This window comes from Triticum urartu, chromosome 7 (assembly GCF_003073215.2).
Source record: "Triticum urartu cultivar G1812 chromosome 7, Tu2.1, whole genome shotgun sequence".
Lineage (NCBI taxonomy): Eukaryota > Viridiplantae > Streptophyta > Magnoliopsida > Poales > Poaceae > Triticum > Triticum urartu.
Genome location: NC_053028.1, coordinates 597,306,107 through 597,378,195, shown reverse-complemented (window position 1 = coordinate 597,378,195; position 72,089 = coordinate 597,306,107). Strand labels below are relative to the sequence as shown.

Here is a 72,089-nt window from a genome sequence, read left to right as displayed (position 1 = left end):
GGTTTCCGAAGACCGAAAACGTCCGATGTTTTGACCGACTATAATGTCGCTATAGTTATCCATTGGGGCGTCAAACGAACTCCGAATGCGATGAAACTTGGCAGGCGGTCTACTAACAACATAATAACATCGCACGCCAACTTTCAACCCATTCCGAGAACATTTTCCGGCCACTTATAAAATAATATTTCGGATGTGTCATGGGCGTGTGCAAGTGTGTCTGGGCTCAGAACGGATAACGGACGGAACTAGGGGAACCCAGACGGATGCAAGTTTTGAAAACATGCAGATGCAATGCGGATGATGACATGGCAAGATGGAACATGCAAGAGAATGACATGGCAACGACAGCGAATAACTGGAAGACACCTGGCGCATCGGTCTCGGGGCATCACATTTAATTAGTGTTTGTGCCAAGTAAAGCCTTTAGGATCTTCTTGGGTGATTGTTATGTGATCTAGCTGTAAAAAACAGAAAGTATGCGCTCACGAGAATAATTTTCATTTTTTACCAGAGAGCGATAAAATACCAATTCCACATGCAGTAGATTAATAAACAAATTGTCTAGGACTTCCTAATTTCTCAGGATTTTTGGGGTTCTAGAAGTATACGTTTGATACAGATTACTACAGACTGTTCTGTTTTTGACAGATTCTGTTTTCTATGTGTTGTTTGCTTATTTTGATGAATCTATGAGTAGTATAGGAGGGTATGAACCATAGAGAAGTTGGAATACAGTAGATATTACACTAATATGAATTTAGAATGAGTACACAACAGTACCTAAGTGGTGATTTATTTTCTTATACTAACGGAGTTTACGAGTTTTCTGTTAAGTTTTGTGTTCTGAAGTTTTCAAGTTTTGGGTAAAGATTTGATGGACTATGGAATAAGGAGTGGCAAGAGGCTAAGCTTGGGATGCCCAAGGAACCCCAAGGTAATATTCAAGGACAACCAAGAGCCTAAGCTTGGGGATGCCCCTGATGGCATCCCCTCTTTCGTCTTCATTCATCGGTAACTTTACATGGAGCTATATTTTTATTCACCACATGATATGTGTTTTGCTTGGAGCGTCATTTTATTTTTGTTTTGTTTTGCTTGCTGTTTTAATAAAATACCAAGATCTGAAACTCTTAAATGTTAGAGAGTCTTCACATAGTTACATAATTATTCGACTACTTATTGATCTTCACTTATATCTTTTGGAGTAGTTTGTCATTTGCTCTAGTGCTTCACTTATATCCTTTTAGAGAATGGTGGTGGTTTTATTTTATAGAAATTAATGAACTCTCATGCTTCACTTATATCATTTTGAGAGTCTTTAGAACAGCATGGTAGTTTGCTTTGGTTATGAATGTAGTCCTAATATGATAGGCATCCAAGAGGGATATAATAAAAACTTTCATATAAAGTGCATTGAATACTATGAGAAGTTTGATACTTGATGATTGTTTTGAGATATGAAGATGGTGATATTAGAGTCATGCTAGTTGAGTAGTTGTGAATTTGAGAAATACTTGTGTTGAAGTTTGTGATTTCCGTAGCATGCACGTATGGTGAACCGTTATGTGGTGAAGTCGGAGCATGATTTATTTATTGATTGTCTTCCTTATGAGTGGCGGTCGAGGACGAGCGATGGTCTTTTCCTACCAATCTATCCCCCTAGGAGCATGCGCGTAGTACTTTATTTCGATAATAATTGGTTTTTGCAATAAGTATGTGAGTTCTTTATGACTAATGTTGAGTCCATGGATTATACGCACTCTCACACTCCCACCATTGCTAGCCTCTCTTGTGCCGCGCAACTTTCGCCGGTACCATATCACCCACCATTACCTTCCTCAAAACAGCCACAATACCTACCTATTATGGCATTTCCATAGCCATTCCGAGATATATTGCCATGCTACTTTCCACCATTCCGTTTATTATGACACGCTCCATCATTGTCATATTGCTTTGCATGATCATGTAGTTGACATCGTATTTGTGGCAACATGTCACTCATGAGTCATCGCACATCCCGGTACACCGCCGGAGGCATTCATATAGAGTCATATTTTGTTCTAAGTATCGAGTTGTAATTCTTGAGTTGTAAGTAAATAAAAGTGTGATGATCATCATTATTAGAGCATTGTCCCATGTGAGGAAAGGATGATGGAGACTATGATTCCCCCACAAGTCGGGATGAGACTCTGGACGAAAAATAAATAAAAAAGAAAAAAGAGGCCATAAAAAAGAGAAGTCCCAAGAAAAAAATGAGAGAAAAAGAGAGAAGGGGCAATGCTACTATCCTTTTACCACACTTGTGCTTCAAAGTAGCACAATGATCTTCATGATAGAGAGTCTCCTATGTTGTCACTTTCATATACTAGTGGGAATCTTTCATTATAGAACTTGGCTTGTATATTCCAATGATGGGCTTCCTCAAAATGCCCTAGGTCTTCTTGAGCAAGCGAGTTGGATGCACACCCACTTAGTTTCTTTTTGAGCTTTCATACACTTATAGCTCTAGTGCATCCGTTGCATGGCAATCCCTACTCACTCACATTGATATCTATTGATGGGCATCTCCATAGCCCGTTGATACGCCTAGTTGATGTGAGACTATCTTCTCCTTTTTGTCTTCTCCACAACCATCATTCTATTCCACCTATATATAGTGCTATGTCCATGGCTCACGCTCATGTATTGCGTGAAGATTGAAAAACTTTGAGAACATCAAAAGTATTAAATAATTGCTTGGCTTGTCATCGGGGTTGTGCATGATTTAAATATTTTGTGTGATGAAGATAGAGCATAGCCAGACTATATGATTTTGTAGGGATAGCTTTCTTTGGCCATGTTATTTTGAGAAGACATGATTGCTTTGTTAGTATGCTTGAAGTATTATTATTTTTATGTCAATATTAAACTTTTGTCATGAATCTTATGGATCTAAATATTCTTGCCACAATAAAGAAGATTACATGGATAAATATGTTAGGTAGAATTCCACATCAAAAATTCTGTTTTTATCATTTACCTACTCGAGGATGAGCAGGAATTAAGCTTGGGCATGCTGATACATCTCCAATGTATCTATAATTTTTGATTGTTCCATGCTATTATATTATTTGTTTTGGATGTTTATGGGCTTTATTCAACACTTTTGTATTATTTTTGGGACTAAACTATTAACCCAGAGCCTAGTGCCAGTTTCTGTTTTTCCCCTTGTTTCAGTGTTTCACAGAAAAGGAATATCAAATGGAGTCCAAACGGAATGAAACCTTCGGGAGCACGATTTTTTGGAACGAACGTGATCCAGGAGACTTGGAGTTGAAGTCAAGGAAGCTTCGAGGTAGCCACGAGGCAGGGAGGCACGCCTGCCCCCCTGGGCGCACCCCCCGCCCTCGTGGGCCCCTCGTGGCTCCCCTGACCGACTTCTTTTGCCTATATATGTCCATATACCCTAAAAACATCAGAGAGCGGAATAGATTGGGAGTTCTGCCACCAGAAGCCTCCATAGCCACCGAAAACCAATCTAGACCCGTTCCAGCACCCTGCCGGAGGGGGGAATCCCTCTCCGGTGGCCACCTTCATCATCCCGACGCTCTCCATGACGAGGAGGGATTAGTTCACCCTCGGGGCTGAGGGTATGTACCAGTGGCTATGTGTTTGATCTCTCTCTCTCTCTCTCTCTCTCTCTCGTGTTCTTGAGGTGGTACGATCTTGATGTATCGCGAGCTTTGCTATTATAGTTGGATCTTATGATGTTTCTCCCCCTCTACTCTCTTGTAATGGATTGAGTTTTCCCTTTGAAGTTATCTTATCAGATTGATTCTTTAAGGATTTGAGAACACTTGATGTATGTATTGCATGTGCTTATCTGTGGTGAAAATGGGATATCACGTGATCCACTTGATGTATGTTTTGGTGATCAACTTGCGAATTCCGTGACCTCGTGAACTTATGCATAGGGGTTGGCACACGTTTTCGTCTTGACTCTCCGATAGAAACTTTGGGGCACTCTTTGAAGTTCTTTGTGTTGGTTGAATAGATGAATCTGAGATTGTGTGATGCATATCGTATAATCATACCCGTGGATACTTGAGGTGACATTGGAGTATCTAGGTGACATTAGGGTTTTGGTTGATTTGTGTCTTAAGGTGTTATTCTAGTACGAACTCTATGATAGATTGACAGAAAGAATAGCTTTGTGTTATTTTACTACGGACTCTTGAATAGATCGATCAGAAAGGATAACTTTGAGGTGGTTTCGTACCCTACAATAATCTCTTTGTTTGTTCTCTGCTATTAGCGACTTTGGAGTGACTCTTTGTTGCATGTTGAGGGATAGTTATATGATCCAATTATGTTATTATTGTTGAGAGAACTTGCACTAGTGAAAGTATGAACCCTAGGCCTTGTTTCGTAGCATTGCAATACCATTTGTGCTCACTTTTATCATTAGTTACCTTGCTGTTTTTATATTTTCAGATTACAAAAACCTATATCTACCATCCATATTGCACTTGTATCACCATCTCTTCGCCGAACTAGTGCACCTATACAATTTACCATTATACTGGGTGTGTTGGGGACACAAGAGACTCTTTGTTATTTGGTTGCAGGGTTGTTTGAGAGAGAGCATCTTCATCCTACGCCTCCCACCGATTGATAAACCTTAGGTCATCCACTTGAGGGAAATTTGCTACTGTCCTACAAACCTCTGCACTTGGAGGCCCAACAACGTCTACAAGAAGGTTGTGTAGTAGACATCAGTCGTTCTGATTAACCTTCATGTACAAAGTATTTTCATCCGAGCTACGGATCATTTCATATTAATTTCTAAAGATTTAAATCATTGTTAGGATTTATTTAATTATTTTAAATCAACATTATCCAGAATAGTGTATGCTGATGTCAGCATGACGTCAGCAGTCAACAGGGCGTTGCCTGGGTCAAACTGACTTGTGAGTCCAGCATGTCATTGACTGTTTAGTTAACTAACAATAGTTAATTAGGTTAATTAGCTAATTAGGTTAATTAAACATAATTAATTAAATTAATTAATTGGTATCTTATTTTTAATTTTTTTAATTTTTGTTCTGTGGGTGGGGCCCATATGTCATAGGCCCAGAGGCCTTAACAGGCGCTGGGCAGACGGGCGACGGGCACCTGGGCGGGCGCTTGCCCGCAGGGAGTGCGGCGGGGCCAGGCCAATGGCCAGGGCGGCCGCGGTGGCCGGCCGGCGTGGGGGTGATGGAGTGCGGGGCCGGCAACGAGCGGGCGCGCGGGTGGCAGAGGAGCAGCAGCAGGGGAGACGGAGCACGGCGGCGACGGCAGCGCAGCGGTGGGGTGTGGGCGCGCGGCCAGCGCAGCTACGACGCGGCACGGGCACAGCAGGGGGCTTAGTGAGTGCGTGGGTGGCCGCGGGTGGCGCAACCGCGGTGAGCGCGAGGTGGAGCGATGGTCGGCGGCGGGAGCAGTGGGGCGCGGTCGCAGCGGGGAGAAGGCACAGGCGAGCGGGGCAGGGGAAAGCGGAGCGAGTGGCGAGGGGACGAGGCCGTGGTGGGGCGGCATGGCAAGTGCGGTGCGGCGGCTGCCACAGGGTGCAGCAGCAGGGGAGGTCCGGGGCCGTCGTGGCCGGCGTGCATGACGGCGAAGGCGACTAGGTGAGGTGGGGTGGGAAACGACGACGCGGCCGGCACGGCTGTGAGCACGCGGGCGCGGGCGACGTGGCAGGTGAGCGGGGCAGCCAGAAGGCGAGCGGGGGAAGATGTCGTGCGCCGTGGTGGCCACTGAGGGGTGGCCGCAGCGTTGTCCCAAGCGGCAGCCAGGCGCGGGAGCGCGCGCGAAGGTGCGTCCGTGGGCGCTATGGGGCCATGGTGAGCGCGGGGCGAGGGAGAGAGGAGGACCAGGGTCCTCACCGGGGGCTGTAGGGGTTCGGGCAGCGGTGTGTGAGGAGGAGGATGGAGATGGCGTGTCGCAAGGGAGGCAGGCCGTCGTGGTGGCTCCGGGTGGCGACGGGGTCCGGTGAGTCGGGGAGGCCTTCGAGCGGCAGCGGACGGGGCGCGGTCATCGGGGTCGTTGCCCCGATCCAGATCCAGCGGGAGGGAGAGGAGAGGAGTGGGGAACATGGGGGTTAGGGTTTGGGGGAACGAGGCCATATAGGCCAGGGGGTTGGGGTGGGCCGGCCTGGCTGTTGTCTGGGCCAAGGCCCAGGGAAAAGGGGGGTTTTCTCTTGTTTTATTTTCAGTTTTGCCTTTTTCTTTTCTTTATTTTCCTTTTTCTGTTTTATTTATTTAGAGCATTTTAGCATTTTCTAAAAATGAGTTTCCTCCGCTATTATTACCTGTGCAGTATTTGGCATCAACCGAGCATTTTTGTTTCAATGTTTGAAAACTTTTATTGTTTGTCGTGACTTTGAATTTGAATTTTGACTGGTTTCGAATCAACGTGAGTTTAGCAGCATTAACCGTGGTGACCTGGCAACATTAATAGGGAATTACTGTAGCTTAAATATTCGGCCGTCACAGAGGACGACCAGCACATCTAACAGCTATTGGACTTAGTATAGTTTTACTTCTTGGTGGCCCATTAGAAGGTGCATCTTCCTGCAATTGATCTTCTTGTGTACCGGCCTTATCCTTGTTATTTTCAGAACTTGAGTTGCTACTGTACTTAATTTGGAAGGTGCGGAGATCTTCAGTCAAGGAATTGAAAAAATCATCTGACATGGCGCCTATATCTGCAGTTGGGTAGATAGAACTACACAAACTATCAAAACTTTTTGCAACAGGAGTGTCTTCCATGCCGCCATATGTGCATCTGATAAAGTTATGTTTTCTTTTCACATTTTTTTCCACCGCTCAAGGATGTATTTTGGAGGAACCTCCTTGATTTTCTTCTGTGTGAGCACACATAACACATGCCTACAGAGAATACCTCTAAACTCGAAGTGGGCACATGAACACTTAACTTCAAACTCTTCCTCATTGAAATAAACATGGTACACAATATCTTTTCTCCATCCTTTTTCTTCGTCAATTAGCACATCCTCGGTTATCTCGTGCGTTTCTATTGGCCCTTCTTTTTGTATCAACTTCTGCTCACAGTACATAATATCTGTTAGCTCTTCTTGAAATTCTTTGAACTTCGAATTTGTATAGATTGATTGAAATTGCTTCTCGATGTCAAATCTTGTGATAGAAGGTATGGTTGAATTGAAAGAATTGAAATCGGCAATATTCCCCTTCTCAACTTTATCACGAAGAACATTCTTGTATTGGCTAACAAAATGCTTCAATGTAGTTTTTTCATTAACATACCAATCAAAGAAGGCATTCATACTCTCACTACGTTGTGCAGTAGACATACCTGCCCAAAAGGCGTCTTTCACAAATGCTGGAACCCAACGGTGCCGATATTCATAAATCCCTTTAAGCCATTCATTATCTCCAATATCATACTTCTCAAGCATATGTAGCCAAGAAACTTCAAACTCTGTAATTGTTAATGAATCATAAACTGCCTTGCCAACATCAACTTTGATGTGATCATATTCTTCATATCCACCTAACTTCTTTGGTATTTTTTTCATAATATGCCACATGCACCATCTGTATCGAAATTCTGAAAAACTATTGCCACGGCATTTTGAATTGATTTTGCTTGATCGGTAACAACATCTTTTGGTGGACGATTTGACATACATGTGAGCCATGCTTGAAATAACCAAACAAATGTTGCAGTATCTTCATTTGATAATAAAGCACATCCTAGCAGTACTGATTGACCATGATGATTCACTCCAACAAAACAAGCAAAAAGGCATATCATATTTGTTCATCAAATATGTTGTGTCAAAAGTGATGACGTCATGAAAAGAGTCATACACTGCTCTACTTCTAGCATCGGCCCAAAATACATTCCTAAGTCGTGATTCATCATCAACATCCATGACACTAAAAAAGTTTGGGTTGTCGGATTGCATTTTGACGAAATAGTCACGAACCGCTTCAGCATCACCAGTGCCAAGTTTCAACCTTCTTGTTTTCTCTAGATAATGCAAGAATCTTTCTCACCAACAGTTAGGTTGTCCTGACCATCTGCTGCCACAACAAGAGAATTGAAGTTCTTGTTTACTCGAATTCCAGCCCGGTCATTCAACTCAAGCTTTCGCTTGACATGAAGATCTAACCTTTTGTTGCATCTGAATAACCAAGATTTTTGTGTACTTAATGGATGATTATGATCCAAAATGACAGTTGAAAGATAAAGCTTTCCATGGGGACCACGAGCAATATTAATTTTATCTTTGCATCCTAACCCGGCTGATGGATTTGGCCTCAACATATTTCTTGATTTGGACTGAGTCTTACCATTGCGAGTGCAGGAAAGTGTAAGGTACTTCAGTTGTCCATTAGCATCAGTATTGGAACTTATTTTCATCACACCAAAGCCTTTCGCTTTAGCATATTTTGTGTAGTACTCTCGCACGTCATTCTCATTATCAAAGGTCATTTCCAATTCTGGTTCTCCAAGTAACGCATGCGGCTAAGCTTCACCATGGTGATGTTCAACTTCCACATTGTTTCCATTTTGTTCCTTAATGTCGTCATCATCGCTTGATATAGACATGTCACTTGATTCTTGAACACCACAAGTTCCATCATCCATTCCTGTAGACCATGAATATTTTAATCATTCTTGTTTGAAGGGAATATAACTAAACTGAATGGTAGTAACAAATTGACCTGAAGATTGGCATGTTAAACTGAACTATGAAACTGTATGTTGAACTTTACAAAATGTATACACTCAGAAACAATCATAAGAATTTTGCTGTTTTGATGTGGCATGATATAGTATTGTACAAACCATTTGTAACCTTCATCTCTCATAAGTCCGATTAGCCTTATCTAGTACTTCAAGGTTTACTAAAAATAACTCGCATATGACTTTGATCAAGATGGACAACTCACGTACATGGCTTTGATCTACAGATACTCTGCTTCGGCCGGGTAAGCCTTCCTCTGGATGCTCCGGCCGGGCATGGTCCAGATAACCAGCTCCACATGTTAGAAGATATTGTATATAGGGATGGCAATTTTATCCATGGATCTGGATACCCATGGATACCCGACCCAGTTGGGCAAGGGTATGGAGCACATTTCTGCCCATGGGTCCGTGGATATGGATACCCATGAACAGACAGGTTTGGCATGGTTATAGTTTGTGCTCCATGGATATCCAATGGATACTCGTATGACATGTGGGGCCAAATTCCAGTGACAGTAGAAAGAGCGAATCAATGGGAGATGGCAGGAAATATGCAACTTGTGCCATGAGCTATATGCTACATAATCAACCTCTGGTATGTCACACTTAAGGACTCATCGTATTACTTGTTACCTACTTATGCATGTAGCTTATGTTATCATTTGTGAGTGAATGATGATGAGTTGATTTGATCTTTGGGAAGGCTTCATGCTGACTTTTCTATGCCCATGGAGCTCCATGGGTATGTGGGTATCCAGCGGGTTTGGGCATGGGAACAAGTTGTGCCCATGGATAATTTGGTGGATGTGCGGAGGGTAGGAAGATGGGTCATGGGTTGGATTTGGACCAGCTCCACCCGCCCCAAACCCGACCCATTGCCATCCCTAATTGTATAGGGATAGGAAAGGTGTTTAACTTGTATCTCTTTTTATCTCTTCTTCTATTCTATCTCCTCAAACCTCCTGTAACAATCACGATCGATCTCCTCTCGATCTGATTCTTGTAAGCCACGGCACACAACATATATATACAACCGCGGCCCGAGCAAAGGGTTCGACGCTTCCATCTAGTTTTATATGGTAACAGCGCCTCTTCCTCGATAGATTGGATAGAGATCACATCTAGCTACCCAGGCGAGCGCAGCTATGACCACCACCTCCGCCGCCATGACGTCGAGCACCATGGGTGCCCTCACCACCGACTCCTCCTCCTCCACTTTTGCATCATCATCCACTTCCACTTCCACCAACTCCTTCCTTGGATTGCCGCCGCAAGAGAAGCTGATGAGAGGCAACTTCCTCCTCTGGAAGGCTATTATCCTACCCCAGATTAAGGGCGCGCAGATGGAGCACTATCTTGATGCAAAGAGTCCAGCGCCGCCACCCACCCTCACCATTACCAAGGACGGCAAAGAAGAACAGGTGGTGAACTTTGCCAGATCCCTCTGGTACGCATAGCAGGAATAACTCTAAGGTTACTTGATGGGCTCCCTCTCCCGCGACATCCTTGCACAGGTGGCCACGCTCCAGACTCCGGCGGAAGTCTGGCACGCCATCCACGACATGTTCACCGCCCAGAGCCAAGCACAAGCAATCAATACTCGCATCGATCTTACGAACATTTAAAAAGGTAACATGACTATGGCAGAATATCTTGGCAAGATTAAGAGCCTCGCCGATGAAGTTGCATGCACTGCCACCGCGCTCTCCGATCCGGAGATCGTGTCCAAGATCTTGGCCGAACTGGACATGGATTATAATCTAGTCGTCTTGGCCCTTGCCGCTCGGGTGGAACCGATCACCGTCCAGGAGCTGTATAGTCAGCTCCTGAGCTTCGACGCCCGCCTCAGTCTTCTTCATGGTGCCGCTTTTCACCAATCCTCCGCCAACGCCGTCTCGCGTGGACGCGGCCGTGGGCGCAGTCACCATGCGCAACGCAGCGGTGGGCGCGGGCGCAGCAACTCCCAGGGCAACAGCAGCTACACCAACAACTACGGCAACACAGGAGGCGGCAGCTACAACAACTCCGGCAACAGAACAGGGGGTGGTGGCTTCAACATCAACACTAGCCGCTGCCCCTCCTCATCTTCTTGTGGTCATCCTTGCTGTCAACTCTGCAAGAAGGCTGGCCATGAGGTTATGGATTGCTGGCACCGCTATGATGAAGACTTTGTTCCAGATTCTCGCCAGGTTGCTGCAGCCATGCGTGAGCAAGGAGGAGATGGAGTGTGGTATGTTGATTCTGGTGCCACCGATCATGTTACAAGTGAGCTAGAGCAGCTTTCTCTTCGTGAAAAATATCATGGCAATGATCAGATTCACACCACAAGCGGTGGAGGTATGGATATTTGACACATTGGTCAAGCTTTTATTAATTCCCCTGTGCTTAAACGTGATCTAGTCTTAAAAGATATTCTTCATCTTCCTCAAGCCGACAAAAACCTTGCCTCTATGTCTCGTTTAGCCACTGATAATAATGTCTTCTTTGAAACTCACCCTCCTTACTTTTTTATAAAGGATCGGGCAACGAGGGAACTTCTACACCACAGTAGATGCATTGGCGGCCTCTACCCCATCACATCCGAAGCACTTAGTCGCAAGCATCGTCAGGTCTACTCCGTCATCAAGCCCTCTTTGGCAAGGTGGCATCAACGTCTAGGACATCCTTCTTCGGTCATAGTTAAGCAAGTAGTCAATAAAGGCAAACTTTCTTTGTCACATAGTCCTATTAGTGATTCGGTTTGTGAAGCTTGTCAATGTGCCAAGAGTCACCAACTTCCCTATCCTAAGTCCAGTAGTGTTTCTCATGCTCCTTTAAAGCTTATTTTCAGTGATGTATGGGGACATGCCAGAGATTCTTTTGGCAGAAAAAAAAAATTATGTCTGTTTTATCAATGATTATAGCAAGCTTACTTGGATTTATTTACTTAAACATAAATCTGAAGTCTTCTCTATATTCCAAGAGTTTCAAAAACTTGTTGAAAGACACTTTGACAGAAAAATCTTGACAGTCCAAAGTGACTGGGGAGGGGAGTATGGGAAGCTCAACTCCTTTCGTAGCATGGGCATTGCTCACCATGTGTCTTGTCCCCATGCTCATAAACAGAATGGCTCTGCCGAGCGTAAACATCGCCACATTGTTGAAGTTGGCCTCCCTTTACTTGCTCATGCCTCCATGCCTCTTAAATATTGGGATGAAGCTTCAATCACTGCCACATACCTTATTAATCGTTTGCCTAGCAAAGTTATTGGCAATTCTACTCCTTTGGAACGTCTTTATCATCAAAAACCAGATTATAACTCTCCCAAAACTTTTGGGTGTGCATGCTATCCCAATCTTCGTCCATACAATCATCATAAGCTTGAGTTTTGTTCTACTCAATGTGTTTTTCTTGGCTATAGCAATCTTCACAAAAGGCTACAAGTGCCTAGAAGTTGCTACTGGACGTATTTATATTTCTAGAGATGTTGTTTTTGATGAAAATCTTTTTTATGTTTGCCAAGCTTCATCCAAATGCAGGCGCCCTTCTCCGTGCTGAAATAGCCCTTCTTCCTGATCACGGGGGTGAATTAACTATAGCTGATCATGTGAAAAATTCCATAGAAACTTGTATTTCTGCAGATTCTGGCCGTCATTTTATGTGTGCAGGTCCGGACGAAATAAGCACAGGATCCAACACTGATTCGGCTGGCAGTAGCGCCGGATCCCATCATGGTTCCCGCGTCAGAGCTGCAGTCCCTGACGGTGTGTGATCCCAGGAGGATTGCTCTCCCCTGCATGCATCTCCTCGCGCGCGAGCGGCCGACCGGGTGGACCCCGCCTATCCCGATGCACGGTTGGCTGAGGTCGCCAGCCCAGGCGCGGGCACAGGCGCGCGCGTGGCCGACAGCCCCCACATGGTGGAGCCCACCAGCTCAGGCGCGGGCGGGACCTTATCACCGCGTGCCACTTGTCCGCGGGATGACGAGGCGCGGGACGACACGACAACTGATTCGCGTGCGCCATCAGGTGCAGGTACAGAATCGTCCTTGGATCTGGTGCCTGGATCTTCTATGGATAACTCTGCCTCTCCGAATGCTTCCGGATCATTTGTGCCCACATCAGCAGCTCCTTCTCAGGCTCCTCGTCGACACACCCGATCACAGTCAGGTATCGTCAAAAATAAAGAGTACAAAGATGGTACGGTCCGATATGATCGAGTCAAATGTGCTTTTCTAAGGAGTGTCGGAGAACCAGTTAATTTGCATGATGCTCTAGGTCATAAAGAATGGAAAGAGGCTATGGATAATGAATATGATGCGCTTATGAAAAATAGAACTTGGCACTTGGTACCTTCAAGGAAGAGCAACAATGTCATAGATTGCAAATGGGTATATAAGATAAAAAGGAAATATGATGGAAGTATAGACAGATATAAGGCTAGATTAGTTGCCAAAGGGTTTAAACATAGATTTGGTATTGATTATGAAGATACATTTAGTCCTGTTGTTAAGGCAGCTACCATTCGACTTGTATTCACTAGTGTAGAACCGGGATGTATCACCGGTTCGTAAGGGCCTTTAGTGCCGGTTTTGCAACCGGAACTAAAGGGTGGGGACAAAAGGTCCCCCCCTTTAGTACCGGTTCTGCACGAACTGCCGCTAAAGGGCCACCACGTGGCATGAGCCAGCGTCGAGGGCAGGGAGACCTTTAGTACCGGTTGGTAACACGAACCGGTGCTAAAATGTTTGGGGGGTTTTGGTTTCATGATTTCTTTTTCCTTTAATTTTGTGTTTTCCATTTAATTATTTTTTGTTTGCTGCTATTTTATGATACTACATATTGTACATGTTATGCATATATAAATATATATATATATATATCATCGAATGTCTCACAACCACCATTATTCACACACACACACATGTGTGTATATATACATACAATTAGGTATATATACAATTTCTCCAACATGTTGCATTTGTGCCTTTGGAGCACGACGAAAATTGGGAGTGGTTCATGGGGGCGATAGCGGGTAATAGTATTCTCCTTTGGGATCTATGACCTGGTTGAGCAAAAATCCCGCTATTTCCTCTTGAAGTGCTCGTATGCGCTCTGTTGCTAGGAGCTGGTCCCGCACCTCTTTGAACTGTTAAGAAGAAGATCAATATGCATGTGTATTAGTTGTGTGACTAGATATCGATAATGATGTAAAAATTGTGAATAGTGTTCTGGCAAACGTACCCATTCCTGTCTTTGAGATTTGCTCCTTTCGGACGCCATCATGCGAATGTTCTCGAAAACGTAGTATGCACACACATCAGTCCCCGGCGCCTGCTTCAGGGCCTTTACGAGAATATAATTTAATCAGATAATAATTAATCAAGCATGATAATTAATTAATGGTATTGAAACAAGAATTAAAGAGATGGTAGCTAGTTAGTACTACTTAATTACTTACCCTGGGTCGATACCAAAACAACTTTTGTCGCCATTTTCCTGGAGTCACCTTGATGAACTTTGCCCAAGCCCTGCCCGCCGGCAAAGAAAATTAATAAAGGGGTTATTAAATAGTTGATATCAGGAAATGATGAACTAAATAGGCCGAGATATAGTTAATAATGATTGAAATTACCTGTCGAGTATCCCCTTCACGATGGTGAAGTCACTTTCTTTTTTAAGTAGTGGGTCCAGTACTTCAACTTTTCCTTCTTCAACTTTAATGTCTAACAAGACCCAGTGGTAACTGCATGTGCACACGTTTGCATGTCTTAATTAAGCGGGCATGTGCATAACACTAATCAACTACCCTAAACCCTATACACTTAATTATTAACATCTAGCTAGCTAGTAAGCAAAAATAGAATTTGTAGTACAAGACAGTGTGACTCACCGGAAGTTGTAAGGAAGTAGTATATCTTCATTGCTACTGAGGCGCTTCAAGAACTCTAGCATTTTATTCTCTGCATCTTGTTTATAATATTCATATGTCCATGTCTTTTCATTAATGGTATTTGGGTCAATGAACCCAATGCCATAGCGTCCATCTTTTTCATTTCATACATTTTCATCCTGCATAATACCACAAAAAAGAATATAGTGAGGATAATTACAGGTAATGATTGATCAATGAGCACTAAATATAGCTTGAGACTTAAATTACAGAAAGAAATCACTTACAGACAATAGCAACTGATGATATATTTGTCGAGTGCATCTTGATTGAATAACTGAAATAGTTCTGAATATGCAATGGACAGAGCTAGCTTATGGAAGTAATGTTCTTCCTTGACCTTCACCATGAGGGACTCTCGATTGGAACTCTTGGTAATTTTCATGTACCAATCATGCAATTCATACATTCTTGTTGGGAGGTTCTTGACCTCCTCGGGATCGACCAAAGGTTGGCAGTGGACATATTTTCGTTTTATTTCCTCCTCTCTAAGCGGAGACATGGACTCGATCTCGAGGAGTTGTCCAACAGTGATATTGAGCATTTTAGCCTGCATTATATGCTCCTCGGTTATTACCAGATTGCCCAGCTGGGGAACGGTTTGCCCACATATATATAGGGCGGCGGTACTCTCATGTGTTGTTGGCACAACAAACGGGGGGATCGACTGTGCCGCCTGTTCTCCCAGCTGGGGAACGGTTTTCCCGCATTTTTTGCCAGCTGCTTGGCTCAAGCTCAAGCTCGACTCCTTCTGTAGTCGTGCTCGATGTGCCTTCCTGATTTGGCGCTCATAGTCTGAGTCAATAGGCTTGGGAGCTGGTGGTCTAGCCATACGAATGAAGTGGTCAATCTTTTCCTCAGGCACTTTCTCCCATGGCGGCGGTGCCGGTTTCGGTCCAAAATGAGCGTCCACTTGGGCATGCACTATGGCTGCATTTTGCTCCTCGGTCATGTCATAAGGCCTCTGAGGAAGAGGAGTGAGGCTTGGACCCTATTTATATCGCTTGCCTCCGCCTGTACCTCCTGTACTACCTTGACTCATAGTGCTACGAACCATAGCTGCAGCGGCTCTCTTCTGTGATTGCTGAGGCGGTGGAGACGGCTGACATGGCTGAGTTGAAGCAGGAGGAGTGGCCTGACGCTGTGCCTGACTTGGAGGAGGAGTGGCTTGACGCGTTGGTGCACTTGGAGGAGCGAGAGTCTGCTGACGCGGTGGCGGACTTCGAGAAGGAGTCTGCTGACGTTGTGCCGGACTTGAAGCAGGAGGAGTGGCCTGACGCTTTGCCGGACTTGGAGGAGGAGGAGGAGGAGGAGGAGGAGGAGTGGCCTGACGCTTTGCCAGACTTGGAGGAGGAGGAGGAGTGGCCTGACGCGGTGGCGACTTGGAGGAGCGGGAGTCTGCTGACGTGGTGGCAGACTTCAAGGAGGAGTCGGCTGACGCGGTGTCGGTGGCCTTGGAAAGATGATGCAATCCTTTCTCCATAGGATGATACGATGTTTGGCCTCTCCCAGTGTGTGCTCCTCGTCACCTCCAGGAGTGTCAAGCGCTAGGCCTGAATATTGGTCCACCACTTCATCAACCTGGACACGAGCATAGCCGGCTAGAATCGGGTTGCAATGGAAGGTTGCATCGGGGGAATTTGTATAAGCAATGGCGTCCGCCACCTTCATGGATATGTTCTTCATTTTGAAGTGTAGCTCACAGTTAGTGCTCTCCATGATGTCATCCACAAGGTATCTATCCAGCAGTGCGTCGCCGGGGCGGAACCAATGCTGCTTCTCGGCATGGATGGGACGGTGCTAGCCAATGCTGGATCATCCGCTAGCCGATGCCGCTGCTGAGACCCCCTTTCCTGGCTAAGTGAGTCGATCTGCTGCTGTTGCCGCTGGAATTTGAGTGCCAAGTCCGTGATTCTAGGCCTTGAAGGCGTTCTGCTTCCTGCTTCCTCTGCTCCTCCTCCAGCTTCCTCTTCTTCTCCTCCTCCATCTTCCTTCTTGCACAGGTTCTGTAGTCGGCGTTCCAGTCCGAAAAGCCCTCAGACCACGGAACAATGCCCTTGCCTCATGTTCTTCCCGGGTGTTCAGGATTTCCCAGGGCGCGCGTAAGCTCGTTGTTCTCTCTATTGGGCGTGAACACCCTCGTTCGAGCATCTTCTATTGCTTGAAGTAACTTATCTTCGGCTCCTTTTAGACTTGCCTTCTTCGAAACCAGGCCTGTCTTTGGGTCCAACGCCCCCCCATGCGCATAGAACCAAGTTCTGCACCTGGGGGGCTAGCTCCTAGTAACTGGATCGACCCCTGCATCCAGCATCTCTTGCTCAGACTTATCCCACTTAGGCATTGCCACCGCGTAGCCACCTAGCCCCAGCCTATGGAACTGCGTCTTTTTTGCGGCATTGGCCTTGTTTTTTCTCGACCGTTCCTTAGATAATTCTGATTCCTTGAATTTCACGAAAGCGGGCCAGTGTTCTCTTTGCTTCTCCAGTGTTCTCTTTGCTTCTCTAGTGTTCCCTTGAATTCTGGAGTCTTCCTTCCTCCTTCGACATAGTTGGCCCATACAGTTTTCTTGTGGGTGTCGAATGCAATTGCCATCTTCCTAAGAGCAGCGTCCTTGACTTTCTGCACATCTGCATCAGTGAAATGATCTGGTAGGGTGAAATGTTCCATGAGAGATTCCCAAAGCGTTTTTTTTGCTCTGTCGTCGACCCAAGTAACATCTGGATGTTTATTTTTTGGCTCTTTCCATTCTTGAATGGAGATCGGGAGTTGGTCCTTCACAAGAACTTCGCACTGACGAATGAACTTGTTCGCAATGTTCTTAGGCGTGATTGGTTCGCCATTAGGTTTGATGGCATCGATGTTGTACTTTACACCATCCTTCAACTTTTTGCCCGGGCCTTGCTTTTACTGCTGTCTGTAGAAGTAGATTTGCTCAATCCGGAGGGATGAAAGAAGAAAGATCGATTCATTAATATATCTTCAAATCAAAAAACATGTGATGATCACCAGATGCCTGCTTCTATAAATATACCTCGCCGGTCTTTGTTATTTCAAGATCAACATTGTCTGCGTCATCATAATCATAATCATAGTTCATGACTTCATCAATTCAGTCATCGAGATCGAATATCTTATCATCACCCTCCTCGGTATTGTTCAGATATTCGGAGCCGTCATAATCTTCAGTTTGATCATCTGGCCCGCGAGGGCTGCGTATGATCTCGAACATGGTCTCTTCTTCCTCTCTGCCGGTATTGTCCGCCATAGTTTTTATTTAACTAATCCATAAGAAATATAAAACAATTTAGTATTCAAATTACAATGCATGGATGCAATCAATAAGGAAAAACTGAATCATAGTGCATAATATGCATCGTCTCGAATACATCGTCTCGAATAATATAAAATATCGAATACATCATCTCTAATAATATATATAATCTCGAATACATCGTCTTGAATATTATATATAGAATACATCACTAGCTAGCTAGCTAATAAAGATCGAATACTACAGAAGAATCTAGGCCACTCGCGGTTCCTGAGGCGCGGGCGGTGGACACCTAAAAAGAAGGAACCATCACACTATCATATCTCCGGTCATCTGCCCAAAGAACCTGCCATGTATTGGAGAACCTGACGTCCATAGCAGCCATGTAGCGATGGACGTGCTCGTCCTCCTCCCTGACATGGCGATGCACTACCTCCGGTTGAAGCCACGACCCGGTACTAAAGTGGGTGCACTGCCAGGCGAGGAGCGCAAAGTTTAGTCCCACCTCGCCTAGCGAAGGGCTGACGCACTGGTTTATAAACCCAGCCGCGGCTACTCCTTCGAGCTCCTCTCCAAAGCAGGCCTTCTAGGCCTACCTGTTTTGTGCTGCCCTGTGGGCCAACTGGGCCTTGCGGGCCTGCATCCTGGCCCAACAATAGGTTGGGTTTCTAGTCGTATGCAGGCCGCTGTGGCCCAGTAGGCGGGCTTTTTTTCTTTTTTTTCTTTTTTGCTTTATTTATTTTCTTTTATTTATTTCTGAGTTGTTTTTTGCTGTATTTAGAGTTTCTTTGTGAATATTTTTTTTTTAGGTACAAAAAATTACAAACTTTCTGTTAGTGCCGGTAGTTTTCAAATTTGAAAATTTTAAATTTTGAATTATTTGAAATTTGTGTGAATCACTAGTTTGTGAATAACTTAACTTTAAAAATAGATTTTCCAGTGATTCTTTTTTCTTATGTTTAATATTAGTGTGTTTTATCATTATATTCAATTTGTTAATGCTTACGTTATTTAAAAAATGAAATGCCTTTGTAACATATGAGTTTTCATCCGAAACCCTGATACTTCGAAAGAGATTGTCCATTTTGTACACGAAGTGCATCTAGTTTTTGTCGTAACCCTCTCTACTTTCTTGCACATGCTATGTGGGTGAAATTATGATACCATGCCAACTTTCAACCTTTTCGGAGTTCATTTGAAGTGTTTTTAATTTCAGGGTCATTTAGCTGAAAAAATCAGTAAATGCATGAAAGAATTTGTTTGCAAATAAAATTTCTTCACGTTTCAAATGCTAAAACACATAACTACCCTAACTATTACAGAGATTCCGTCCTGGGTGTGAAACACGGAAGAAAGTGATGATAGTGAAGCCGATCACATCCCAGGTCTTTGGGTGTGAAACTTTTTCTTCGCGTGTGCCCCTTTGCACCGTAACCATTGAAATCTTCATCATTTAACTCGATGCTCGGGACAATATTCACTGTGAATGGAGCAATTTCATCAAACTTTTCATAATCTTCTGACATGTATGTCTTGTCATCCACTCCGACGATGTTTCTCTTTCCAAAAAGAACTATGTGGCGCTTTGGCTCATCGTATGATGCATTCGCTTCCTTATCTTTTCTTTTTCTTGGCTTGGTAGACATGTCCTTCACATAGAAAACATGTGCCACATCATTGGTTAGGACGAATGGTTCGTCTGCATACGCAAGATTGTTGAGATCCACTATTGTCATTCCGTACTGCGGGTCTTCCATTAATCCACCTCATGTCATATTGACCAATTTGCACCGAAACAAAGGGACCTTCAAACCAAGTCCATAGTCAAGTTCCCATATGTCCTCTATGTAACCATAATATGTTTCCTTACCCGTCTTGGCTGCTGCATCAAAGCAGACACCACTGTTTTGCTTGGTGCTCTTCTTATCTTGAGCGATCATGTAAAATGTATTCCCATTTATCTCGTACCCTTTGAAAGTCATTATATTCGAAGATGGTAACTGGGACAGTAAGTACAGGTCATCTTCAATAGAGGCATCATGCATGGCACGTGTCTGCAACCAGCCGGCGAAAGTCCCCGTTTGTTCACGTGTAATCCAGTCATCAGACCACTCCGGGTGTTTGGAGCGTAGAAAATTCTTGTGTTCGTCCATATACGGAGCCACCAAGGCGGAATTCTGTAGAACTGTGTAGCGTGCTTCAGTGAGAGAATGCCCGTCCATACATATTATTTGATCCCCTCCTAGCATGCCTTTTCCATCCAGTCTGCCCTTATGTCGTGATTCAGGAACACCAATCGGCTTAAGGTCAGGAATAAAGTCAATATAAAACTCAATGACCTCCTAATTTTCATGGCCCTTGGAGATGCTTCCTTCTGGCCTAGCACGGTTATGAACATATTTCTTTAAGACTCCCATGAACCTCTCAAAGGGGAACATATTGTGTAGAAATACAGGACCCAAAACACTAATCTCTTTGCATAGGTGAACTAGGACGTGCTTCATGATGTTGAAGAAGGATGGTGGGAACACCAACTCGAAACTGACAAGACATTGCACCAAATCATTCTCTAACCTTGGTATGATCTCTGGATCGATTACCTTCTGAGAGATTGCATTGAGGAGTGCACATAGCTTGACAATGGCTAATTGAACATTTTCCGGTAGAAGCCCCCTCAATGCAACCAGAAGCAGTTGCGTCATAATCACGTGGCAGTCATGAGACTTTAGGTTCTGGAACTTTTTTCTCTACCATATTTATTATTTCCTTTATATACGACGAGAAGCCAGACGGTACCTTAATACTGAGCAGGCATTCAAAGAAGATTTCCTTCTCTTCTTTAGTAAGAGTGTATCTGGCATGACCCTAATGTATGTCGTCTTTTCCGTGCATATGTTGCTGGTCCTCCCGTGCCTCAGGTGTATCTTTTGTCTTCCCATACACGCCCAAGAAGCCAAGCAGGGTCACACAAAGATTCTTTGTCACGTGCATCACGTCGATTGCGGAGCGGACCTCTAGGTCTTTCCAATAGGGCAAGTCCCAAAATATAGATTTCTTCTTCCACATGGGTGCACGTCCGTCGGCATCATTCGGAATAGGTTGTCCGCCAGGACCCTTTCCAAAGACTACCTTCAAATCCTTGACCATATCATGTACATCAGCACCAGTACGATGGCGAGGCTTCGTCCGGTGATCTGCCTCACCTTTGAAATGCTTGCCTTTCTTTCTTACGGGATGCCTGCTCGGAAGAAATCGATGATGTCCCAGGTACACATTCTTCCTACAATTACCCAAATATATATTGTCGGTATCATCCAAGCAGTGCGTGCATGTGCGGTATCCCTTGTTTGTCTGTCCTGAAATATTACTGAGAGCAGGCCAATCATTGATGGTCATGAACAGCAACGCCTTTAGGTCAAATTCTTCCCCCATGTGCTCATCCCATGCATGTACACCTGTTCCATTCCATAGTTGTAAGATTTCTTCAACTAATGGCCTTAGGTACACATCAATATCGTTGCTGGGTTGCTTAGGGCCTTGGATGAGCACTGGCATCATAATGAACTTCCGCTTCATGCACAACCAAGGAGGAAGGTTATACAAACATAGAGTCACAGGCCAAGTGCTATGGTTGCTGCTCTGCTCCCCAAAAGGATTAATGCCATCTGCGCTTAGACCAAACCATACGTTCCTTGCGTCACCTGCAAACTCCTTCCTGTACTTTCTCTCAATTTTTCTCCACTACGACCCGTCAGCGGGTACTCTCAACTTTCCGTCTTTCTTACGGTCTTCTCGGTGCCATCGCATCGCCTTGGCATGCTCTTTGTTTTGGAACAAACGTTTCAACCGTGGTATTATAGGAGCATACCACATCACCTTGGTAGGAATCTTCTTCCTAGGGCGCTCGCCCTCGACATCACCAGGGTCATCGCGGCTGATCTTATAGCGCAATGCACCGCATACCGGGCAAGCATTCAAATCCTCGTACTCACCGCGGTAGAGGATGCAGTCATTAGGGCATGCATGTATCTTCTGCACCTCTAACCCTAGAGGGCAGACAGCCTCCTTTGCTTTGTACGTACTCTCAGGCAATTCATTGTCCTTTGGAAGCATATTCTTTATCATTACAAGCATCTTTCCAAATCCCTTGTCAGATACACCATTCTCTGCCTTCCATTGCTACAATTCCAGTGGGGTGCCCAACTTTTTCTTGTCAGCTTCGCAATTTGGGTACAACAATTTCTTGTGATCCTCTAACATGCGCTGCAACTTCTTCTTCTCCAAATCACTTGCGCAGTTTCTCTTTGCATCGGCAATAGCCCGACCTAGATCATCAGTGGGCTCATCTGATGCCTCTTCTTCAACTTCTTCCCACATTGCCGGCTCAGCTTCTTCCCCCATTGTTGTATCATCGTATTCAGGGAACCCATGGCCAGGATAGCTGTCGTCGTCCTCCTCTTCTTCATTGTCTTCCATCATAACCCCTCTTTCTCCGTGCTTGGTCCAAACATTATAGTGGGGCATGAAACCGGACTCAAACAGGTGGACGTGAATGGTTCTTGACTTAGAGTAATTGTGATCATTCTTACAGCCAGCACATGGACAAGGCATAAAACCATCCGCCCGCTTGTTTGCCTCAGCCGCAAGCAGAAAAGTTTGCACGCCATTAATGAACTCGGGAGAGCATCGGTCATCGTACATCCATTGTCGGCTCATGTTCATTACACAACACCGAAAAGACCAAATTAAAACAAGTTCATGCATAGAGTTCATACAACACTTAAATGCAACAAACAAATAACTCTCTAGCTAAAGCATTTAAATGCAACAACAAATGCAATCAAGATCGCAACTAAGGTAACAATTGATCCAACAGCATAATGATACCAAGCCTCACTATGAATGGCATATTTTCTAATCTTTCTAATCTTCAAGCGCATTTTCTCCATCTTGATCTTGTGATCATCGACAACATCGGTAACATGCAACTCCAATTCCATCTTCTCCCCCTCAATTCTTTTCAATTTTTCTTTCAAATACTTGTTTTCTCTTTCAACTAAATTTAACCCCTCGACAATAGGGTCGATTGGAATTTCTGATTCACATACCTCCTACATAAAAATATCTATGTCAACTTGATGGGCATAATTTGTCATAAACACGAAATGCAACAAATAGTTTTAAAAGAGAATATACCACATCTGAATCATAACAAGGACTAGGGCCGACGGGGATGGATATCAAAACCATGGCACTATGTATAACAAACAATGTGCGTGTAAGATAATTATACGAGTAACTATATATCCAAATCACACAAACATCAATTTTTTATATAAAAAATGCATGAACAAGAGGCTCACCACAAGGTGGTGCCGGCGACAGGACGGTGCGGGCGATCGATGGTGGTTACAACGGAGATTTAGAAGGCACTAAGTAAACCACACCTAGATATGCAAACTAAGTGTTATTTTGACCTCAAATTGCATATAAATCAAATACTACCCCATATAATTCCTCCCAAATTACTAAAACACACAAATTAATCACTATATAAACCATTGCAAGAGCTAATCTAGCAATGAGAGATGAAAGGACAAAGTTGCTAACCTTTGTGGTCATTTGAATGGATGGGGGGCTTCAAATCTTGACAAAATTTGGGCAAGATTTGTGATGAGCTCGAGAGGAAGGGAAGAACAGAGGAGAGGGGAAAGGGGGAAGAAGCGAGCTCGGATGGACGAAGGGTTTATATAGGGCGACCTTTAGTACCGGTTCGTGAGTGGTGGCAGGATGTTGTCAGTCTGGGGCCCCACCAGCACCTTTAGTACTGGTTCGTGGCACGAACCGGTACTAAAGGTGTTGGTGGCCACGAACCGGTACTAAAGGTGCTGGTGGCCACGAAGCGGTACTAAAGGTGCTGGTGGGGCCCCAGACTGACAACATCCTGCCACCACTCTCATTAGTACCGGTTCGTTGCACGAACCGGTGCTAAAAGTTCGGCAAGAACCGGTACTAATGAGAGTGGCCCGGCTAGCCGTTGGAACCGGCACTAATGGACACATTAGTGCCGGCTCAAATTCAAACCAGCACTAATGAGCTGAACATTTGACCCTTTTTCTACTAGTGATTGTCTATTGTTATTTCCAGAGGTTGGAGTCTACGGCAGCTCGATGTTCAGAACGCGTTTCTTCATGGTGTTCTTGAGGAAGAAGTGTTCATGCGGCAGCCACCTGGATATGAGAATCAAAGCACGCCACATTATGTCTGTAAGTTGGATAAGGCTTTGTATGGTTTGAAACAGGCCCCAAGAGCTTAGTACTCAAGGTTGAGCATGCAGTTACAACAACTTGGTTTTACACCATCTAAAGCAGATACTTCATTGTTCTTTTATCATAAGGACAATATCACTATCTTTGTGCTTGTTTATGTTGATGATATAATTGTTGCAAGTTCAAGTTCAGATGCTACCACTTGTTTGCTTAAAGATATTAAGTTGGAGTTTGCTCTCAAAGATTTGGGAGATCTTCACTACTTCCTTGGCATAGAAGTCAAGCAGATTAAGGATGGTATTCTCCTTATTCAGGAAAAGTACACTACTGACATACTCAGAAGAGTAGGACTGCAACATTGTAAGCCTGTAAGTACACCAATTTCAACTTCTGAAAAACTTACAACTGAGAGTGGAGAAGCACTTGGACCAGAGGATGCAACTAATTACAGAAGTGTTGTGGGTGCTTTGCAATATTTGACTCTTACACGTCCTGATATTTCTTACTCTGTGAATAAGGTATGTCAGTATTTACATGCACCTAGAACAACTCACTAGACTACAGTCAAGAGGATTTTAAGGTATCTTAAGTTTTCTGAAGGAGTTGGACTTCAAATTACCAAGTGTCCATCTCTGCTTGTTACTGCTTACTCTGATGCAGACTGGGCTGGTTGTGCTGATGATAGAAGATCTATAGGTGGTTTTGCTATGTTTATGGGAACTAATCTTATATCCTGGACTGCAAGAAAACAGGCTACTGTCTCACGATCAAGTACAGAGGCTGAATATAAAGCTTTGGCAAATGCTACAGCTGAAGTAATGTGGATACAAGCATTGCTCTATGAACTTGGAATCAAGGCTCCACAAGCTGCTAGATTATGGTGTGATAATATTGGTGCAACCTATCTTTCAGCCAATCTTGTTTTTCATGCACGTACTAAACATATTGAAGTTGATTTCCACTTTGTCAGAGAAAGGATAGCTCGAAAGCTACTTGATATTCGGTTTGTACCTACTGGAGATCAACTTGCTGATGGCTTTACAAAACCTCTCACCATGAGGATATTGGATGAGTTCAAGTACAATCTTAACCTTGCGAAAGTTTCTTGAGGTTTAGATTGAGGGGGAGTGTTAGAAGATATTGTATGGGGATAGGAAAGATGTTTAACTTGTATCTCTTTCTATCTCTTCTTCTGTTATATCTCCTCAAACCTCCTGTAACAATCATGATCGATCTCCTCTTGATCTGATTCTTGTAAGCCACGGCGCACAGCATATATATACAACCGCGGCTCGAGCAAAGGGTTCAACACTTCCATCTAGTTTTATACCGCGCTCCTCCGAGAAACCGTCGCGGCAGTGGGATACCGCAACGGGCGTGTCATCGAGTGGGCTCCTCAGCGAGACGTATTGCGCCATCGAGCGGTGGGCTGCTTCCTGACACACGCCGGATGGAACTCGACGCTGGAGTGCGCCGTCGAGGGCGTCCCGATGGTGTGATGGCCCTTCTTCGCCGACCAGCAGACCAACAGCCGCTTCGTGGGCGCCGTGTGGAGGACGGGGCTGAACATGAAAGACGTCTGTGACAGAGGCGTCGTCGAGAGGATGGTGAGGAAGGCCATGGTGTCCGACAAAATCAAGGAGGCGGCCCAAGCCATGGCGCAACAGTTGAGGTTGGATGTGGCGGAGATGGGGTCGTCGTCGTTCGAGTTCCAGCGGCTCGTCCGCTTCAGTAGGGAGCTCAACATCAGCTCCTCTCTGAAGCCCAGAATTAATGAAGACTAGCACAGGCTGGTAACAATTTGCCACACACACACACACATGGAGTAAAATAATCGCATTGTTAAGTGCCACCATCAATTATGGAGTTATATTCAGAGCGGTAATGTTTTTCTCAGGAGATTAGATCGTTGCCTTGTGTGTTGTAAAGAAATATTAAATAATTTAAAGTACTTTTATGGTACATCATTTTTTAATACAGTATAGACGCAAGCGCTCATACATACACGCATACACTCACCCCTATGAACGCACACACATAGATCCTACCCCTATGAGCACCTTCGACAGAAGGAGCAGGCATATCATTTTGAGATTTAGAAGTCACCGTAGGCACCTCGTCGTCGACGGGAACGTCTCCTCCCACTGAAACGCATCGCCAGAAATTCTGAAATAAATCCAAAATGGATGAAACACCTTGCAATTATTTCACTAAATTGATTGACGATAGCTTGTTGTTGCTGATGAAACCAAAGAAACTGTATCTATCCCCGGCCAGTTGCCAACCAAACCAACATTGTCTCAGTTAGCGGTTCAAAGATGTCTAAATCACGCACAAACATTTCAGTTGATACATACACCATAAGTTTGGTTGTCCGCACTTTTAGATGCCCGGCAACATGATTCTCAAGAGCATTGCTCAGTGAACATAAGATCAAATGTTCCAATGTATTTTATTGCTCAAGAATTGGTGTTCTGTTGTGTTACCTACCGAGGTTGCGACACTATATGGCATCAGGTTGTTTGCTTCTATCAATTGGCTTGTGGGTTGTGCTTTGCACTGTTATCAGTGTTTCTGTTAGATTATTGTCGAGCTTAATGATCTATTCCACCAATGGAAGTTGTTGGTGTGGTGACTGCCATAGGGCCCGGGCTGTCTGGCAGGAAAGTTTGGGATGTTATTGCGTACGCGGGCAGGCAGCTGGGCTCCTATGCTAAAGAGCGGATTATTCCAGCCAATGTTGGTTCCCGTCACGCCTTTGATTGATCACACAGTGGCTGCTATCATGTTGAAGGGGATGACTGTCCGTATGCTGGTTCGCCATATATTTAAGGTGCATTTTGTCTTGTTCCTGCTGTGTGACATACTGACCTGTTGCACATCCGCGTGAAGCACACCCACTCGCTGCCGGAGGCGTCCCGCGCCCACGCTGACCTCAAGGCCCTGAAGACGTCGGGCTCCATACTGCTAACCCCGTATAACTAAGCATCGCCATCTTTTTTTTTTGGGTAGGAGAAGAAGGAATAAACAGGGGACTTGGCGATGTATGCGCTCTAGAATCTACAATGTTTGTGAATATGTTCGCAGGTGTTGGTATGAATCCTCTGTCTTTGGTTGTGTGCATCCTAGTTATGCAGAGGCTGGGTGTGTACTCATTGTGTTTTGTATTCTCTTGATGCATCATTATGAGTCAATAAAATCCACCCATTGTCGAAAAATGAATCCTTTGTATGTCTATTTCACCTGGTTCTGTTGGATTCAGTATGAATGAGTGTGTTTGGTGGTTATGAGTTGGATTGTGGTCTTGTTGTGCACATCACTGTTTGAAGCATGACGAGTTGTAAAGACCAATATTTTTCAATATAGTAACCTAGCAGGACAAGTATTTTCCTCGGTTTGTATATTTTTTATATTCATGTCAACTTGTACACTAGACTAATTAAAACATCATGAACGTATAAGGCATGACGAGTTCATGTCAAGAACCTACAACTTGATCGTGAGCAAGTCGATAACATTGCGTACTTGGTTTTACAAATTAAACTAACACGCGCAAATAACAATCCGTCGGTGCACCACAAGGCGCCATTTGTAGGGTAACGCAGCAAAAAACAAAAAAATTCTGACCAATGCACCAGCCCAGGACCACTATGAAGACTGCATATATGGTTTGATCTTTTTCGTTACCGACTCGTAGCGCAGTGGAGGTAGAGTCGATGACGAATGGCGGTGCAGATCCCCGCAGCTAGGATTTACAACCTCCCAACCACGAGGATGTATACCCTCATCCGCCCCACGAACAGCCCTCCGGGAGGCGGTCGGACAGTCCCTTGGACGGTGTCGCGTACAGCCCTTCGGGAGGACCCTCAAAACTCGGACGGTCACTTGAACAACCCTTCGGGAGGACTCACAAAACTCGGACCGTCACTTGGACAGCCCTTCGGGAGACACTCTCAAAACAGCCCCTCGGGCAAAAGGATCGAAACTACAACCTCTCTACGGGGTTGGACACATACGGTGTCATCTATCCAGCAGGGCTTCGCCGTCTAGAACTAGTTCCTGCCGGAACCCAGACAACCTTTTGGCTCTACGAAACTATTTCGCTGGGAGGGAGAGAGAGAGCCAGATCATGCATGGCATTTGTATGAGAGCAAGAGTGTGTCTTTAGGCAGCCACCTCTGCCCCTATTTATAGGCCAATCCCAAGGGTGGCTTCTCCAAGAAGCCAAAGGGGATAATACCAAAAGGCCCTCAAGGTGGCTTCTCCAAGAAGCCAAGCAAAAAGCACTTTCACTGTTCACGACGACATTTTTCAGCGTCCGTTCGAACTGAAAATATTTATGTGGGCTCAGAACATTTCCAGTACCCACTAAAATAATTTTCATCGCATTCGAACCAAATTCGGTTTAGTGAATTACATCTGCGAAAAGCAAACAAGAATGCGTTTTCACTATTCATGAAGACAATTTTTCGCATCCATTAAATCCGAAAATATTTCTGTGGGTCTTAGAATAATTCCAATACCCACTACAATGATTTTGGATTCATTCCGAAACAATTTCAGATTAGTGAATTTCATCTGCGAAAAGCAACCAAACCGGTACCGACAGCTCTGGAACAATTCCAGCTTTTATCCCGGAAAATTCCAGAAAGTTTCCAGAATGACTCTGGCACCCTCCAAGAATTATCAGGCATGTGCCGAAATGAATTTGACTTAGTAGTATATCCCGAGACAACTTTTCGGTTTCACCGAAACTCATCTGATGACCTCTCTCTGCGGAACTTTTCCGTTGTCCGAAACATTTCGGTGTCCGAAACTTTTTCGGTGATTTTCTCTCAAACTCCATGTCTAGTATTCAGCAGATAGATGACCCTTAAGCGTGTGACCCTATAGGTTCGGTGAAGCATAGACATGACCGGAACACTTTCCGATCAATGATCAACATCGGAGCCGTGGACACCCATATTGGCCCCTATACCCACACGAATCAATATTCGAGCGAACCTCCAGTTGTCGTGTGCTATTCTTGTTGCTTCGTGATATGTTACAAATACCCGAGATAAGACATGTTGGCATCCCCGTGGATCAACAACTTGTCCACTATGCAAGTTACCTCATTACCAGTATTGTTCTCTTTTCTTGTTCCCGTGTTCCGGCATCCCCGTGATCAAATCACAAAGTGTCTGGCCAGACGATGATGGATACCGTAACACCGAGAGGGCCCAGAGATATCTCTCCATCGTCGAAGGAGCAAATCCCAATCTTGAGCTATCAAGTTACTTGGCATACTTTTCCATGAACCCGTAAGCCGCCGTAATAGCCACCCATTTACGGTGACGTTTAACAAACCCCAATGTTCATGAAGCAAGCATGAATAAACTCGATACTCTCATGATCTAAGGAATCATGCAAACGTTAACCATCTTTGTGTTATGTACCATTAACTTATGACGAATGAATCTCATAGCATGACATCAATCCGGGTCGATTCAACAGAAATTTTCTCTTAATATTGTGTCCTCAAAGTTGTTGGCATAGACATGCCCATGATCAGGAAAATAGAACCATCATGCAACACTTGAGCTAGTCTTAGAGGCCAGACCAAGAATACTTCTTACCTTTTATTATTCCACACGTGCATATGAGTCTTCCTCCGAGCCTCGTGTTATTGTAGACTCGAGAACCATAGTAGTTATAGCATGGAACATAAACATAATTATGAACTTGGAGATAAATAATATCATTTATTATTTCCTCTAGGGCATATGTCCTACAGACTCCCACTTGCACTAGAGTTAATAATCTAGTTAATGCTAATGCACTTTACACCTATGGCATACTGGTGTAAAAAATGCTTCGCATGTGGTATAGCCTGATGTCCATCGGATCTGACAACTTCAGCTCCATGTGTATCTCTGCATATCCTCGTGTTTTCATGCTTTCACAAAATTCATATTTTGTGCGTACTTGGCTTTGTAAATATGTGAATTATTGATTGAAACCTGATTCTCAGACTGAGTTATGGAGCAACTATCTGCAATAGTGTCCCATTGACCAAAGCCTTCTTGGAACCATACTAAGTTCATGAATGAACTATATGATTCTACATCTTTGTCTTTGTCGCTTCTAAAGCGGCAACATACTTCGCCTCTGTTATAGAATTCGCCACAGTAACTTGTTTGGAACAATTTCCAACTAACTGCACCACCATATTGTGTGTTACACAAAACCCTCAATTTAAATTGAAAATCGCATGGAGAAATGATGAAGATTGTATCGATGTAACCTTTTACAATGAACTCTTCATGATCTCCACTTGCGAGAAAACATGTCATCAGTGCTACTTTAGTACTCAATGATCCTTTTTCACTGTTGTCCCATGATCAGTACTTTTGATCACTTTGGTATCTATACTCGCAACAGCTTTGGAGTATTGGACATATCTGGTTGTTTTACATACCATGGAATACATGATTAATCCAAACATAGGAGTATGTGGAATCTCCATCATGTATTTTGCTCATCAGTGTTTTGGGACACTGATTCTTGCAAAACCTCTTTCCATGTGACTTCGGCAAGAATCAATCCTTGTCGTTCTTAGTGCTAAACGGTTTTAGCATCTTGTCAATATGTATTTTTGCTCAGCCCTATTAGGTAAATCTATCTACATAGATCATTATGCCTAATATCAAGGCTATTTAGCCCAAGCACTTCATCAAAAACTATTTTCAAATGAAGTCCTAATTCGTGTCAAGAAATTTATTTCCAATTAACAATGTGTCAAGCACACAAGGTTTTCAGAAATATTATTATGCTCACACTTACTTTCTTGAAACCACAAGCATCTTCGTTACCCATTGATGAAGTCAAATCCCTTTGACCATTCCATCAAAAACAAAGATTTCAACTCCATTTTGCTCTCTTCTATCCATTGCTGGAACTCTAAAGCTAGCATACTTACTAGCATCCTTTGGACCGACAAAATACTTTGGAATGTATCACATACAAGTCCTAGGTTGCAATTCCATTTCATGTAAATTCTTTTGTCATCCATGTTTCATATCTCACGTTTTGAAATACGTATTAATTGCTAGTTTAACCCGAACCGACTTTAAGCATTGCTACGGTGAGACAATCTCATTGTAGTCAACTCGTTGAACTTGTTATTGCAACAAGTCGAGCTCAATGGATAAAACATTTTTATCCATATCAGTTTACAGTCCCATTACAATCCGTTAGACTCCAATTCTTTCGGAGGGTTTATCAAGATTTAAATCTTGAATCATTTATGGAAACTATCTCGGATTATATTTGCATTCAGCCAATTCTGGAGTCAGGGCCCATCAACGCTTCCTTGTGTATCATAGGTATACTTTTGTCTAACAACAATATCTCGTTTGCGCACCTGAGAGGTTTGCACGAGCTTTTTCCTATGTTGTTCAGCTACAAGTTCGACCGAAGTCCATACATCTATTGTAGAGGCTTCCGTATCAGTCGCCAAGGGCGGACCCAGGAAAAAATATGAGAGGGGGCAAGAGATTTTTTTGATGATGCAAGGAGGGTGCTCCTGCCATTTCATATAGATAGGAAAAAGGGAAAAATAGAGTGGCCCAGTCTATTAAAAGATAAACTAGGCCGAAAAACAAAAGAGAAAGTAAGAAGAACAAAAAAGAACAAAGTTGGTGCCGGTATACCAAAACACTACCACCAAATCGTGAGCGAGCAGCCCCCTGGATGAAGGAAACAAAGGCTCGCCATCGCCGGAGGGGGTTGCCGGTGACAAGAAGAGAGAGGGCAGGGAGAAGGGGGGAATACCGAATTTGGGCAGTTGCTCTGGGGAGGGAGTGGCATAGGGTATGCGTCAAAAATTTTAATGTTCTTCTTACAAGTGAAAGTGAAACGATGCGTAAGAATGTATGGTCATATACTCATATTCAAGGAATAATAAGGCAAAGGAAATGTCCCAATAAACTAAAATTGGGGAGTTGGGGCTCCGGTTGAAGTGTGCTAGGATTCAAATATACTTCTTTGTAAACAAGTGTCTAAAACGTCTTATATTTGTTTATTACAAAGGGAGTAGTATAATAGATAATCCGAAGTAGAAAGCTACAAACTTAAATCTATATGTCAATTTTATTCAAGGTAGAAAGTTGCAAACTTAAATCTATATGTCATAACCGAATTGCTTGAGCAGCTGAACTGATCTGATCATCCAAATCGATAAAATATACACGTAAATAGATGAGACGAACATGGTTTCTATCATAGAATTTGCAAACAAACAAAAAAGTCGCAATCAAAAAAACCCTAGATGACTTATATGGCATACCTTGGTGTCATGTAGAATTACGGAGTTGCAAAATAAACGGGGCTGTTTTGTGGCATCTTGCTATGCAAGGCCGAGAGGGATGGACGACGGCAAGGCTGCGATTGCCTGTAGGGGCAACATCGCCGTGAGCCGGCGGCTGCATGATCGCTTCAGGGGAGAGATTAGGGCTTCGGCCGTCTCATGCGTGCATCAGGTGCGTGTGTGTACGCTAAGATCTGGAGCGAGGCACCGAGCCACAAGGCCACTATGATCGAGTTAGCCGAGATGCAAACGCAGGCTGCGGGCTACATGCTACAGCAAATAATGGGCTGCTTCTTTATAGTTTAGAGTACGTGGGTTTATGAAAATACAAAAGAAACTGTGGCAAACGGGGGCAAAGTATTCGGCCTAGTGGGGGCACCCACGTATTTGGAGGACTATGCATACGCGGATGAAAAAACGAGTGGGGGCAGCTGCCCCCACAACCTATAACGTGGGTTTGCCCCTGTCAGTCGCAGTAGGAAACTCTGGAATTACTTCCAAGGTTCCTTTCCTTTGACCTGATGACGAAGATACTTGTTATCTCGTCGAGTTGCATTGTCCTCCCACTTACCCTTTTGCAAGAACTATTCTCTTTAAAAGCATACCGTTTTGTGGCAAAAATCCTTTGCCTCGGTATAGTGGTGGGGGAATACCCAATGACTTGGGATAACTTACAAAGTAGCACTTGTCTAATTTGGAATAGGTCTGTAACCTTTTACACAAGGCCCATATTCCAAATGTTAAGAAAAGATATAACATGGTTGGGCGTACCATACCATGTCGTCATTTCAACAGACCTGATGGAGATCTTTTCAGTGTAAAAGCCGCAGTCTCTAAAGCATTACTCTTTAAAAGTGATAATGGCAAATTTATTTATGTCATCTTTGATCTTACCATGTCATAAATGGTTTGATTACATCTTCACAGACATTCCACTCATAGTGGTGTTCCGGGAGTTCTAAGTTATGAAACTCTTTTCACAACTCATCAGACATTCGCTAAGCTTGTAACTCAAATATTCCTTTCTGCAATAAAATTGCAGAAACATAATTTCCTTGTTACAATAAATTATACTTCATTTTTGAAAACCTTTCAAAAGATCCAGACTTACATCTCATCAAGAAAATATCCATATATCTGCTTGAGTCATTTCTGAAGATATATAAATCCACTACTTGCAACAACATTTATTGAACTACACACATCAAAATGTATGATCACCAATAAGTTTGTTGCTCGTTCCTTATGGCATGTGAACGGTATTTCAGTCACTTCACTTTTCGGAGAAAAGTTGCAAGTGCCAGATGATTCAAAATCAAACGACTTCAAAATCCATCATAATGGAATTTTTCCATGCGGGTTTCTCCAATGTGACCAAATGCAGTGCCACACATGTGTGGTATTCTCATAGTCTTGCGACATTTAGCGTCAGTGTTATGGATGTATCATTTTACCATCAATATTCATAACATACATCCCATCTTGGATGGAAGCATGGCCCTTCATGTTATTCATAATACTGAACAACAATTGTTCTTTTATGAACAACTCTTTTGCAATAACCATTGTGCAATGGGCTAGAGTGTAAAGAAACTCTAAAATGAATTGTGAAAGTAAACATAGAGGTAATATATTAATATCATTATTCATAACATACATCTCATTCATAATGAAAGTATGGCCCTTATGTTTATTCATAATACTGAACATCAAAAGTTCTCTTATGAACAACCTTCTTGCAAGATACCTTATGCAAAGGGCTAGAGTGTGAGAAACTCTAAAATGAATTATGAAAGAAAATACATAGGTAATACACCGATGGAAGGTATAGTAACTTTTACTATGTTCCCAGCATGTATTAAAACCTCATTCCTAGCCAATCTTTTAGGCCATAGTAGTTCTTACATCGAGTTGCAACAAAATGCAATCGAGCGGGTATCTTTGTGATTAACTCACAATACCCTAGAATTAGTGATTAACATGTTTAACCATAACTCCCAAGAACTATATCTTTGACCAGCCTTCTATACATCAAAAACTTGTATGACATTCATACATGAGCTAGATATTCCAGTCATCTTTCTTTCTGCCTTTATACATCTAACAGTTTAACTTTTAGTATTTTCTACTCGCAAAAGAAGCACCCAACTTAAGAGTGGCGTTATCCCCGGACTTCCTAGGCATGTAAGTATACTAACACCCTTTCGACACTTCCTTTCTCTTTAAGTTGTTGTTTTATTCACCTTTCATCATATGACAAGCGTTCTTCTGGATCCATCTCTTATCAGTCTAATGCATAATAAATATTTTACTAATAATTTGCAAACAAACATTGCTTTGGATATTTCATATCTTTCAGCCTTTGTTTGTATCTAAAAATTAATTTTCAGTTCCATGAATATCACATAACTATCCCAAAACTTTCGAAGTTCGGGTTTCATGGAAGCAAACATATTGCACTTGACCGTAATGGAATTCTAGCTTTTGGATCGAAGGACGAGAGTCTCATCATCCATTGCCTTTAGCGGGAGTATACGGAAAGCATGTGATAGGACAAAGTCCTTCTCGGCACTTTTGAGGACAATCCTCACATTACGTTACCAATCATAAAGTTTTAACCAGATATTTAATAGCTATTCAATTTTAACAGGGAAGGTGAAAATGCGGGCCATTATTCTACAACTATTTTGCAAAAAACACTTAGACAGTGTTCATAATTAATTGCATTGAGAATTAAACATGTTAATTCAACAGTGCGCTCCCACTCAAATCAATATCTCTCAAAATTGATTATGAGTGACACAAGACCCACATATCCATTCAACGCCATTGAACGAGATGAACGCTGATGGCGCGAAATTCAATCAGTAGGCAAACTTGTCGATCACATCTTTATGTGACTCTTGTTCCTCTTTCGATGGGTGTGTTCGGAGCTTAGGGAGATCCTTATAAAACGTCAAGACAACCAAGTGATCTTGCTGTGAGGTCTCAACTCACTCGCCTCACACTTCCCTAATCGTTCGTACCCAGGGAGATCCTGCAATACCCCAAAAAGTTAGGTGCCGTGACGGTGCTACACTTGGGAGAACACTAACCACTTGATATTTTTTTGAGAGATCACCCTAATAAAAGCGACTACCGCGCAATCAAGAAGGGTGCATCAGGAGGGATAAACATCTCAGGCAATTCATAATAGTATGATATGGTATAGCCTCTTCTGACGGAGAAGTCAAGTATTTCTTCATCTTCGGCATTCGCGTCGGTGTTCACCTTCGCGAAGATTGCCACCACCTTGTCGATGCACCAGATAATATCGATATCTCCATAGCGGATAAAATAAATGCATTACTTAAGGTTGACACGCAGGTCATTAAAGTGCAATCATATGGCTCCAGCCATCATGTCGAATCATGACATGCAGGTCATGTTAATTACATCATATAGTCATCTCATACATAATCAAATTATTATGAGCATTGCTATACCACATCACATGCACATGCAAACCCTCCTGCAAAACCAAGTTAGACGCCTCTAATCGGTTCATGCAAAAACTTGTTTTTCGTGTCTTCTAAGGTTTTGAAACAAACCGAAGCTACCAACGTCCATCATCAAGTATGATAATTCAAGTCACTAGATCAACTTTGCGGGGTGTATGAAACACGACATAATAAAATCTCGAGCGCCATACTGAACTTCGTCATATGCATGACCCCCGTGCAGATCATATCTGCATTGCCCTTTTGTTTGCAAAATTTCATCTTTCTTTCTAACTATGGTGGATTTCAACAAATTGTTAGCACTTCATTGATCAATCAGGATCGCGGATTGCCAGAACATTGAAAATCCACCATGCCATTATCAAGATCAGAAATATGCAAATTCCAGGGAATCAACAAGAACATCGGGTAACAGATTTCATCTGCTACCCACACAAATAATTTTTAGTAATAGAACTCATCTACTACAAATTATATTGTGCAACACTCATACATCTCTACGTATTCTAGATCACAACCTGCATCTATGCATACCACGGCTCATGATGCCACTGTAGGTTAACGCAGTAGAAAACAAAAGATTTCCGACCCACGCACCAGCCCAGGACCACTATGGAGACTGCATACATGGTTTGATCTTTTTCGTTACCGACTCGTAGCGCAGCGGAAGTAGAGTCGATGACGAATGGTGGTGCAGATCCCCGCAGCTAGGATTTACAACCTCCCAACCACGAGGATGTATACCCTCATCCGCCCCACGGACAGCCCTCTGGGAGGCGGTCGAACAGTCCCACGCACGGTGTCGCGGACAACCCTTCGGGAGGACCCTCAAAACTCGGACGGTCACTCGGACAGCCCTTCGGGAGGACTCATAGAACTCGGACCGTCACTTGGACAGCCCTTCGGGAGGCACTCTCGAAACAGCCCATCGGGCAAAAGGATCGAAACTACAACCTCTCTATGGGGTTGCACACATACGGTGTCATCTATCCGATAGGGCTTCGCCATCCAGAACTAGTTCCTGCCGAAACCCAGACAGCCTTTCGGCTCTATGAAACTATTTCGCTGGGAGGGAGAGAGAGAGAGAGAGTCAGATCATGCATGGCATTTGTATGAGAGCAAGAGTGTGTCTTTAGGCATCCCCCTCCACCCCTATTTATAGGCCAAGCCCAAGGGTGGCTTCTCCAAGAAGCCAAAGGGGATAATACCAAAAGGCCCTCAAGGTGGCTTCTCCAAGAAGCCAAGCAAAAAGCACTTTCACTATTCACGACGACATTTTTCAGCGTCCATTCGAACTGAAAATATTTATGTGGGCTCAGAACATTTCCAGTACCCACTAAAATAATTTTCATCGCATTCCGAACCAATTTCGGTTTAGTGAATTTCATCTGCGAAAAGCAAACAAGAATGCGTTTTCACTATTCATGAAGACAATTTTTCGCGTCCATTAAATCCGAAAATATTTCTGTGGGTCTTAGATAATTCCAGTACCCACTAAAATGATTTTGAATTCATTCCAAAACAATTTCAGATTAGTGAATTTCATGTGCGAAAAGCAACCAAACCGGTACCGACAGCTCCAGAATAATTCCAGCTTTTATCCCGGGAAATTCCAGAAAGTTTCCAGAATGACTTTGGCACCCTCCAACAATTATCAGGCATGTGCTGAAACCAATTTGACTTAATAGTATATCCCGAAACAACTTTTCGGTTTCACCGAAACTCATCCGATGACCTCTCTCTGCGAAACTTTTCCGCCGTCCGAAACTTTTTCGGTGACTTTCTCTCAAACTCCCTGTCTAGTATTCAGCAGATAGATGACCCTTAAGCGTGTGACCCTATAGGTTCACTGAAGCATAGACATGACCGGAACACTTTCCGATCAATGATCAACATCGGAGCCGTGGACACCCATATTGACCCCTATACCCACATGAATGAATATTCCAGCGAACCTCCAGTTGACGTGTGCTATTCCTGTTGCTTCGTGATATGTTACAAATATCCAAGGTGAGACATGTTGGCATCCCCGTGGATCAACAACTTGTCCACTATGCCAGTTACCTCATTACCGGTATTGTTCTCTTTTCTCGTTCCCGTCTTCCGGCATCCCCATGATCAAATCACAAAGTGTCTGGCCAGACGATGATGGATACCGTACCACCGAGAGGGCCCAGAGATATCTCTCCATCGTCGGAGGAGCAAATCCCAATCTTGAGCTATCAAGTTACTTGACATACTTTTCCATGAACCCGTAAGCCGCCGTAATAGCCACTCATTTACGGATGACGTTTAACAAACCCCAAAGTTCATGAAGCAAGCATGAAAAAACTCGATACTCTCATGGTCTAAGGAATCATGCAAACGTTAACCATCTCTGTGTTATGTACCATTAACTTGTGACGAATGAATCTCATAGCATAACATCAATCCGGGTCGATTCAACAGAAATGTTCTCTTAACATTGTGCCCTCAAAGTTGTTGGCATAGACATGCCCATGATCAGGAAAACAGAACCATCATGCAACACTTGAGCTAGTCTTAGAGGCCAGACTAAGAATACTTCTTACCATTTATTATTCCACACGTGCATATGAGTCTTCCTCTGAGCCTCGTGTTATTGCAGACTCGAGAACCATAGCAGTTATAGCATGGAACATAAACATAATTATGAACTTGGAGATAAATAATATCATTTATTATTGCCTCTAGGGCATATCTCCTACAGCATCAGCGTTGCCGGGTGAGAGGCTGCGGTGGATCGGTGTTGCTAGGAATTGGTTTGGTTGTGTCAGGTGTGGGCTTGAAGCAAGCCTCTCTGGCCTCCTACCCAGCATTGGGGGTAGACTGAAGAGGGGTAATTAAACAAAGATATATGTAAAATTGCAAAATCAAGTGCTTTTTTCTCGCATTGTAAAATTATTTTGTTTCTCCCGTTGCAACGCACGAGCACATTTACTAGTTAAAACCTAAACGCTGAAGGAGCTCTAGCAGGTAATCCCAAGCTACAGAAACGAAGCCCCGAGATATATCTAGTTTGATGAGGAGCGTCGGCTTGGTCTTCCTATGAAGGCTTCTAACACAGTTTTGCACATACAGGAAGGAGTCGTGTATGAATTTCTTCTTCTGAAAATCACTTGGCGCCAGCGATATTATACTCTGGATCACTCATACCAAACGGATCAAAAGCACCTTTGCAAGCAGCTTGCTGATCGAGTGAATGAGGTTGATCGGCCGATAGGGCCCGATCTCATAAGGGTCGTCCTTCTTTGGGAGAAGGGCTATCATGGTCGTGTTGATTGCTGCTACATTAGTTCCCCAGGTGGTAGAATTTATGAAAAACTTGCATTATGTCTTCTTTGATGATTGCCTAGCAGGGAAAGTCAATTTTCTTTAACTTTGAGCAAGTTCAGAGCAAAAAATATCGACATCTACAATATTAAACAATAAAAGTATGGAAATTCAGTTCATGATGAATTTAGTCATACCGTTTGATATTATGAGTTTTGATATATCTCTCTATAAATTTTATCAAACTTAAAAGGTTTGACTTTTCAAAAAATTAATAAACCTTATATTTTAAAACAGCATGAGTATTTTTATTTAAGAATATCCAACAACACCAAAGGCGCAACAAAGCGTATCTAACCCTTATGGTAAATATCTTTTTTGAATGGTCCATCAGCTCAGTCATCTTCTCAAAATTTCTGCTAAAAAAAGAAACATAGATCATTTTCTGGAAGATAACATCCTGACCAAGGATGTTATTGTTGAGAAGAGGGTGGTTGGCAAATGATCAATGCCATTTCCTCTCATAAAAAGAAAATGGATTATTGGTTGTTTTAGTGTTATCTTGCAAAATTTGTTTGGCAGGTTATTTGTTGTGATTTTGAGCTTTACATGACTCCATTGAGTGTGGCCAGTCTCTTTGGAAATTGGTTGAGGACTTCCGCAAAAGAGCAGAGAGGTTTGGTACTCAGTGGGCTGCTGCAGTATACTAGACTGTCTGCAAAACTAGAAACACAACGCTTGCTCTTGACGGATATTTCCTGGTGATCCCATTGGAGTGATTTTATCATCTTTATAATTCATTAATTCTTGGGCTTTTCTTCAGAAGGGAAAGGGCCGAAGAAGACCTGAAGAGGGCGTGAATATTATCAAGATTGTGATCAAGGAGGTGTATGTTTAGAAGACTAGGATGGGCTCTAGTGGCAAGAAGAATCGAGGGCTAAAGAAAGTGAAATGGACGTCGAAAGTTTGTAATATTGAAGTGTGTTTTCTCGGGAGCTCCTAAGCCGCGCCTTTAGCGCCCGTAACGCGTACTGGCACCCACGCGCTGCCTACCTGGGCCTGGCCCAACAAGGCCGACGCGCCTGTGCAGTGAAATTAACTAAAAAACAGCAAAAGGTGCACTTCCCAGGATCCGAACTAGAGACCCTGTCTTCCTGTACAAGTGTGCCTAACCACTAGAACAACTTAACTTTGGTGTTTTATTGAAGTGCCAAAAGTATAAGAACGCGCAGCCGAGCTATTAATAACTTAATTTTATGAATTATTTGCATTAAATTCGTGAATTTGAATAGGTTCATCATTTTTGAAGAAAGGTCCACAAAATTGAAAAAAGTTCATGGAATTTGGAAAAAAGTTCACCAATTTGAAAATAGTTCATCGACTTGGAAAAAAAAGTTCATCGATTTGAAAAAAGTTCATCCATTTTGAAAAAAGTTCATCCAGTTTGAAAAAAGTTCATCAAATTTGGAAAAGAGTTCACCGAATTTGAAAAAAGTTCATGGAATTTGGAAAAAAGTTCACCGATTTGAAAATAGTTCATCGACTTTGAAAAAAGGTTCATCGATTTGACAAAAGGTTCATCAATTTTGAAAAAAAGTTCACTGATTTGAATTAAAGTTCATGAATTTGAAAAAAAAAGGGTTCACACACTTAGAAGAAGAAGAAAGGAAAAAACCGAACAAAATCGTTCGTAGGAAAAAACATACGGAAACAAAAGGGTGAAAAGCTCTAACGCAACACAAACAGGTAAGGTGGTTGAGTGGTTCTGGCAGCGTGCTTATATGAGGGAGGTCACCAGTTCGAATCTTGCCCAGCACTAGCAGATTTTTGCATTTTTAGAAGAAAAAAAGGAGAATGGGCCGGCCCAGTTCGGCAGGAGGGTGTGCGCCCGATTGCATAAATAACTAAAATGGGCGCTATAAGCGCCGTTTAGGAATTGCATGTTTTCCCCACCTTCTCGTTTTTTGCGAGGGGGTAGCTTTAATTTCCTGGGCTCTGAGAGACATTGTGGCATGTTTTTTGTTGTTTTTTCTCTTATTTTTTCAAATTTCTATGGGTTGCTTGAGCGCCCTTCTTAATGACTTTGACGGTTTCTTTAATGGAAAACGACTAATAGGTGTTAGACTATTACTTGGCTCTCAAGTTATCTAGTCCTAGTTGTATTGTAATCTAGTCTTAAATTGTAATAGGCCTAGTTGGCTTGTAAACTCTTATATATGCCGCTATATGCGGCCAGCAAATCAGTATCAATAGTTCTATTCAAAGCTTACATGGTATCTTAGAGTTCCTGGTCCTAGGGTATGGCTTCGCCGCCACCCCACCGCCGCTGCCGCCGCCCGGCTACTTCGAGCGCCGGGCTGCTACCCTCGCCCGCGCCGCCGCCACGGCTTCCTCCTCCTCTACCCTAGCTCTACCACCACCACCTATGCCCCCCCCCTCCCCGTGATCTCCTTCACCGATACAATCTCTGATATTAGTCCCTATATACCCATCACCCTCGATCTCAACTTTCACAACTACTATCATTGGCGCCACCTCTTCGAAGTTCACCTCGGGCGTTGCAATCATCGCTCCCACGCTGACGCCACCACCGTGCCGCAATCCCATGATCCCCAATGGGTCAAGGATGACCTCGCCATCATCCAATGGATCTACATGCACGTCTCCACTGAGATCTTCAATCTCGTTTTCCGGAACACCGCCACCGCCGCCGGTCTCTGGGCGGCTCTTCAGCAGTTGTTCCAAGAAAACGTTGATGCTCGCACCAATCTACTCCATACCGAGCTCAGGAATACGGTGCAAGGCGACTCCTCTCTCAGTGTCTACTGCCAACGCCTCAGGTCCATCGCTGATGAACTCCGTGAACTTGGCGATCCCGTTGAAGACCGGCAGCTCATCAACATCCTCCTCATTGGGCTCGGTGAAAAGTTCGACAAGCAGACCTCCTTCATCCCCATGATGCGGGCCCAACCAACTTTTGCCGAGGTGCACTCCATCCTCCAGTGGGCCGATCGTGCTCAGTCCAACAAGGACGCTCGCCCTCAGCTCTTTGCCGTCGTTCCGCGTGCTCCGGCACCCGTGGCGCCACCATCAACAGCGGTCCCTCCCTCCCCAGCAGCGCCCGCTCCACCGCCAGGCTAGCGCCCCAGCCCTAATTATCGTGGCAAGAACCCCATCTATAGGCCACCTACGACGCGCTCGGTGTCTACTCCTCCACCTTGGCCCGCTCCAAGTACGCCACCAGCATCTACACCTTGGCGTCCTCCACATGATCCCTGGATGGGGCTCGTCCAAGCTTGGACCATGCCATGGTCCGCTCCGGCTCCCCTAGGCACTCCACCGTCTTATACCGGTGCCTGGCAGCCTGGCGTGCGGCCCCACACTGGTGCCCCAGGATTACTCACGCCTCGCCCGCCGGCCCGCGTATCATGCTGCTCCAACTTATGGCGCTCCCTACTACGCTGATGGAGGTCACTACTACACCCCACCGTCGGCCCTACTGCCCTTGCCGTCGTACCAGTCGGCTCTCCTGCCGTCGCCTCCATCGTCGTCCCTACTGCCCTCGCCGTCGTACCAGCCGGCTCTGCTGCCAACATCGACCTCTGCTGCACCGCCAAGCTGGGACCAGGCCGCCTTCATCCAGGCCATGAATAATTTTGCCACCCAAGGCAACACAGGTACTGATTGGATTTTCGATTCCGGTGCTTCTAGTCATATGTCTGCATCTAATACGTTTCTCTCCTCTTGCACTTCACCCCTCTTTAAATCCATCACCCTCGGTGACGGTTCTTCTATTCCCATCTATTGTGCTGGTCAGGCTCAACTTCCCTCCACCACTAAACCCCTTCTTCTTCGTGATGTACTTGTTGCTCCTGGTCTTATCAAAAAATTAATCTCTGTCCGTCAATTCACATGTGATAATCTTTTTACTATCGAATTTGACCCCTTTGGCTTATCTGTGAAGGATTATCAGACCAAGGTCGAGATCGCGCGGTTCAATAGCTCCGGTGACTTATACTCTCTCAATGGTGATCCTGTCGCCGCTTCTCCAACCTCCATGATGGCATCTGTTGATCTCTGGCATCGGCGTTTAGGGCATCCCAACCCTGCAGTTTTAGGATCTGTTCTAGAGAATTTACCATACCTTGTAATAGAGATTCTCACGATTCCTCCGTTTGTGAGTCATGTCAATTAGGCAAGCATGCGCGTCTTCCTTTTAGTTCGTCTAGTTCTGCAAGCACTTATCCCTTTGAATTAATACATTGTGATCTTTGGACATCGCCTATTGCTAGTGTCTCTGGTTTTAAATACTATCTTATCATTTTAGATGATTTTACACACTTTGTCTGGACTTTTCCTCTCCGCAACAAATCCGACGTTCACGCCCTCTTTCTCAATTTTCAGCGATACGTCTCTGTACACTTCTTTCTCCCTATTCGCTTCATCCAATGTGATAATGGTCGTGAATTTGATAATATCAAAAATCGCACCTTCTTTCTTAACCATGGCATTCTTCTCTGTTTTTCTTGTCCCTACACTTCTCAAAACGGCAAAGCTAAACGTTCTTTGCGTACTATCAATGATATTATTCGTACCCTTCTTCTTCAATCTTCCATACCACCCCAATACTGGGTTGAAGCTCTCCACACCGCTACATATCTTCTCAATGTCCGTCCTACCAAAGCCAATCCCAACATCACCCCATATTTTTCTCTGTTTCTTTGCCATCCAAAGTACTCCAACATTCGTGTTATTGGTTGTCTCTGTTTCCCTAACACTTCCGCTACCGCCGCTCATAAGATCTCTTCCCGCTCTCTCCCGTGCGTTCTCCTCGGGTTTTCGGATGAGCACAAAGGCTATCGCTGCCTTGACTTATACAACGGTCGGGTTCTTGTGTCTCGGCATGTCACCTTCGCCGAACATATCTTTCCATTTGCTCAACGTACTACTCCATCCGACACCACTACTTCCACACCTAGCCTCCCTCCTACCCGTTTCCCTCTCTATGCTCCTCTCCTGATGTCTCAATCTCTAAATACCTCTTCTCCACCAAACCAACCAAACGCCACTATTTTTTTGATACACCGATGACTCCCACACATGTCGATCCACCACGATCCCCTCCAGCACCATCACCCACACATGCTGATCTGCCATCATCCCCTCCAGCACCATCACCCACACATGCTGATCTACCATCATCCCCTCCAGCACCATCACCCACACATGCCGATCCACCACAATCCCCTCCATTGTTCGCATCTTCCGCTGCGCCGGACACCAGTATAGCTCCTCTTCCCATTCACGTTGTTCCCACTATCCCATCAGTCAATGATCATTCTATGCGCACTCGTTCCAAATCGGGTTTTCGTCAACCCATCGACCGTCTCAACCTTCATGCCACACTGTCCCTGTCTCAAGTTGCCAAATCATACAAAACCGCGCTTCTCGATCCTAATTGGGCTGTAACTATGCAAGAAGAATTTTTGGCCCTTACTGAAAATAATACCTGGCAGCTTGTTCCTCGCCCTTCCAACACCAACGTTGTCTCTGGCAAGTGGGTGTTTCGCCAGAAGTTTCACTCCGATGGTACTCTTTCCCGCTACAAAGCACGTTGGGTATGTCGTGGCTATTCCCAACAGCATGGCATTGATTACGATGAAACCTTTTCTCTTGTAGTTAAGCCCAGTACCATACGCACTATTCTCAGCCTTGTTGTCTCCTCCACCTGGCCTATTCACCAATTAGACGTCAAAAATGCCTTTCTTCATGGTTCTCTTCAAGAGACCATCTACTGTCAGCAACCTCTCGGTTTTGAAGACCCTTCCTATCCCAACCATGTTTGTCTTCTTCAAAAATCTCTCTATGGTCTCAAACAAGCTCCACATACATGGTTTCAACGTTTTTCTTCCTTTATTCAAACCATAGGCTTTATTCCTTCTCTTTCTGACGCCTCTCTCTTTGTCTACCATCATAATTCTGACATTGCCTACTTACTTCTTTATGTTGACGATATCATTCGCACTGCTTCTTCTCAATCTTTTTTGGACCGCATCATTACTCATCTACATTCTGAATTTTCTATGACCGATCTTGGTCTTCTTCATCATTTTTTAGGTATTGCAGTGATTCATGATTCATCTGGTCTGTTTCTTTCCTAGCGTCAATACATTATAGATCTTCTCAATCGTGCTGGTATGCTAGACTGTCATCCTTCCCATACTCCTGTCGACACTAGTATCAAACTTTCTGCCAATGGTGATCCTTTCTCTGATCCTACTCTCTATCGTAGTCTTGCCGGTGCTCTCCAGTATCTTACCATTACTCATCCTGAAATCTCATTTGCCGTCCAACAAGCTTGTCTCTATATGCATGATCCTCGAACTCCTCACTATAATCATATCAAACGCATCCTTCGGTATCTCAAAGGTACTCTTGATCATGGTATCCACATAAACAATTCATCCCCCATCTCTCTCATCGCGTATTTTGATGCAGACTGGGCTGGTTGTCCCAACACTCGACGATCTACATCCGGTTTCTGTGTTTTTCTTGGTGACAATTTGATTTCTTGGTCCTCGAAAAGGCAGGTAACCGTCTCCCGCTCGTCCGCTGAAGCTGAATATCGTGTTGTTGCACATGTTGTGGCTGATATGATTTGGTTTCGTCAGTTGCTCTCGGAGTTGCATCGACCGCTTGCACATGCTACCATTGTTTATTGTGATAACATATCATCTGTCTACATGTCTGGAAATCCTGTTCAACATTGCCGGACTAAACATATTGAGATTGATATACACTTTGTTCGCGAGAAGATGGCTCTTGGACAAGTTCGGATGCTCCATGTTCCTTCTACGGCTCAATTTGCTGATATTTTTACCAAAGGACTGCCATCTACTTCATTTTGTAATATTCGATCCAGTCTCAACGTTGTCGAGCCTCTCGTTGATACTACGAGGGATGTTAGACTATTACTTGGCTCTCATGTTATCTAGTCCTAATCGTATTGTAATCTAGTCCTAGTCGTATTGTAATAGGCCTATTTGGCTTGTAAACTCTTATATATACCGCTATATGCGGCCAACAAATCAATATCAATAGTTCTATTCAAAGCTTACAATAGAATAGGCCATCTTTTAAGAAAAAAAGCTTTACTTCTTCTGCGAAGAATCCCAGTGCCATGGACCCGTGGTAGTAGGAAGTTTAGAGCATTTCCAGCCGCGCCCCCAACAGGCCTCCCCAGGCCACTTTTTCGGCGCCGGCGCCGAAAAAATGGCTCAGTCGCGCCCCCAGGACACCGAAAATCGCCGGTTCGGCCCTTTTTCTGCCTGGCGGTCACAGGCCGAACCCGGGGCACTAGGGAGCAGTTGGGGGCTCCGGCGCAAGGGAAAAGCGTGGCTGGCCCACACCGTCAGGGGAAAAGTCAAGCTTTTCTTCCCCGACTCGCCTCCCACCCCCCGCGCCCTCAGCCACCAGTAGCTATATCCCAACGCCGCCCGCCGCCCTACACCGCTAGATAGTCATTCCCCACCGGAAAAATAGCAGCGCTTCGCCGCGGCAGCCCCTCCAACAGCAGGTGGGCGTTTCTGGCCGTCGTTTCCGGCCGCGGAGGCGTGGTTTAGCGGCGGGTACACGCCCATCAAGCGCAAGGTGTTCGGCGATTTGCCTGCCTCGGCGATGCACTCGGATGACGAGGAAGCGCTCGCCGCGCTGCTGGAGGGGGAAGCCGAGGCCGACGTCCAGGAAGAAGAGCATCTCATGGTGCTCGCCGCCCTCGCCCAGCTGCTGGCGAGCAATGAAAAGCCGTGGCGAGGTGGCTCGGCGCTTGGGCGGGTGAAAGCAAAGAACCGGCATCGTCTCGAAGGCTACCGCATGCTCTACTCCGACTACTTCGCCGATGCTCCACTTCACGGCGAGAAAACATTTCAGCGCCGTTATCGGATGAGCCGAAAGCTCTTCCTCGGGATTGTGAATTCCATCCGGGAGTTCGACAACTACTTCAAGTGCAAGATGGATTGCACCGGCGCTCTTGGATTCACCTCCATCCAGAAGTGCACGACAGCGATGAGGATGTTTGCATATGGAGCTCCTGGTGATTCACTCGACGACTATGGGCGCATGGTCGAGTCCACCAGCATAGAGTGTTTCTACAAGTTCTGTCGGGCAGTGGTGGCAGTGTTTGGATCACAATACTTGAGAACACCCAATGCGGAAAACACTGCTCGGATCCTAGCACAAAATGCAGCAAGAGGATTTCCTAGGATGTTTGGAAGCATCGACCGCATGCATTGGAAATGGAAGAATTGCCCATTTGCTTGGCAGGGGATGTACAAAGGCGCCAAAGGCGGTTGCAGTGTGGTGCTTGAGGCGGTGGCCACACAGGACCTCTGGATTTGGCACTCCTTCTTTGGTATGCCAGGAACTCACAATGACATCAACGTGCTGCAGTGCTCTCCTGTCTTTGCCAAGCTTGTTGAAGGTCATTCTCCTCCGGTGAACTTCAAGATCAATGGGCGGCACTACAACAAGGGGTACTATCTAGCTGATGGCATCTATCCGAGATGGTCGATATTTGTGAAGACGATCTCAAACCCTGTGCCAAGAGGCAAGAACGCCTGGTTTGCGAAGGTTCAGGAGGCTTGCAGGAAGGATGTCGAGCGGGCATTTGGTGTGCTCCAATCTCGATTTGCTGTTGTCCGGTACCCCGCTCAAGCCTGGTCGAAAGATCAAATGTGAGAGATTATGACTTGCTGTGTCATCTTGCACAACATGATCATCGAGAGCGAGCAAGAAGATCCAGTGTTTGACACTGAACCATACTACAGACAGGGTCCTCTAGCCGAAGTTGATCACCAGCTACCGGCAACCTGGACTGCCTATCTCAGTATGCGTCAGGAGATCCGAGACCCACAGGTGCATCATCAACTACAGCAAGATCTAATAGAGCATCTATGAAGGCTCAAGGGCGACGCCGGGCGCGACGTGTGATGAAATATGAGTTTTTATTTGTTGAACTATATAATTTGTATTGAACTATTTGTTGTTGTACTATTTTGTTGAAGTATTTGATATTTTTGTGATGAAATATGTGATAAAAAAATTTATGTGCATAATTGAACGCCGAACAACGGCGAACCACGTCGAATATGGGCCTATTGTCGCCCATATGGGCCCTTTATTCGCCGAAACGAGGCTGAAAATTAGGCCAATTTCGGCGCCTGGGGGCGACGACTGGGCGCGAAACCGCCCCCAGCGCTGATTCATCGCCGGCTCATCCCCAGGGGGCGATTTTTATGCGTCCTGGGGGGGGGGGGTGCGAACGGCTGGAAATACTCTTACGGTATAAGTAATTCGGTAAGGTACATCTCAAGACAAGTAGCTACGTTAGTGTCCTGACTTACTGAATTTCTCTATTATTATTACCACTAGACTTAAGCTCGAAGCATCATTGGGATACGACAATTAGTTAATTCCATTATTTCGTAGGCCTTTCAGAAGATCAAATAGTATGCCATTTCCACTCTCTAAACAAATTGTTCTTTAGCATCCTAAGGACGACTAGTGATAGCGATATCCTGACGCACTGAGAAGTTTCCAGCAAGAGGATGGAAAAACAAATTACGGACCTAGTACATCATGCTTGGTTTGACAAACACTAGTGGCTGGGACGCGCCCCGGGCGCGTCTCTTGACGCGGTCATGTGCGCACCTATCTTGCTTATCCACATTGACACGTCTAGTGTAATCCTTGATGGCACTAATGTAAATTTATTTGAATTATCTGAATATAGGTGAATACGCTATCTTTGCTGACTTCAACCTCCAAAGGGGTTCTAGAATTTATGACAAACTTGCTATTATGAGGATCACAAGTGCTCAAACGCGAACATATAAGAAAAATTTAGGTATAATAACAACAAGAGAAGTTGAAAGTAAACATATATGGTTTGGCCTCAAGTCCCATCATCCTAGAAACTTCTGAATCATCATCCTTGTGATAACTAACTAAAAATGATAAATGGTTGTGGGTGAGGAGCTTCTCAGCCTTGCTCTAGAAACATATTTGTATATGTGAATTCGCTAGTCCCAATCATATGTGTACAGGCTTTTGATCCTTTTGTCTTGCTACCCGTCCATATCCAAGTTGACAAATTATGGCACAAACACCGTATAATTTGTCAATATGATGGTGTGCACTTTGTAGGTGCATAGAAAGATCAGGACCTGATTGTTGCATGGAAGCATGTCAAAATGTACAACGCAACACTGATCAAGGTTGCTTACCTCATGCCGTTGCTGCCGGCGCTCGCACCCAAGGCCAGTGTGCTCGATGAAGGCTCACAACGTCTGAACCAGCATAGCAAATCCACAAAAGACCACTCTCATGGCGCAAGAAAATGTCCAGCACTGAAAATGATGTCTGAGGGTAAGAAACATAAAGGGAGCAGGGCATGAATTATAAGTGTAGTTACAAAAGAGAAAAGAAGAATTGCACAAATTCCAGCCAATTAGTGAGCTTCTATCGGCCCTTCATATTTCATGATATGCACCTAGCGCATCTTATGTAAGGCAAATAGATGAGAACAAACAGTCAAACAGAGCACACAAAAAAGGGTATTGTCATAAACTTCACAAACTGACAACATCTAAAGGCTTAGAACCATAGAACTGGAGCTCATGAAAATCAAGATCTATATATCTTCCTACCTGCCCCGACAATAGCGTGAATATCGCCATTGAATGTAATGACATGCGGATCAGAATATGTGACTTTTTAAGTACAACTGTCAAGCAATCAAAGCACCCATGTCAAGTACAATTAGCTACTAAAAAAAAAGTAAGCATCAGACATAAGATCCTCCTAATATAACCCTAGATGACATAACATCATTGCATTGACAAATAAACTTACTCGTTGGTTTGTCTACTCGCCTGTTTGTCAGTGCTTGTGGAACATCTCCTTTGTTGGCATTTCCTCAATTAAAGTTTGATTGACATGACGATGAGGGCCTGTGAAATTTTGCTCAAGCAAAATCTGTGTAAGCCATTTTACAGAAATTATTATGGAATAGAGAGCCGAATCAATAGAAATGTCATAAAACTTCGATGGAGAAATCTAGGAAAGTGTAAAGGTGTAACTAAACGGAATTACTCTGGGTGAAAATCAGAAGAGGCATTACTAAAACGCATAGCACATTCAGCATGTCATTTTGACAAATCGTGGTGGGCATTCTTCTAAAAATCAGTAGTGATGCTTCAAAAGAAAATCACTAATGCATCTAATTAGAGTCTCAACAACACATTAGACAACGTGCTAGAAAAATGTCGGATAAGAGATGATGAGAAGTTCCAAAACCCTTATAGGCTAAAGAAACAAAATTATGTCACTTATTTTTGAAATGGGTATTGAAGTTGCAGTTCTAGTTCAATGCAAACATATTTTATCAGTTTGTGTTCAAGTACACTTCAGGGCTCTTGGACAGAACAACTCTATGACAGAAGAATGCAAGAACTTACATCACTGTCAGTCATGGCACCCCAATGAGCATCAAGAATCTGATTCATCGAGAAGCTTTCATAAGATTCCACTAGATGAACATCGTCCCAGTAATAAGAACATAAGAGTACATAAACACCTATCTCCTGCCTTATCATGATAAAGAGATATGCCCAAGAAAATCAATAGGGGATATTTAAACAGGACAACAACTACAGCGTACCGCAACAAAATTCTACTACAAATTTGCAATAGCAAGACATAATTTTTCTCACCTGTCTCCCTGCTCATTGTGATCCATGAAATCAAGGTTCCACTGGATGACCCGCCTCATAGTTATGTAACCTCCTGTCGCGATAGCACGCAGCAAGTTGAGCATCGCCACCGACTACGCGTACGTCCTGATCATCCTATCTGGGACAGACACGGCCCTTCAGATCAAACGCGTCGCCCTTGACGTTTTTTCTCCTGTAACTGGGCAGCTTAACCCCATCCTTCTTTTCAAAGTTACCAGACCTCAGCTTGGTGAACTGGCCAGCCATCCGCCCCACCTACTATGCGCAAAGAACAGGAAACAGATAGGATCAGATCTCACAAATCAAATGACCAATAGGCGTATCTGGTTCAATTCAATTTGATTTGGGCAATCGATTTGCACCTTGACGATGGGGACATGGCCGCCGAACACGAGGACATTGCCCATCTGGAGCAGGACAGGGAAGGTGCCACGGATGTTGTTGGCCTTGAACTCCTTGAAGCTCTCGGCGCAGTCCCCTCCCTGAAGGCGCAGTGGCCGGAGTAGCGGCGCCGTACGACAGACAGGAGGCACACCAACCATCTGTTTGTAGGCAAGCAAACAATACATGGTACAAACACAATATTTGTGTTACTGCATGAACTTAATAGAAGCATCATCATGAAGTTAGGGATAGGACTGCTGAGCACGTTGCTTCCCTCACGGCCAGCAACGCCAGCGAGGCCTTGGCGAAAACCATGTTCTGTTGTCCTTGGTTGGTCTGCCTCTTGCATCTGAAAACGTCAAACAATACATAACACTTTCAGGGAAAAGTTCAGGAAACTATACGAATTTTCAATACGTGATTTGGGAGTACAAGCACTTGAATCTCTTCTTCTTAATTCTTATTAAATCTGAAAATGGTGTAAACAAACACATGGCATCCAACGGGCAAGTACACCCCCGAAATCCACACATAATAGGAGCAAAAAAAAAAAACGTCCATGGATCAGCCGAGGTCGGCGCCATCGACAGACTCTGTCCGGCTTGAAGACCACCCCCAAAATCCAAACGAAATGGCGAGGTCATGGCGGGGCGCGCGAAGGAAGCCGCCGCAGGGGAGAGTGGGTTGGGGGAGGGGGCAGTCCACTTGTCGCCAGTGGATGGCCGCAACTCTCCGTTGTCGTTGCTGCGATGAGCCTTCCTCGCCCGTCAATAGATGGCATGTGATGGCCACCTCCGCGGATCCGGTCATAGATAGGGAGAGACGGGTGGTAACCCTAGCTGGCCCGGCCGGTCATGGATAGAAGAGAGCTCGCGTGGGAAAGAGGAGAAGACGGCGGCTGCATCTGGGGAAGGAAGACTTGGGAACGACACTATTTTTCTGGCCAATACACAGGTGCGTGCGTTTTTGTCTCGCTTGTCCAGCTCCGACGTGGCATGCGCGAGCACACACTCCATCCGCGCACCTTGATTGGTAACATTGCACATTTTTTCAGAGCGTGGTTACGTTGCCTTGAAAACCAGGCGCTACTTTCCTTAAAGAAACAGCAAGTGCTAAATGCGCTATAAATATACTGGCTGGAAGGTAGAAGCTGCAGTTTGGAAAATGGAGGGTGCAATCATCAGCTTGACCGAGGGCGCCGTGCGAGGCCTCCTGTGCAAGCTCGGCGGCCTCCTCGCGCAGGAGAGCTGGCCGGTGCAGCGCCTCCACGGCGAGGTCCAGTACATCAAGGACGAGCTCGAGAGCATGACCGCCTTCCTCCGTAGTCTGGCCGAATCGTCCGACGGCCACGACGACCAGGTCCGGGTCTGGGTGAAGCAGGTGAGGGAGATCGCCTACGACGCCGAGGACTGCATCGACGACTACGTCCGCGGCCGCCAGCCGTTCGACAGGGACGGCGGCGCCGTCATGGCGTCCCTCCGCCGCTTTGTCCGTCTGCTCGCCACGCTAGGATCAGGCGGTGGTGGTCGCCGTCACCGGCGCATGGCGGCCCAGCTCCAAGAACTGAAGACTCGCGCCAGGGACGCCGGCGAGCGGCGTTCCAGGTACGGGGTGCTGCCGCCAAAGACGGCGCTCGGGCGTGCCAGCAGCCACGCGTCCAGCTCCGGCGTCTCCGGCCGCCTGGACCCGCGGCTGCACGCCCTCTTCACCGAGGAGGCGCAGCTGGTGGGCATCGACGGGCCGAGGGACGAGCTCGTGGGCTGGCTGATGGAGGACGACGCGCGGCTCCGGGTGCTCGCCGTCGTCGGGTTCGGTGGGCTCGGCAAGACCACGCTGGCGAGGATGGTGTGCGAGAACCCGCGGGTGAAGAGCGCTGACTTTCAGTGCTCCCCGTTGCTCATCGTGTCGCAGACGCTAAACGTCAGGGCGCTGTTCCTGCACATGCTCAGGGAACTGATCCAGCGGCCGCGCCTGGCTGCCGGCGACGATACCATGGATGATAGCTTGCACGGGGCGGAGAGCTGGGAAACGGCGCTGCTGGCCAACAAGCTCAAACTTTACCTGCAAGACAAAAGGTACGTACATCCGCATCAGTGGACCGAGACCAAGTCACGCACTATTGGGCATTAAGGCCCTGCTTGGAATGTCGTTTTTCAGCCCATTACACCTGTAAAACATCCCCTCCGTAAAAGAAAACAGCTGGGCTTCGACTAGGTGCTTGGAACGCCGTTTTCGGGCTGTAAAAAATACACCAGTTTTTGCTTTTACACCCGGAACAGGCCCGTAAGATGGATCGGTAATTTAGCTTTTTCAACTTACTTTTGCCTAGGTAATTGTTGTCAAGGGACGCAAATATCATACTAGTATACACAAACAAAATTTGCATATTCGTGGCGCTACGGTTTTAGCGAGATTTTGTACACAATCATCATAATTTACTAGTTATTTATTGCTCTCCCCGTCCTAAAATAAGCTGATTCAATACAAATTTACTATTTCATCTGTTCCATAATATAAAAATGTTTTTTACATTAGTTTTTTTTTCTTTTTCGAAAAGGAGGCGTACCCCTGGCCTCTGCATCTCTATGCACACAGCCATTTATTAAAATTAAGTTTCCCAAAGGTTCCAACAACAAGTCTCAACATGAAACAAAGATCTTACTAAACAAAGAAAAGCCACAAGCGGCCAAAAATAAAAATCACAACCGGCGCCATAAAGACTAGGAGACTGAACGCCTATCTTATTATTGGACCATCATCCAAACCGGTTGTATGTATCCCGTGCAACCATCTCCCATCGGCTGCACCCAATATGCATATGCTCCCTGTGGTCCGCACGGCTGAGTAATGACCACGTACGGATCCAAGTAGACGCTCTGAAAATGACCTGCAAAAAGTTGGTAATGGTTTGTCTGTTGAAGGCAACGTCATTGCGATAATTCCATAAAGACCAAAGTAATGCACATGCTCCCACTCGGATATGTGCCGCGGACTTTGGCTTCACTCCAGCCAACCAGTTATCAAACAAGTGTGATATCGTGAGAGGTGGAGTTATGTTGAAAGTAACGTGAATAGTTTTCCAAAGCAATTTAGCAAGCGGACATTTGATAAATAAATGTTCTATTGTTTCATCTTGATCACAAAAGCAACATCTTTTACTTTCTTCCCACTTACGCTTAGCTAAGTTATCTTTAGTAAGAATGACACCCTTATGCACAAACCACATAAATATTTTTATCTTCAAGGGCACCTTAATTAACTTTCCAAATATGTACTGTCCTCGGGATAGTCCCGGTATTAATGAAATCCGTGTACATGGATTTAACCGAGAAGACTCCTGACCTGGAAAGCTTCCATTGCAAAGTGTATGGTACATCCGAAATGTTAACCTCCATTAATCGATGCACAAGATGTAACCATCTATCCCAACGCTCACCTATAACAGACCGCCTAAACTGAATATTAAGCGGAATGGAACCCAACACTGTAGCAACGAACACCTCTTTCCGTTGTGCAATGTTGTATAAGGATGGATACTGCAAGGCCAGCGGTGCATTGCCTAACCAAGTATCCTCCCATAATCTAGTATCCCGTCCATTCCCGACGATAAATTTAGTCCTGCTGAAGAAGGCTACTTTCGTCCTCATAACCCCTTTTTAGAACGGTGAGCCAGACGGTTTTGCCGTAACCTAGGCTAGTGTTTTGGCATAGAGATATTTGTTACGCAATATCTGAGCCCAAACTCCATCTCTTTCTATCGATAAACGGTATAGCCATTTGCTAAGTAAACACCTATTTTCACCTCCAAATTTTCAATTCCCAAGCCTCCCTGGTCCTTTGGTCTACAAATTACATCTCATTTTGCCAATCGATACTTATTTTTATTCTCATCAATTTGCCAAAAGAATCTAGATCGATAAAAATTCAATCTTTTCCGTACCCCAACCGGGACTTCAAAGAAAGAGAGGGGGAACATGGGCATACTTGTAAGTACAGAATTAACAAGCATCAATCTTCCTCCATAAGACAAAAGTTTACCCTTCCAGCAACTCAGCCTCTTTTCAAACTGATTCTCGATACATTTCCATTCTTTATTAGTGAGCTTGCGGTGATGAATCGGAATCCCTAAATACGTGAAGGGTAACGTGCCTATTTCACACCCCAAACAGTATGCCTTTTCAAAATCCACTTTCAAGACCACTCCATCGAGCTTCTTCGAGTGAATTTCGTGCAAGGTCTCATGGAGAACGACCACTCCCTCAAGAATGTGTCGACCTGGCATGAAGGCGGTCTGGGTTGGTTGTACCACATAATGGGCAATCTGAGTCAGACGGTTTGTGCCAACCTTTGTGAAAATCTTGAAGCTCACATTGAGCAAACATATCGGCCTGAATTGCTCAATGTGAATTACTTCCGCCTTCTTTGGTAACAACGTGATAGTACCAAAGTTAAGCTTAAAAAGCCGAAGGTGGCCATTAAACAGATCCTGGAACATGGGCATCAAGTCGCCTTTAATAATACCCCAACATTTCTTATAAAACTCATCTGGGAATCCATCCGGACCAGGTGCCTTATTATTTTCCATTTGGGATATCGCGTCAAACACCTCCTTCTCAGAAAAAGGTGCAGTGATCACTTCGTTCTCTTCATCCCTCAGTTGAGGAATGTCGTCCACCATGCTCTCATCGAGGGCGACATAATTCTCAGCTAGGGCCCCAAACAGATTCTTAAAATAGTTGGTGATATACATTTTATAATTTTCATGACCAACAATCGTACCCTCATCTTGTTCAAGTTGAATGATTCTCTTTTTCCTATGTTTCCCGTTGGCAATCATATGGAAAAACTGAGTATTGTTATCACCTTGAACAACCTAGCGCACTTTCGCTCTAAGTGCCCACTTCAATTCCTCTTCTCTAAGAAGCTTTGCCAAACTAACCTCAGCTTCTCTTTTAGACACTCGCTCATCCATATCCACCGCAGTGCTTTCAGCTTTTATGTCAAGGTCATTGATAACCTTTGACAATCTTTCTTTCTCTTTTCTGTAAACACCACTATTGTTCTTAGCCCATCCTCTCAAGAACTGTCTAAGATGTCGAATCTTATACTGCCACCGATCAATATTTGACTCTCCCCTTTGTTTCGCCGCCCATTCCCTTGTGATCAACTCAAGGTAATCCTCTCTCTTGAACCACGCAGTTTCAAAAGAGAAAACATTCTTGTTTCCTTGGTGAGCCGCCTCACCAGAGTCCACAAGAAGGGGTGTATGATCAGATATCCCCCTCTGTAATGCCTGCACCGTCACTAGAGGAAATTTTTGTTCCCACTCTATACTTGTGAGGATTCTATCAAGTTTTTCATACGTCGGATTTGGAAGAGTATTTGCCCAAGTAAATTGCCTCCCCGTGAGATCAATCTCTCGCAGGTCCAGGCTTTCAATAATCGCATTAAACATGAAAGAGCATCTGCCATCAAAATTGTCATTATTTTTCTCTTCTCGTCTTCTAATAATGTTAAAGTCACCACCAACGAGAATAGGTAGGTTGTCATCCCCACAAATCCTAACTAAATCTGTGAGGAAGTCCGGTTTTAGCTCAGGCTGTGCCGCACCATACGCAGCCACTAAAGCCCACCTGAACCCGTCAGTTTTCGACCGCACATGGAACTTAACTGCAAATTCCCCTCATAATACATCTAGCACTTCCAGAGACTCGCAATTGACACCGAGGAGGATCCGCCCCGAGGTGGCAAACAATGCCAATCAAAGTCAAGACCACCTGAGATCGTTCCAAGAAATTGCGCAGTAAAATTATCCCTACCAGTCTCTAACAACGCAATAAAATCAAGTTTGTAATCCCGAGAGGCATCCGCCAAAAACCTACGCTTAGCCAAGTCCCTTAGACCTCTGCTATTCCAAAAAATGTCTCTCATGAATCGTCATGAATTTTTTTCTTAAACTTAAGCCTAGCACTTCGACGCACCGCAGAAAGGCCATACACCTTTTTTTGCCGTTTACGCGTTGGTGCCTGAGGGAGGATCATACAGTCCGCATAACTAGTGTCCTCGCCGAGACCTACAGGTGATGACAGAGTGGCCGCATGCCCCTCTTCTTCCAAGGTCTCCTCATGTAGAAGGTTCACAGGAACGAGATCCTCGCATAAACCCTCCAACTCACATATACCCAACTCATTAATCTCACATTAGTGTAGTGTAAAAAACACTTTTATATTATGGGACGGAGGGAGTACAAAGTTGTATTAAATCAGCGACACTTATATTTGAATAAATTTGTATTAAATCAGCGGCACTTATTTTTTGACGAAAGAGGTATTAATTTAGTTGAAATAGTTTCAAGACAATTATAATTGAAACCCGACCATGCCTCTGTTCTTCCTTCCCGAGGCACCATGATAGATAGCATGTTTGTTACCAAGGCGTCGTGTACTGAAATTTCTTGTTTTTAGTAAATTTGGCATACATAAAGTTCACAACACATACTTTTGTTCACGACATATCATAAGGACATTCATAACATTTCACATACATAAAGTTCATGACACATGGTAAGTATATGATATTCACAAGATCTGACATACATGAAGTTCACAAAAAGTTCATAACGTTAAGCCCTAAGGACGAGTACAACACTTCACGGCGACCTAACATCCAAGTCAATAAACAAAGGCATTTTCGTGGCCACCACCATCGCCTTGGCCATGTCCACCATCACCACCACCACCGCGACCATGTCCACGACTGACACCACCAACGATGTCTCCAACACCGCCATCACCACCACCGCTATCACAAGGCTTCGCCCCATTCGTGATGGAATCCACCACCCAATCATCCATGTCACCCCAAGAAAACGTTTTGTCTTCCATCTTCCACATGTTACCACCTTCATCTCCGGATCAGGGTATAGTGAGGTTCCGTGATATTAACTGTTGTAGCTTCTATAGGAAACCAATTATGGGAACCTTCTAGAAGTTTTCGAGCCCCTTTTTTCATTTTTTTTCTTTACCGGTTTTGCTTCTTCATTTTTAAATGCTCACACAGTCCAAAAAAATGTTTACAAAATTTCAAAAAATGTTAATTTCTTCCAAGAATATCCACCTCTTAAAAAATGTTCCCTTTCTTTTTGAATTGTTTTTCAAAATATCTTTATATTTTAAAAGTATTTACAATAAAAAATGGTCAAAATTTTCTAAAATTATTTAAATCGACTAAAGACAATAAAAACCCGAAATCACTAATTATGGTGTACTCCTTGCAAAGATCACTCCCACCTCCCCACGTTGTGACAGGTGACGCGCTGCATGTGCATCACTTGTCGCAACCTGGGAGTTTTCCCTTTATTCATAGATTTGTTTATTCAAAACGTCTTATCTCTTAAACCGTGCGTCCAAATCTCGAATCATTTTCATCATTGGATTCCTCGCATCAAGATTTTCAAAATTAGATCCCATGTTGATGGGTTTTGACGAAGTCTTTTTTCTAAAAAAAAAAACAACCCGGGACCACGGTTTTTTCTCTTTCTGGAAGAGGCACGACCGTGCCTTTCGCGAAATCACAATCGTGCCTCTCGCGGAAGAAAAAACATAGAGAGCATTTTTTTTCGTTTCCGAGAGGTACGGCTGTATCTCTCGCGAAAGCACAACCGTGCCTCTCACGGAAGAAAAAAATGTGTTTTCCCTTTCCGAGAGGCACAACCGCGAAAGCACAACCGTGCCTCTCGCGGAAGAAAAGAAAACAGTAAACGCGGTTTTTTTCTGAGAGGCACGGTCGTGCCCCTCGCGAAAGCAAAACCATACCTCGGCCGAAAGGGAAAAAAATATCATAAAACACGTTTTTTGTTTCCGAGAAGCATGACTGTGCCTCTCGCAAAAGCAAAACCGTGGCTCTCGCAAAAGCAAAAAAATGCCTTTTTCACACAAAAAGAGTGTTTTTGAAAAAAAAATTGATGCAAAAGCTAAAGAAGACCAATGAAAAACCAAAAGGCAAAAAAAGAAAACAATTTAAAAAACTGAAAACGTTTGCGAAAAAATTTGGAGGAAGTATCCAAAGCGCTATACGTGACGACGGCTGAGAGCGCGCAACACTGATCACTGCGAGCCTCCCAAAAATGCGCTCGCCAACTAGTTGCTTCTATATAAACCTCTAGAAAAAAATCGTTCACTACAGCCAGTGGCTCCCAATATATGGGCTAAAAAAAATCTTAGTAACGAATTTCAGCCGACGGCCCATTTCCCAATTTGTTTCTCCGCTCAGCCACGGTCCACTCAGGCCTCACGACCCGGCCTCACCTTCCCTCTCCGGCTAAGGCCTGGCCAAACGGGCCGGCCCGGCCCGGCCCGTGCTAGTCGTGCTTGGCCCGGCACGGCCCGCCGTGACACGTTTAATAGTCGGGTCGCGACGTGCCGGCCCACGGGCGCTGCTCCTTGGCCCAGGCACGACCTGATAATGGGCCGGCCTGTTGGCCCGTTTAGCATGTTGGGCTGCACATTTTCAGCATGTTGGACTGATTTTTAGACCTATTAGACTATATTTTAGGTATACATATAACATATGTATTGATTTAAAAATTATATAAAAAATAAGCGGGCCGTGCAGTGCCGGCCCGTGTGCCCAGGCTCCAGGCCCAGGCACGACCTAAGGCGTGCCACGTGCCGAGCACGACCCATTTAGCCCGTGCTGTGCCTGGCCCATGGCGGGCCGGGCCGGCGTGCTCGCGGGCTGGCCTGTTTGGCCCGGCCCGTTTGGCCAGCTATACTCCGGCTCTCCCCCGCAGCCCCAACCTGACAGCGACGCCCACGACCTCGCGGCCGGCCCGCGCATCGCCGGAGCCCGTGCCGCGGGCCACCATATCCCCTCCCGCAGGCGGCCCCTCGTCCTGCCGAGCTCGACGCGCCAACGCCGGTGATGCGGAGCTCGAATCGGACGAGGACCTAGGCGTCTGACTGGCCGTGGGGGGCTTGGAGGCGGGGCTCCGGCATTAGCGGCTGCGAGGCGATGCTCCTGTGACCGGTCGTCGTCCCTCGTCGAGCAGGTCGCGATCGCGAGCTGCGCCGCGCAGCTGGACGCGCTCGTCCCAGATCGCCCGTGGCAGCTCCATGCTTCCATGGGAGGTCGAGCACTTCGCAGGCGTGCCGCGTGCGCGGGGCGTGGCCGTGCTGCTCGCGCGGGAGGAGGCCGAAGGCCGAGCTGGGTGTGCGCTACGCGCGAGTCAGCCGCATCCACTGGGTCGTCCGGACTGGGTGTGCGCCGCGCGGTGGCGACGGCCTCCCCGGCATGGACGAGGACGGGCTCGTCCTCAGCTGCTGTGCTTGCTTGCTGCTACATGTGCTGCTGTGCGTGCTCTGTGGGGGCTGGCGGAGGGCATGCTCGCCGGGGAGATGATGACGGCATGCCAGTGGTGTGCTGGTACCGCGACGTGCAAGGCAATGCCTGTGGCGGCGTGGCCTTATCATTGCTCATCCCGGTCGACGCTCAATGGCGCACACCGATTGCTCGATGAAATGTGTGCACAAATGGGGGAATCCCTTGTATTACCATGGTAAAGTCTCCACCCCCCGTTGTCCGTTTGTCCACAAAATGGGAAAATGGGGTGGACAATTGAGGATTTTCCCTTCGAGATGCCCTCGAGATTGTCCTGGACGGATGTTTCAGAAGATAGGTGTGGCTGTGTTTGCATCGGGAGAAGATGAGTTCCTTTTTCACCCAATTGATATCTGGTTCACCACTCTTTGTTCACAGGACCTACAATGCTAGGTGCTTAAAAAAATAAATCAGGTTTTTCAGAAGCACCAGTGTCTATTTCTACAGGAGAGGCACCTAATTAAGCATCTACCCTCTACAAATAAACACCGGTGCTTAAAGAAACACTAGTTTATTTTCTAACCATCTCCCGTAAGCACCCTGCATTGTATAAGGCCTTAGTAGCCTTAAGCATGTGACGTCATTATGCTGATGATACACACGGCCTAGCACGATATTGGTCCACTCTGCACATGGCTCTCCTCAATCGTCATAAGCAATGAAGGATTGAAGGCAATTTTAATGTTCTTTTTCTTTTCGTTATTAAGCAATGTTCTTATTGTCCTAACAAACATGTCTATGATTTGATATTGTAGGTGCTGAGATTTTCTAATATAAATTTGGTCAAAATTTACAAATTTTACTTAAGACAAAACTAATATGCGAAGTAAAAAACCCGGAGGGAGCACATGTTCCTCGAGTTAAAAGAAAGTTTCCTTTTCTTTTCCCTGGTCGAGTGAATCCATGGCATGATAGCCTGGCCTCTGCTCTTTGGACATGACTAGTTAGTGTCCAAAACTAAATCTATCAATTTTTTTGATGATGGTATAGTCCTTGGACGTGAGTACGCTTAGTTACTAATATAGTTTAGGGAAAAGGAGTAATTTTTATCCCTTAGCCCCTACTCAGAGTGTAGTTTTGATCATTAAACTCTAAAACCACATAAAGACCTCTCTTTATTTGGTGTTCAAATCTTCTGGGCTGTATCGTTCATATATCTCTGTTACCTGTTGTGTTTGTTATTTTGCATTAAGTAGCTCTGGATAAAAATTATATTCCAATTAATTGTACTTCATTTTTATATCCATGTGCTCCATCTCCTGAATACTGGATGTTTTGATTCTAAAATATTGTCCAGTGACTTTAGTATTGTGAACTTCATATTGTAGGTACATTGTGATTCTTGATGACATATGGACTTCATCAGCATGGGAGAACATCAGATGTGTGTTTCCTAACAATGAAAAAGGAAGCAGAATTATAGTGACCACCAGGAACGAGGATGTCGCTAATACATGTTGTTGTCATTCCCAAGATCGGATTTACAAAATTCAATGCCTATCTGAGATTGCATCACGTGAGCTATTCTTCAAGAGGATCTTTGGCTTAGTAGATGGATTGCCAAACAATGAGTTGGAAGAAGTTTCAAATGTCATACTCAAGAAATGTGGGGGGTTACCATTAGCCATAGTCAGCATTGGTAGCCTTCTCGCTAGCAAACCAAACAGAACCAAACAAGAGTGGCAGAAGGTTTCTGATAACTTGGGCTCTGAACTTGAAATAAATCCAACTCTGGAAGGGACAAAGCTAGTCTTATCTTTGAGTTACAATGATCTGCCATACCATCTGAAGGCTTGCTTCTTGTATCTAAGTATCTTTCCTCAAAATTATGTGATCAAGAGGGGACCTTTGGTGAGAATGTGGATAGCCGAAGGATTTGTCACCGCAAAACATGGACTTAGTATGGAGGAGGTTGCTGAAAGATACTTTGATGAGTTCGTCGCCAGAAGCATGGTGCATCCTGTGAAAATTGATTGGAGTGGTAAGGTGAGAAGCTGTCGAGTTCATGATATAATGGTTGAAGTCATCATGTCCAAGTCACTTGAGGAGAACTTTGCATCCTACTTCTGTGAAAATGGAACCACACTGGACTCCCATGACAAAATCCGGCGCCTCTCCTTCCAGAGCAGTAGCCACTTAGTGCAGAGAACAAGTGCTAGTGTAGCTCATGTTCGCACATTTAGAATGTCACCTTCCATGGAGGAAATCCCATTCTTCTTCGCACACTTGCGGCTGTTAAGAGTGTTGGATATGCAAGGCAGTAGCTGCTTGAGCAACAAGGATTTAGACTGTATCTGTAATTTTTTCCAACTGAAATACCTAAGCCTCAGAAATACCAGTATTTCCAAATTGCCGAGATTCATAGGTCATCTAAATTACTTGGAGACACTAGATATCAGAGAAACACTTATCAAGAAGCTACCAAGTAGTGCCAAGAGCCTGGTACGTCTGAAGCATTTGTTAGTTGGACATAAGACACATCTTACTAGGACAGGTAGTGTGAAGTCCTTCAGAAGATCCTCTGGTCTAGAAATGACACCTGGGGTTCTCATGAACATGGCATCCCTTCAATCAGTATGCCATATAGAGATAAAAAAGGACCCATCAGTGTTCCAGGAGATAAGCTTGTTAAGAAATCTAAAGAAGCTGAATGTTCTCTTCCATGGGGTAGAGGTAAACTGGAAACCTTGTCTGGAATCATTAAGAAATTTGCCAGGCTCTGTGCGCTCGCTTTCCATTCAAATATTTGATGGAGATGGAAGCATCTCATCGGAGGAAATGCTATCTTCAGTGGAGTCACCCCCTCTCTTGGTTACAAGCTTTGGCCTGACGGGCAAGCTGGAGCGCTTGCCTCTGTGGGCAGCATCACTTAGAAACGTCTCGACGTTTACTCTTCGCAACAACGGGCTCCACGCTGACGCCATAGACGTCCTTGGAGATCTGCCAAGTCTGCTCTGCCTCAAGCTGTATCACAAATCATATGCCGATGACTGCCTCATATTCCCGCAAGGTAAATTTTTGAAAGTCAAGCTATTGGTTATTGACAACTTGGAGAACATTGACAAGGTGTGCTTCAAGGATGGTTCTGTGCCGTGTCTTGAAAGGCTTACATTGTCATTCCTACAGGAACCCAAGCACGGGATCTCTGGTCTTGAGAACCTTCTGAAGCTGAAGGAGATAGAGTTCTTTGGTAACATCTATTCCTATCGGCCGTTGTTAGGATCTAGGGTTCGGGCTCCTCTAGATCGTAGGTGGTAGGGAAAGGAGGGAGCGGGGCGTGGGCTAGAATACGGCGGCCGGCGGTGAGGCGCCGTCCTTGCGGCTGGGTGGCGGCGGCGCAGGAGAGAGAGAGCTAGGGTTTAGGGTTCCGGCTCCTCTGGGAGCCGGGCAATAGAATAGTCTTATTGCTTAATCCTCAAAATAGTCTTACAACTTGTATATATAATCATAATCTGAAAATAAACTAAGATAACTTGGGCCTTAAGCCTGCCCAGTGGGCCCCCGGCGGCCATAGACCTGGCCGGTCATAACATCTCTCCCCGCCTGCGCAAACAGCTCGTCCTCGAGCTGAAAGTGTGGGTAGTGCTGGCGGAACTCCTGCGTTGCTCCCAAGTAGCGTCCTCCTCTGGTAGTCCAGCCCACCGAATCAACACGTACCAGGAGCCTCGGCGCAGCTGAGCCTTCAGCGCCTTCTCTGGTGCAGGAAGGAGACGCCCGTCCGCGAGCGGCGGAAGCGCCGGTGGTGCCGCGGGTGGATCGCCGCAGAAAGGCTTGAGCAGCCCGACATGGAAGACATCATGGATCCGTGCACCTGCCGGAAGCTGAAGACGGTACGCCACTTTGCCAATGTGTTCCAGGATAGCAAAGGGACCGGCATAGCGAGGACCGAGCTTCTTCCTCGCGCGGGGTCCAACGACTGCGTAGAGCGATGAAGTAGACGCAGCCAGACCCAATCACCCACCGCGAACTCCGCCTCGCGATGGTGGCCATCATAGTATCGTTTGGCCAACTGCTGGGCCTGGAGGAGTCGTTGCTAGACCTCCGCAAGCATCTCATCACGGCTCCTCAAAAGAGCCCCGGCTGCCTCGGTCCGTGCCGAGGCTGGATCAACCGGCAGAATCGGCGGGGGCGGCCGGCCATACACCACCTCAAAGGGCGTAGCACGGAGGGCAGAGTGGTAAGAGGTGTTGTAGCAGTACTCTGCCCACGAGAGCCAGTCCACCCATGCGCGAGGGCGATCACCTGTAACACAACGCAAATACATGGCAATCACCTTGTTAACGATCTCCGACTGGCCATCTGTCTGAGGGTGGAAGGCGGTACTCAGGCGGAGCTTCACGCCTTCCAGTTGGAAGAGGTCGCGCCATACATGACCCGTGAACACAGGATCTCGATCACTGACGATCGAAGAAGGAAACCCGTGGAGACGGACAATGCCATCGAAGAAGGCCCGCGCGACAGATGCCGCTGAATATGGATGGCCAAGGGCGATGAAATGAGCATACTTGGAGAAGCGGTCGACCACCGTGAGAATGACAGACTTGCCGCCCACCTTGGGAAGGCCCTCGATGAAGTCCATGGAGATGTCCGCCCAAACCTGAGACGGGACCTCCAAGGGCTGAAGCATACCAGCTGGTCGCAGGGTCTCCGTTTTGTTGCGCTGGCACGTCACACAAGAACGTACCCAGTCGCGGACCAGGGCACGGTCACCTGGAATGTAGAAGTCGGCGCGGAGGTGATGTAGCGTCTTCTGCATGCCCTCATGGCCCGCCGAGTGGGCGAGACGCAGCACCTGCTGACGAAGATCGTCGTGGTCCGGAACGAAGACGCGGCGCCCGTGGAGAAGCAGGCCGTCGGCTAGACGCCACGGCTCCTCTAGCTCGCCCGCCGCCAGCTGTTGCTGCAGGAGGAGGGCGTCGGCCGCGGCAGCGTTCGCCCGGCGAATGTCGGTGTAGAGGGCGAAAGAGGGCCCGGTGATGATGCAGAAGGCAGCCCCTTCCGCCGCCCCATCGTCCACATCGGCGTCACGCCGAGATAGGGCGTCGGCGACGGTGTTGACGCGACCCGGCCGGTACTCGACGGTAAAATCAAAGCCAAATAGTTTACTGATCCACTGGTGCTGGGGAACCGTCGAGAGCCTCTGATCCAGCATGAACTTGAGGCTGTAGTGGTCCGTGCGGATCTGGAAGGAACGGCCCCAAAGATAGGGCCGCCAATGGCGTACTGCCTGCACCAACCCAATGAGCTCACGCTCATACGCCGCCAATTTAAGATGGCGAGCAGCAAAGGGGCGGCTGAAGAAAGCGAGGGGTCCATCGCCCTGGTGCAAGACCGCACCAAACCCCTCACCGGAAGCGTCGCAGTCGACGGTGAAGGGAAAGTCGAAGTCCGGCATCTGTAGTACGGGTCCCGTCATGAGGGCCCCCTTGAGGGCCTCGAACGCTGAAGTGGCCTCCGTATCCCAAGAGAAGGCGTCGCGGCAGAGGAGACGCGTGAGCGGGGCCGCGATAAGGCCAAACTCCCGGATGAACTTCCGGTAGTACCCGACAAGACCAAGGAAGCCGCGAAGAGCCCGCGGAGACTGCGGAATGGGCCAGGCGGCGACGGCCGCCACCTTGTCGGCGTCCATGGCCACACCCTCGGCCGAGGTAAGCGACCGAAGGTGTCCCGAACGAGCACTTCGAGCGCTTAAGATGAAGATGATGCGCCCGAAGCTTGTTGAAGACGATGGCCACATGCTGGAGGTGCTCTGCCCAAGAGGCGCTGTAGATAAGAATGTCATCAAAGAAAACGAGCACAAACCGACGTAAGTAGGGCCGGAGGACATCGTTCATCAAGGCCTGAAATGTCGCCGGGGCGTTGGCGAGGCCAAAGGGCATCACCAAGAACTCGAAGTGGCCGTGATGGGTCCGGAACGCCGTCTTGGCGATGTCGTCGGGATGCATGCGCACCTGATGATACCCCGACCGGAGGTCCAGTTTGGTGAAGAAGCGCGCACCATGTAGCTCATCCAGGAGTTCATCGACCACCGGAATAGGAAACTTATCCTTAAGTGTGAGAGCATTAAGGGCGCGGTAGTCGATGCAGAAACGCCAAGTTCCGTCCGACTTATGGACGAGGAGGACCGGCACCGTAAAGGGTGATGTAGAGATACAGATAATGCCCGCGGCAAGCATGATGGCGCACTGCCGCTCCAACTCGTCCTTCTGCAACTGAGGGTACCGGTAGGGTCGTACTGCCACCGGAGCCGAGCCCGGCAGGAGATGAATACGGTGGTCGTAGACCCGGGCCGGCGGAAGGCCCTGGGGTTCCGCAAAAAGATCACCGTGCTGCTGCAGGAGGTGATCCAGCAGCGGATGCTCGGCCTCCGTGGTGGCCGCGGCTAGCTGGAATGGGGGCGACGCCGGGGTGCCGCCAACGCCCTCCCATCGGATGCGGCGGCCGAGGCGCCAGAAGGTCATCGTCAGGGCGTCGAAGTCCCAAAGGATGGGGCCGAGAGTCCGCAAAAAGTCGACGCCGAGGATGAAGTCGAAGCAGCCCAAGTCGATGTCGGCACATGTGATGGTGAAGTGCTCGTCGCCGATAGTAATGGGAACGCCCCGAGCGAGCCCATGGCATCGAAGGCGGTCGCCATTAGCGACGGTGACCCGCAGCTGCTCCCCTCCCGTCGATTGTAGGGCAAGGCGCCGCATAGTAGCCTCCGGAAGGAAGTTATGTGTAGAGCCCGTGTCTAAGAGAGCCACCAGAGTCTCGCCGTGGATCGTGACCGGAATAAGCATAGTCCGCTCATTGCGGATGCCGGCCAACGTGTGGAGGGAGACGACAAGGGCCGTAGCCGGCGCAGGCGCGGGTGCCGGCGCGACCTCGGCGGCGGCTGGGTCGCCGAGTCCCTCGTCGGTGGCAGCATCCTCGGTCTCGTCGACTGTCTCCAAGTAGAAGATGCGCGGGCAGACATGGCCCGGGGCATAGGGCACATCACAGTTAAAGCACAGCCCCAGGCGGCGGCGCTCGAGCTGCTCGGCCTGCGAGAGGCGCCGGAAGGGCCGCGTCGCGGCCGGAGTGGCCGTCGGTGAGGCGGCTGCAGAAGCTGGTGCGGCCGGCGCGGCCGGCGGTGGTCGTGGAGGCACTCGGCTCCCCCGAGGTGGTGCGGGCCGTGTTAAGGCCTGGGCGCGCTGCTCGAACACCCGAGCGTAGTACATGGCCGTCTGCAGGTCCTGGGGTCCCTTCATCTCGACGTCCACGCGGATGTGGTCGGGAAGGCCGCCGACGAAAAGCTCAGCCCGCTGTAGTGCTGTCACCCCCGGTGCGTGACACGCCAGAGCCTGGAAGCGGTCGGCGAAATCCTGGACCATGGAGGTGAAGGGTAGGCGGCCCAGCTCGGACAAGCGGCTGCCGCGCCGTGGCGGACTGAAGCGAAGGAGACACAGCTCGCGGAAACGATCCCAGGGGGGCATGTCGCCCTCGTCCTGCTCGAGGGCGTAGTACCATGTCTGGGCGGCACCCCGGAGGTGGTATGACGCGAGCCAAGTGCGCTCGGACGCGGGTGTGCGCTGTCCCCGGAAGAACTGATCACACTGGTTTAACCAGTTAAGAGGGTCCTCCGAGCCATCATACGTGGCAAAGTCGATCCGGGCAAAGCGAGGTGGTGTCGGGGTCGATGCGCCAGTGCCCACCGGTTCGTCGATGCGAAGGGCCGAGGACGGCGCGCCGAACTGTAGCGTGGGCACCGCCGGTTTGCCGGCCTCCGTGTAGACCGGCGGTGGCGACGATCCGGTGAGCCAAGCCGGAATCGGAGAGGGCGACGGTGGAAACCGCACCTGCTGGATCGGAAGCCCCCCGGAAGGGTCTTGACTCAGGCCGGCGGTAGGCGGTGGGGACGGCGTGGGGGCTGGCGCAGCCGGCGCGGAGGGGGTCGAGGCAGACCAGACCGGCCACAGGGTTGGGGCGGACGCGGCCGATCCCGCGGGTGCTGGCGCGGGCCAGTGTGGCCAGGCCGGCGCTGGAGCGGCCGGCTGTTGTAGCGCCGGGTAGCCGCCGGCGAGCGCGGCAGGCACCGAGTGCCACAGAAGCGTCGGCGGCCCGGAGGGCGCAGGCGGCGGGGGCGGCTGTGGCGGTCCGTACGGGCTGGCCAGGAAGAGCCGGATGCCCTGGACCGCGACGACCAAGTCGTTGAGGACCCCCGCCATGGCCTCCGGGGTGTAGTGGGCCGGTAGAGTTGATGGCGACAGCGGCGTAGTGGTGATGGGGGCCGGCGGATGGCCGGGTGACGCGCCGGGGATGAGGTCCAGCGACGCGGACGGGAGGACCAGCGACCCCGTGGCGAGGGGCGCTGACGCGGCGGTGGTGGTCACGGGCAGCGACGGCGATGATGGTGAGGATGACATGGTCGAACCAGAGTTGGCTGATACCAAGGTGTTAGGAGCTAGGGTTCGGGCTCCTCTAGATCGTAGGTGGTAGGGAAAGGAGGGAGCGGGGCGTGGGCTAGAACGCGGCGGCTGGCGGTGAGGCGCCGTCCTTCTGGCTGGGTGGCGGCGGCGCAGGAGAGAGAGCTAGGGTTTAGGGTTCCGGCTCCTCTGGGAGCCGGGCAATAGAATAGTCTTATTGCTTAATCATTAAAATAGTCTTACAGCTTGTATATATAATCATAATCTGAAAATAAACTAAGATAATTTGGGCCTTAAGCCTGTCCAGTGGGCCCCCGGCGGCCATAGATCTGGCCGGTCATAACAGCCGTGGTGACTAAAGTGGTGTCCTCTGTGAAGACATATGTAAATCGTCCCAGAGTAATAGGTGACAAAGGGAACATTGTGACAGAGTATTCTTAGGAAGCAAATAAAGTTTGGTGTATCTTGCTAGCGCATTGAAAGGTCACGTGTTGGTACTAAGTCGAGACTCTTCACTTCACAGGTAATAATTCTTTAGTAGGTAGCCTGCAGGGCAGCATATTTTGTGCATGTACATATACTCTTCTGATTTTAAGCGAGTTGTAGTGTTGCTAGTTTCATCTGCACATTATGATTACTTGGTTGAATCTGTGCAGGCATTTGACGATGGCATCCTGTCTGTCAGCGCTGGAGTACTATATAGTGTGGTTAAGCTGCTGCGAAGGCCGGAGTGGAATGGAACTGAAGTGGCTGCCACCTGCCAGTAAGCTCTGCTCCGACCATATGTATGTGCCCGCCTTTTGATTATCTAGTGTATATGACGTAAAGGGGCTGCAGTACGGTGCACTCCTGTTCGCTCCTGATCGTATATGCTCCCCACAGTTTTCTCTAACATGCTTGCGATTCTGTGTTCTGACTAGGAACTTTTTTCTAGTCATGCGTACCACTATTTTAGCAATTTTATCGATAGTTCTGATCTGACCGTGACCAAGCATCTGCCACTTAGGAGTACTTGTTTAAGCCATGAATCTTTTAAGAGACTTTTGTGTAGGGAAAGATCGTGCCACTACGAGTGGGATGATTCCACTCACAGTACTGGGACAACGTCGAAGCACAACATAAACATCTTTGCCCCCTGGGCAGCATCGACTGTACATCAAAATCCAGTGACTCTCTCCTGATCCATCAAACTTTAGTTTCAATGTTCCTCTACTTGTTACAGCAAACACAACATAAACAATGATGACTGTGATCCCAAGAACAAACGCAACGGATATATGTATCCAGTCCTGAAATAGGTGACCAAACAAAAATACATGAGGGCCCAGTCCACCTATAAGAGCATTATTCCACGAGAAATAATACATGAGAAGCAGCTTTAAAATCCAGTAAAAAATGGTTAACTAAATTAGTAATGGATATGCCAACATGTCTTGGACATTGCATTCTTAACAAATACTCCCTCCATCCCAAAATAAGTGACTCAACTTTGTACTAACTTTATACTAAAGCTAGTACAAAGTTGAGTCACTTATTTTCGGATGGATGGAGTATCATGTTAAATCAAGGTTTATATATGTATTGTATTCCTCTAGTGTTTGATGAAGTATAAATATCCATACTGTAATATCAATTAGGAAGAAAACACGGCTTGATGTAACACCTTGATGATGATGATGATGATGATTTATGTAAGCCTACTCAATTTATTTGTATAATTTATTGCTTTGTAATGCTTTTACAAAACAGGATGTCCCGGGGCTCTAAATTCATGTAGAGTATCCTTTAAGAATAATTTTAAGAGCTTAAATTCCTTTTGATCTGCCAACTGTTTTGTTGCATAACCATGGCATCTTGGCCTTTTAGCATAAGATTTTTTTTAGAAAGGAGTTTGAAGAAGGGGAGCCTTGGCGCAGTGGTAAAGCCGCTACCTTGTGACCATCAGGTCACGGGTTCAAGTCCTGAAAACAGCCTCTTACAGAAATGTAGGAAAAGGCTGCGTATAATAGACCTAAAGTGGTCGAATCCTTCCCCGAACCCTGCGCAAGGGGGAGCTACATGCACTGGGCTGCCCTTTAAAGGAGTTTGAAATCTCCAGCCTCTGCATTATTGTGATGCACACATCCATCTTTATTAAAGTTGATGCAAGAAAATAAAAAGTACTCCCTTCGTCCGGAAGTACTTGTCATCGAAATGGATAAAAGATGATGCATCTAGAACTATGGCAGGATCATTACAAGATATAAAATTAACACCTACGACTAAGTTGACTTCTTGGACTTCTTCCGTAGCAATGCTTTAAGAGGACTTGAACCCTGCTGGGCTGGGAATACCACTGTCCCTCTAACTATCCAACTACTGCTTGGTTCATGATACATCATGTTATTTTAGTTCTAGATATATCTCTTTTTATCCATTTTGATGACAAGTATTTTCGGACGGAGGGAGTAGTATTAAGTTTATTCAATGATTCTTTTTACAATCAATCCAATGTTATGATTAGGTGGATGGATTCCTAGCCAGTGATGAGAGTGCAGTTGCGTGGTCCCACCGACGCGGGTTCGAACCCTGACTAGGCTTCCATCCTTCATGTTGGGTACAACGCCGGCTGCCACCTCAAATCTCTTTTTAGCGAATTTTTTGGCACCACATGTAAGAACATCTCCAGCCGTTGGAGCCCCAAGAACACCATCGAACCAAAAAAGTTGGTGTATTAGGGGGCCAAATGCTTCATCCAGCAGAAATAGAAATGCATGTGGAGGGCATCTTCCC

General features: G+C 46.0%; 1 protein-coding gene and 1 long non-coding RNA gene across 6 annotated transcripts; one reads left to right on the top strand and one right to left on the bottom strand.

The window, feature by feature from the left end:
• Nucleotides 1-49,084: 49,084 nt before the first annotated feature.
• On the bottom strand, nt 49,085-52,487 carry LOC125519890. 3 transcript variants are annotated; one of them, XR_007288361.1, is made up of 6 exons: nt 51,534-52,487; nt 51,151-51,426; nt 50,896-50,934; nt 50,291-50,413; nt 50,086-50,162; nt 49,085-49,785 (listed from the first exon to the last, which is right to left on the bottom strand). It is a non-coding gene; the product is annotated as an uncharacterized LOC125519890 (long non-coding RNA). The 3 variants fall into 3 exon arrangements; XR_007288359.1 differs by having other exon boundaries at nt 49,095-49,785; nt 50,291-50,388; XR_007288360.1 differs by lacking the exon at nt 50,086-50,162 and having other exon boundaries at nt 49,096-49,785; nt 50,291-50,388.
• Nucleotides 52,488-52,609: 122 nt separating this feature from the next.
• Nucleotides 52,610-71,308, top strand: LOC125519889 (disease resistance protein Pik-2-like). 3 transcript variants are annotated; one of them, XM_048684670.1, is made up of 4 exons: nt 52,610-53,630; nt 62,262-64,123; nt 66,971-66,985; nt 69,664-71,308. In XM_048684670.1, exons 1-4 carry the CDS (start codon nt 52,672-52,674, stop codon nt 69,756-69,758), a joined length of 2,931 nt encoding a protein of 976 aa, XP_048540627.1. In that variant the 5' UTR covers nt 52,610-52,671; the 3' UTR covers nt 69,759-71,308. The 3 variants fall into 3 exon arrangements, with proteins under 3 accessions (XP_048540627.1, XP_048540625.1, XP_048540626.1); XM_048684668.1 differs by lacking the exons at nt 66,971-66,985; nt 69,664-71,308 and having other exon boundaries at nt 52,615-53,630; nt 62,262-63,943; nt 64,060-64,956; XM_048684669.1 differs by lacking the exon at nt 66,971-66,985 and having other exon boundaries at nt 52,616-53,630; nt 62,262-63,943; nt 69,974-71,298.
• The last annotated feature ends 781 nt before the right edge of the window (nt 71,309-72,089 follow it).

Excerpts from the sequence above, each read along its gene's own strand:
- LOC125519889 (XM_048684670.1), top strand. The coding sequence starts at position 52,672 with ATGCGCTATAAATATACTGGCTGGAAGGTAGAAGCTGCAGTTTGGAAA. Across the intron at positions 53,631-62,261 it reads CTTTACCTGCAAGACAAAAG|GTACATTGTGATTCTTGATG; the intron begins GTACGTACATCC and ends TTCATATTGTAG.